Raw genomic sequence first — 72,089 nt, forward strand, 5'->3', positions numbered from 1 at the left:
TGTCAGTACCTACATGGAGGGAAGGCGCTTGAGATTTTGACAAGGAATCCAATGTGCCAAATCTTGTCATATGCTGCAGTGTGATCAGGAAAGACAGCGCCGATTTTGAGGTTATTTTCAAAGCGATTTTCAATGTAAGTGGTGACGGCAAGCACCTGATCGCATGTACTTCGCCCTCGTCGAAAGGCAGCTTGTTCAACTTTCAATAATTCCTCCACCTCTAGCTCTATCCATTTAAGGTTGGGCACTGTAAGACCTAGCAGCACACAGACACCAGTGATATTGATCGGGGACCTTGAAGGTAAGTTTGGGTCTTGCCTGGTTTTAAGAGGCCAGTGGCTTTGGACATGTGTTAGATTTAGGCAGTCTTCATTTGCAGATAACCCTTGCGAGGAATTGAGCCAACCAGCAGTGGGCACATGGACCAAGGCGGTGGAGGAACTCAGGACAATGTTATCATTGTTGGCTACAGCCAGGCTTGATTTTAGTTGTCTAGCTGAAGGGTTCAGGTCATGACCTGCAATTTCATGCCTTTGAAAGGCTCTCCACTCAGTTTTTATTGTCACTTTCAGACCAGCCTTGCTGAATAAGGACCAGGAACCCTCCCACAGTGCATTGGGGCTTGAAGGGTGTCCGGGGCTTGGTAGATCGGGAGGCCATTTAAAAATGGTGTGCTAATCTCTGGCTACGCTGAGGAGTTCTGGAGAGCGGAACGCATCCACTACTTATGATATTCCTGCATTGCGCTGTTTGGGGAAGAAACTGTTGGAGTCAGGTTTATGAGCAAATTTGTGATTTTTTTTGATATCCGATGTGTGAGATTCTCAGGAATGGAAGATGAGGTGAATTGGGAGCAGCGTTGGTGGTGGTATGTTGGAGAATTGCTTCAGTGGAAGGTGAGCAGAGAGAAAACCGGAATTTGGGGACAAGGATTTTAGTTAATATAATGAAGGCATAACGAAGGCAAAACAAAAGTAAAAACATAACTCGGCAATGAAGGAGAAACATAATCGACATTGACATTTAACCAATAACGAGGGAGAAAGCACAATAGCCACAAACCAGACTCACGGAGCCTGACAGATATAAGACATTTTATTACAAAGATTTATCGTCATAATTCAGTGGCAATTGAAAGACTTTTTTTTCAGCTGAAGTTATTTTTTTAAATAAATGCAAGGGCGCTGTCACTTTAAAAGTTGTGAGAAAGAGGAAACCTTCATCAGTACAAGCCTCCAGCAAGCCTTATTGTCGCTATAAATAAAACAAAATTAGTTTTGATAAACTGGCAGACTGTCTTTTGACAATATTCTCAGCTGTCTGAAGATTGCCTTCGATCTGTGCTGTGGGACAAGCACTGCACCAATCACAAAGTTTGAAGTAAATAGGTATGATTTACCTACTAGCTTAATAGTTGCTCAGCTGGGGAGTAAGATGATATTTGGAGAAGCCTTTCATCGTGAATTTATCAGAAGGTTTTTTTTCCCTCCCCTTTCTTCTTGAAGGTGTGCATTCTCAAAATTCCCTTTCCCTTTGAGATATTTTCCTCGTGCAGATTTCACAAGGCTGGAGTTGCTGAACAAAGAGTTTATAGAACGCTGAGGCAGCTGTCCTCATCTCAATATGTTAATGAGTTGGGCCTTTGGTATTGGCGCTGTACACTTACAGAGCGGAACAGTAGGGGGGTCAGATATAGCTGTTTATAGGTGCCGAATTATTCAGATTTATTCAAAGTAGGAATCCAAAGTCTGAATAATTCATGTCGCAAAGTGAATAATGAAGAAGTCACGTCAATTGCACAACAAAATAACTCTTAAATGAAAATGAGCCCTCACCGTCTCTGCAATTGCAATGATAAGTTAGAACCATTCCACAATCTGTGGGAACATTTGTGGACTGAACAAAAACAAAGATGACAGCCATTGTTAGCATGTGAATTGCAACGTCCCATGTGTTTTACGTGCTTTTAGCCCAAAATTGGCTTTTCCACTTTCCGTGCGATTGGGTACAGCTGTACATTTTTTAATCTGCAGAATACGCAGTGGGGGCAATTTTAACCCTCTCCCCCGCCTGGCAGAAACCAAGGAAGGGATCACCGAAGCTGCAGGAGGGAATTTACTCACAGATTTCAGTAGGCAATTTTAAATTGCTTCGAGGCGTGGCACCTGCTTCAGGTTGAAGAGGGCCCTCTTTAAATATTCAAATTGGGCTCCAATGCCATCCAATGGGCTATTTTAACATGGGACATGTGAGGGAGAACAAGTGTGTTGTTTTTTGTTTAAGGCAGTATCCCCTTTAAGAGGCGCTGGCACTGTGAGGCAGCAGTGCTAACCACTGTGCAATCATGTCACCTAATTCCATAGTTAGTCCTTGACCAACATTGTATTTAAAAACAATCTGGGCCGGGATTCTCCCCTACCTGGCGGGGCGGGGGGTCCCGGCGGAATGGAGTGGCGTGAACCACTCCGGTGTCGGGCTGCCCAAAAGGTGCGGATTTCTCCGTACCTTTAGGAACCAAGCCCTAACCTTGAGGGGCTAGGCCTGCGCCGGAGTGGTTGGCGCCCCGCTGACCAGTGGGAAAGGCCTTTGGCGCCATGCCAGCCAGGGCCGAAGGGACTTCGCCGGCCGGCGGAAGTCTGCGCATGCGGCGGAGCGTCAGCGGCCGCTGACATCATCTCCGCACATGCGCAGGGGAGGGGGGGTCACTTCCGCGTCCGCCATCGTGAAGGCTATGGCCAACGTGGAAGGAAAAGAGTGCCCCCACAGCACAGGCCTTCCCGCTGATTGGTGGGTCCCGATCGCGGGCCAGGCCACCGTGGGAGCACCCTGCGGGTCCTGATCGCCCCGCACCCTGCCCAGGATCACGGAGCCTGCCCGCGCAGCCAGTCCCGCAGGTAAGGGAAGTGTTTTGATTCCTACCGGCGGGACCAGCATGACAGCAGCAGGACTTCGGCCCATCGCGGGCCGGAGAAGGGGGGGCCCGCCGACAGGTGCGGCGCAATTCCCGCCCCCGCCAAATCTCTGGTGCCGCAGACTTCGAGAGACGGCGGGGGCGGGATTCACACCGCCCCCCCCAGCGATTCTCAGACCCGGCGGGGGGGTCAGAGAATCCCGCCCCTGGTCATTATCACAATGCCATTTGTGGCACCCTGCTGAAAATAAGTTGGCTATAAACACATTGGGACATCCTGAGAATATGACACATGCTGCGTAAATGTTTCTAAATCTTGCTTTCTTGTCTCTATATTAATGACTGGGCAGCTACTTCCTGTCAAGACACCGACTGCTTTGAGCCGGAAGCTGGAATGTAGTTGAGGCTTGCCCTTAAAATCACTGAGCCCCCCCCCCCCCAATAGGCTGACTGTTTGCTTTGATGTGCTGCTGCCTAAGGGTTAAAATTGAGTCCACGGTGTTTCTCGAAGGGAAAGCGTAGATGGAAAATATTATCTAGATATTGGGCGAAAAATTAACAATTACAGAAACCTTATAAACCATCCTTGCTATGGGAAAACCATCTCACAGATGTTAAATCAGTTACTTGGTAGATCTTGAATGTCAATGAAAAAGGAGATTGGTGCCAAATAATTCCTGGTGTGCTAATAGCTGCACTAACAACCATATCAAGATAGTCAGTCGAGCTCAGAGTGTGGCTCATTCACACTTGTTACAATTCACATACATTTTACGCAAGGACCCGTTCCCTGCAAACAACAGGAGTATGTTCCAGCCTTGTGCCTATTCTGAATTACCCAGGAGCTTAGACAGCCCACAGCTCCTAACCATGCTTTCTCCATGGCGATATCGGCACCCTTTTCTCCTGTAGTAAAAAAAAATGGTTGTGATAGTTTGAAATTTGGCATGCTTGCATTTGGCCTGATGAGTGCACGACAAAAAACTTTGGCAGCATTGCCTCTCTCTTTTTAGTAATAGGCATGTAATCAGAATTAAGGAAGGGAATATTAGGCATCTGACCAAAGGTTGAGTTTCATAGAGGAACTTAATTGAAAATAGGGTGGTGGAGAGGAAAGGTTAAGGGTGTTATGGTACCAGACCCCAATTTAGATTGGGAAACTGGACAAGACCCCAACAACTTTTCAATTTGTGAATTGTGAGGGAAGGATACTTTATTATTAACAGAAGATTAACCCTATTAACATCAAAGGGAAAAAATGGCTTTTCAATTCACAGTTGAACAGTTCTTATAAAATAAATAAAGGTATTTGAGCTTACTCTCCCATCTACTTCCATAACGCCAATTAAGCAAAATCCACACACACCAATGTTACGTGGGCTAGTACGCAGTTGATTCCAACCCACAGACCCCAGGGTCCCAACGTTGAATTAACCAATAATTCACGTGCAATTCACAGAATCTTTGGCCCCTCGACTGCTCAATAAGTTACAGTCACCAGGTTTGTAAGTTGAACACAATAACTGTTTATTTATAACAGAAAAAAAGTTGAAAGATGCAATAATTATAATGGAATAATGGCCAGCTAATCTACCACCCACCTTTTACCATCCCACCCTCTGACCAAACGCACACAAGATGGACAAACACAGAGGGAGGGAAAAGGGTGAAAAAAGATGGGGCTTAATATGAAATGAAAGATGAGTGTCCTTGTTTCCGATGCTGAAGTCCTTGCAGCAGGCTTTTTTCCCAAGATACCTAGTGATCGAAACCACCGGTGCATTGCTAGTGGAGATCCTCTGGCAGTAACATTCAGTCAGTACTCAGGCTCTAGGATTTCATCTGGGGGGTCACTTTAACTTTTGTTAACCTGGACCTTCACTCAAAGGAGCAGCCTCAGGCCTGTTTAATTTTTAAGACTTTTCCGTCCCCCTTCAAACTCAGTTTTCAGCCTGGGTTTTAATCTTACTTAGTTTTTAGTCTCACGAGAATGTCCTCCAGCTTTACCGAGGAAAGAGCAGAATTCCCGACACAAGCTTTTCAGAGAGGTTTAAACAACTCAGAGAGAGACAATCAGAATATCTGCTCTTAGCTCTGATCCCAGAAACAAAACTAAAACAGTCTCACAGAGGGAGGAACATTCCAGAGAAAAACACGGCCAATCAGCAAGATCCATTGACAAGGCCCGGAAATTGGAAACAGTCGTTTGGCCAACAGCCAAATCCATCAAGGTGTGTCCGAACTGAAATCCCTGGAATCTGTTCACCTGAAACGTAAATTTTTTAAACTTTTTTTTATAGAACATACAGTGCAGAAGGAGGCCATTCGGCCCATTGAGTCTGCACCGACCCACTTAAGCCCTCACTTCCACCCTATCCCTATAATCCAATAACTCCTCCTAACCTTTTTGGACACTGAGGGCAATTTAGCATGGCCAATCCACCTAACCTGCACGTCTTTGGACTGTGGGAGGAAACCGGAGCATCCGGAGGAAACCCACGCAGACACGGGGAGAACGTGCAGACTCCGCACAGACAGTGACCCAGCGGGGAATCGAACCTGGGACCCTGGCGCTGTGAAGCCACAGTGCTATCCACTTGTGCTACCGTGCTGCCCCCATAGCTCCTTGCAACCTGCCTCCCGTAGGTCAGAGATCAATCCTCAGCGTACAAGCCACTCAAATTAAAAGTGAAGTCTAACTTAAAGACATAGGCACGTTAATTGTCCATGTACAAAAATTGAAATAGCCAAAAGAATAACCAAAATGAAATGGATGGAAAGGAAATAGACAGGGGATAAACAGGAGGATCCTTATACAGGTCAAATTATAAAAATACCATTATCACTCATTGTTTTACAGATTTATTCAGAAAGTCCCTGGGAGAGAAGCTTTCAAAGGTCAGTCTGAGAAACGCATCTCCTTTCCTCAGTAATCAGAGCAGAACTCTCAATATTAAACTAAAGACAACAGACACAGGGCAGGACTGAAAAACAACACTAAATCAGATCCAGCCCCTCCCCTGAGTGACATCACAACCTGCCTAATTTTTAATCCCTTAATCACACCTTTAGAGGACATATTTATCATAGAAGTTACAGTGTAGAAGGAGGCCACTCGGCCCATCGAGTCTGCACCAGCCCTTGGAAAGTGCACCCTACCCAAGCCCACACATCCACCTTATCCCCATAACACAGTAACCCCACCCAACACTAAAGGCAATTTTGGACACTGAGGGCAATTTAGCACGGCCAATCCACCTAACCTGCACATCTTTGGACTGTGGGAGGAAACCGGAGCACCCGGAGGAAACCCACGCAGACACGGGGAGAACGTGCAGACTCCGCACAGACAGTAACCCAAGCCGGGAATCGAACCTGGGACTCTGGAGCTGTGAAGCAATTGTGCTAACCACTATGCTACCGTGCTACCCAGAACCTAAGCTATTTGAGTAACATTATTGCGGCAGACACAGAATACAATATGTAGAAACATTTTCTACATTCATCAGAAGGGAGAAAAATCCTGAGTGCCTGTCCCAGCCGGAAGAGCTTTGAAATAGTCCGGAGGTGACAATCGCATGGAGCTAGATTTCATCCCTCAAAGGGTTGTGAATCTATGGAATTTCTTGCCCAGTGAAGCAGTTGAGGCTCCTTCATTAAATGTTTTCAAGATAAAGATAGATAGCTTTTTGAAGAATAAAGGAATAAAGGGTTATGGTGTTCGGGCCGGAAAGTGGGGCAGAGTCCACAAAAGATCAGTCAAGATCTCATTGATCTTATGTTCAGCAGCAGATGGGCTGAGTTGAGGCAGAAAAACGTGATCCTGAAGAGGAGAGAGAGGTGAAGGGACAATGGTTTCGGGAGAAAATTCCTTCCATTTGTGGTGTTCTTTGCGTTGCTTATTTATAATGGTTGGCGTAGTGTCCACAAAGACCACAGTACAGCTTTTATTTAAACAAAGCTATGATTTTATTTACACTACTAAATTGGGTTTCGACACTTAGTCCTTTGGAATAAAGAATTCATCAATAACATCTAACTACACTCATCTACTCCTAATCTCACTACTGGTAGAAACTATAATCTAACCTTTGCACACTAACTGCTTTTATGACCTTCACTAACTATCTCCTGCATACACTTCTCCCCTAAGGTCCAGCATCACTACTTTCTACAGTTGTATCTGCAGCTTCCTCTAGTGGCTATCCATGGTACTACATTAACCATTGTAATGCTGATAGTTATGATAACAACACTCCATTGGAGGAACTTATGGCCACTCTACAATGAGTCGTACAAACAGTGGAGGTTGGGAAAGCTGGCAGTGAAGTAGAATTGGATGTAAATTTAACTAATTATGGTTGCTTTTTGACAACGGGGCTGTAGTCCCACGCTATGTGGGCGAGGCTACCAGCTGAATTAGAGGCAGCCTCCTGAAGTCAGGTTGGGCCATTGGCACCGAAGACTTGATGCCCATTTGAAGGCTCCCTCGCATTTTCAGACCTGCCTTAGTAATGCCTACCTCTCCCGGTTGCCGAGGTTCTATAGCTGTTGGCCCTTTGTAATTGGGGCAGTAGCAACAGGACCCAATTTACAGTTCACCCCAGGGAGTACTGTGCTGTCAATCTGGCTCCTGGCAAGGGAGGACCCACATTTCATCCTGATCTTGGTGTTCCGAAGCCCTCGAGAAGTTCTACCCTCTATTCCAAAACCATTTCCTGTCTAAAAAGTATTTTGGAATGTCCAAGGTGGAAACATCAACGGCACATCCCCCCCATTTGACTCGACAGACCCCTTGACGTCTGGGGGCTTGTGTGAAAATTGGGAGACATCCCACAGACTGATCAAGCAACAACCTGACATAGGCCTGCTCACCTTACAGACAATGTCCCGTTCACTGACATCACCATCCCTGGGAACGTCCTGATCCATTGGCAGGGCAGGCACACCGGAGGAGGTGGCATGGCACAGAGGCAGACAGTCTGAAGAGGTTCCCTCAGAGTTCTCGACGTCGACTCCGGACATCCTGAAGTCACATGCCATCAACTCAAACAGCCAAGGAAACCTCCTGCTCAATGCCACATACCGCCCTACCACATCTGATGAATCAGCACTCCTCCGTGTTGACCAGCACTGAGAAGAAGCAGTGAAGGTGGTAAGGGTACAGAATATAATTTGGATGAGGGACTGCAATGCCCGTCACCAAGACTGATTCGAGAACAACACTACTGGCTGAACAGGCCAAGTCCGGAAGGACGTATCAGCCAGACAGCCTGAGGCAGGAAGTGAAAGAACCAACAGGAGGGAAAAACCTATTTAACCACATCCTCATCAATCTACCTTTTCAGATGCATTTATGCATCAGTCTTTGTTGGATTCACCATTACACTGTCTGTGTGGAGGCAAAATCCTGTGTCCATACTGTGGAAACCCTCGCTCATAGAGTTTGGCATTATCATTGTGTTAAATGGATAAAACAGATCTAGCAGTTCAAATCTGGCCATCAGCAAAGTCAACAGTGCTATCCATGAAACAACAATCTGCTTATCAGTTTGAGTTAAATCAGGGCCACTCAGTTCCATACCACATTATGGCCTGAGTCCAAGTTTGGACAATGGAGCTAAATCTGGAAGTGCAATGAAAATCACTGTTCCTTATAGCATAGAACAATGGAATCCATAGAATCTCCACAGTACAGAAAGAGGCCACCCGGCCCATCGAGTCTGCACCAACCCAACTCAACGACTCTCCCTCGGACTGATCTGTTCCCTGTAAGAACACTATTCACAATGCCCTATGCTGCTCTTGCTCATGTATTTGCTTTGTTTGGCCCCATGTTCTGCACTGTAACCAATCACTGTTTGTCGATGTGACTTTGTCGATTATTCCTTTTTCTACTGTGTGCTTTCCCTTGGCCGCAGAAAAATACTTTTAACTTTACTTCGGTACATGTGACAATAAATCAATCAATCAAACCCACCAAAATCCCACCCAACCTGAATATCTTTGGACACCAAGGGGCAATTTAGCATGGCCAACCCACCTAACTTGCGCATCTTTTTGGACAGTGGTGGGAAACCGGAGCACCCGGAGGAAACCCAAGCAGACACGGGTAGAAAACGCAAACTCCCCACAGACATTGACCCAAGGCCAGACTTGAACCCATGTCCCTGGCACTATACGGCAGCAATGCTAACCCCTGTATCAAGGCAACATTTGATTATAGCATCGAGGAAAACCTTGGAAAAAACTGAGCCAATGGGAATCAGGGGAAAACTGCCTGTGCATTGCAGTCTGACCTATCACAAAGGAGGATGATTGTGGTTGCTGGAGGTCAATCATCTCAGCTGTGGGACTCGCTCCAAGAGTTCCTCAGGACACTGTCATAGGCCCAACCATATTCAGCTGCTTCATCAATGATGTTCCTTCCATCATAAGGTCAGAAGTGGGATGTTCGCTGATGACTGCCAAACGTTCAGCACCAATCGCCACTCCTCAGGTACTGAAGGAGTCCATGTCCAAATGTAGCAAGACTTGGACAATACCCATGCTTGGGCTGCTGGCAAATAACATTCATGCCACACAAGTGCCTGAAAAATGACCATCTTCAACAACGGGCTAAAGTCCATCAGGTTTGTTTCAAACACGAGCTTTCAGAGCACTGCTCCTTCCACCTTCAGATTCACCTGAGGAAGGAGCAGTGCTCCGAAAGCTAGTATCTGAAACAAACCTGTTGGACTTTAACCTGGTGTTGTAAGACTTCGTACTGTGCTCACCCCAGTCCAACGCCGGCATCTCCACATCATCTTCAACAAGAAATAATCTAACCATCTCCCCTTGAAATTCAGCAGAAGTGTCATCACTAAATCTTCCAACATTAACCTCCTGGTGGTTACCATTGAACAGAGGCCTAACTGGACCAGCCATATAAATATTATGGGTACAAGATGAGGTCATAGGTTTCGAATTCTGACGAATCACCTGACTTCCCAAAGCCTGTCCACCATCCTCAAGGCAAAATAAATCAGAAATGTAATGTGCTGCATTTCCTGCCTGGTTGAACAACACTGAAGGAGCTTGACACAATGCAGGACAAAACATTCTGTTTGCTCAGCGCCCTATTCATCATCTTAAACATTCACTCCATCCATTACCAGTGTACGCTGATAGCAGTGTGTGTTATCTACAAGATACACTGCATCAACTTGCCCAATCTCATTCACAAACATCCTCCAAACCCATAACCTCTACCACCAAGAAAGGGAAGGGGAGCAGATGCATGGAAATACCTCCACCTGTAATTCCACAACCCTCCCCCGCAAACCCCCCCCCCAACAAAGCTACCACCTCCAAGCCACGCATTGTCCTAACTTGGAATTATATCACCTTTTCCTAAGCTGCGCCAAAATCCCAGAACTCCATCCCTAACAGCACAGTGGGTGCACCTACACTAGACGGACGGTAGCAGTGCAAAAAGATGGCTCATCACCGCTTTCTCATGGGCCATTAGAGACGAGGAACATATGTCAGTCTTGCCAGCAACCCTCGCATCTGAGAACAAATAAAAGTTTATGAAAGGATAGAAGTCTTTCCTTCCATGTTGATTTGCGTTACAGCACCAAGTATTGTGAGACAAATGAAGAGAAATCCCCACCTTCTGATGTTACATAGATCACACACCTTTACCTCCAGTTTAACTCTATCTGCCTCTACTTCTACTCCTCGCATGTCAAACCCTTGCTGCATTGGAGGTGACATTGCACGAATATCAAACCCTAGTTAACTTTAAGATGGTACTGCCCAACTTGGTGTCAAGTGAATGGAAATGTTGTACTGTGGAGTCATTCAATAGTAAAGATGCTGGTGTAGGTAGCATTCAAGTCACTTGTGTTACACAGCTTGATGTACATCTATCCTCTCCTGAACTAAAATCAAATCGAAATGGCTTGCAGCAAAATCACTGCTTAAGGTTGTTGCAGCTAGTTGCAATATGTTTAATTATTAATTTTGGATCAATGTAAAAATAGCTTACCACATTTTATGTGTGCCAGTGTAATGGTAGCTATGAATTATTTGTATTACATTATAACACAAGAATATCTTTCACCTTGATTGTTTAATCCACCTTGATAGCTCACTTAAGTGCTCAGATATAGTGCATTATAGGCTAAAAGCAGGAACTTGATTTTTATTTCTATATGTCAATGGGTACGTAAAATTAACGATATCATTATCTGGTGCATTTGCTCCGCCAATCAAAATAAAGTAATTGGGCAGCTCGGTAACACAGTGGGTAGCACTGTTGCTTCACAGCTCTCGGGTCCCAGGTTCGTTTCATGGCTTGGGTCATTCTCTGGGTGGAGTCTGCATGTTCTCCCCGTGTCTGTGTGAGTTTTCTCCAGGTGCTCCGGTTTCCTCCCACAAGTCCCGAAAGACGTGCTGTTAGGTAATTTGGACATTCTGAATTCTCCCTCAGTGTACCCGAACAGGCGCCGGAATGTGGTAACGAGGGTCTTTTCACAGTAACTTCATTGCAGTGTTAACTTCAGCCTAGTTGTTACAATAAAGATTATTATTAATTCTTGCAAGGGGTGGCATACGACTCTATCAGAAATATGTCAGCCAGCTGCAGCCCTGTATACGCATCTTCTGCTTTCTTCTAATCTCTGTTTTTCCTTCTGCAAGTCTTATCAGACTCAAAAATGATCATTTCAGAGTATGTACTTGCCTCCAGCTCAATGGCCAATTCCTGCCCCATTTATTTTTCATGAAATAATTCGGCCCAGAAACCAATGCGATGCTGGGTTTGGAGAGCAGCTGAAAGGCCAGTGAAAGCAAGCTCCAATAACCAGAGTTATTTCTCGCTAGTCTGTGAACTTCCACCCATCAGGGGCTGTTCATCTGTTTTGCTGTGAAATTTGCGATGTCGCAGCCCACGCGCACACACATGCACACACACCGGTATGCGGCAAAGTGACGAGGACCGGGTCAGTTCCTAGCTGGCTTTTAAAGCAGACCAAGGCAGGCCAGCAGCAGGGTTCAATTCCCGTACCAGCCTCCCCGAACAGGCGCCGGAATGTGGCGACTAGGGGCTTTTCACAGTAACTTCATTTGAAGCCTACTTGTGACAATAAGCATTTTTTACATTTCATTTCACGTCTCGAACCTTGGGTGAAGTCTTAATGAGCTCGAAACCCGTCCAATGAGACGGGGTTAAAATTGGGCCCATGTGACTTCGACGCAGGGTCAAATGGAGCTGCATCTGGCCTGAACCTGCCCATTTCAAGTAGGAGGAAGAGGGAATGGGACGCGGCATGTTGGCAGCAAAGGTGGAAGGTTGAGAACAGTAACAACCAAAGCATTTCCAATGAAACAGAATGAGATACCACTGGAATATTCTCTATATGCACGGAGGCGAGGTCTCTGTAGTTGAAGTGATCAAAGAACATATGGCTTTGGAAATGAGCAAAACTGTTTATTAATTAACTAAAACATTAAAGGGGTTCTATGATGATTATTAAGATTACAGTTGGACACGATAGTCAATACAAAAAACTACAATTAAATGTTATTAATTACTGTTGTTGCAGGAGCTGCTCGATCTGTGACTGCACTCTGTGCTTGCTGTCCAGAATGTGCATCTCTCTATGCTGTCCAGGAGAATACGTCCTGTCTCACCATGTGGTCGTCTTCCAGTAACCTTCTCCTGTCGTCACGCCATCTGTGGTCGGATGCTAGAATACTAATCTATCATACAGGCGCTAATGTTTATATCCGGTTTGGTTATTATATTATGTACATAGGTGATAGTTCACATATCATCATAACCACATGTAGAGCATAATGTCAGAACACATCAACATGAATTAACTGATAATATAGACCATAGAATATACAGTGCAGAAGGAGGCCATTCGGCTCATCGAGCCTGCACCGACCCACTTATGCCCTTACTTCCACCCTATCCCTGTAACCCAATAACCCCTCCAATCCTTTTGGACACTAAGGGCAATTTAGCATGTCCAATCCACCTAACCTACACGTCTTTGGACTGTGGGAGGAAACCGGAGCACCCGAAGGAACCCACGCAGACACAGGGAGAACGTGCAGATTTCACACAGACAGTGACCCAGTGGGGAATCGAACCTGGGACCCTGGCGCTGTGAAGCCACAGTACTAACAACTGTGCTACCGTACTGCCCACCATATGTGATGCTGATAATCCCAGTGGCTAACTGGGGGTGAGAATAACAAAACAGTGGCCTGACTACAGTCATCACAAGGAAAGAACAGATTGCACCTTGTTCAAATTGGTGAAGATTGTCAGGGTTTATTACTTCCATACTACACCCCTAGGTACAGAGGTCACCGCAGGTCTAGGATGGTTTCTTTCTGAATAGATTAAGCATATAAATCACCGACGAGATACATGTGGGACTGCAATGCCTCATCATTTGTACACGTAGGCCACTTGAAAACACAGTAACTGAAAAATGTGGAAAATTAAAAAAGAAGTATCGATTAACAAAATAATCAATGTTGAGAATAAATGGCAGCGAAGGATTTGAGATTTATAACATAGTTAAACAAATCCCAATTACGTCTTGCAGCCCTGCAGATTTGTTTAAGGGGATTCATAGAAGTATCATCCTGCGGAACTCTGAGAGGAGAATGACTGCTCTGTACAATTTCCAATTAAGTGCCTGTGCTGTGCATTAGCTCAAAATCTCCCACATCTATACTTCCAGCAGGTTAAATGCACAGAACGCATTGGAAGAAAACCCCACAGAAGATACATGCACAATGAGTTTTTCTGATTGCGGTTGCAAATCTCAATAACGCGCCCCAGTTGTTACCAGGATCTTCTGGGATGTTTCTATAACTGAAGTAGATCATTAAAGATTCTACAGCCTTTTAGTATCTGAAATGAATGAGGCACTGATTTGGAGTGACTAAGTCAGTCAAATTACATGACTATTTCATAGAGTTCCAGGATTTTTATCTGCATTTGGCAGATCGCAGTTTATGATGATTGGAGCTACTGGGACTTCACAGTGACTCAATAAATCTTATCCTGCTTTAATTACAAGGGGCTCAGGATTTTTAAAATGTATTTTGGTAGCCAAATTTTGCATTCTACCAAATTTCCCATGAAACCTCTCTTGATTGTCATAGGTAATTCATTAAAAAGGTATTATTGGCACGCAGCGTAGAGCCCCCGGCTTTAGCTGCGGACACGGCGGGAGGATTGCCAGGTCCGTGGCCGCCCCATGCGCACGGTGGCGGCCGGCAGAGGTAACGCCGTACAAAATGATGCCAGCCGCGCACGGACCCGGATTGCCAAAAACTGCCCTCTTTGACCAGGCTCGTCACCCCCGCACACCCACACCCCACCAGTGCCCCCAGCCTCTGTCAAAGCCCCCCCCCCCCCGCCCGCGGCACATCTCCCACCTGACTGTGGCGCCGTTGGACTCAGTCCGTAGCCGCCACACCGGATTCCCGAAAATAAATAGGATAAGTGTTCCACGTCGTCGGGAAATTGGCCCATCGGGGGCGGAGCATCGGGGGAGAGCCTCAGGTGACGTCCTGAGGCCGTCCACACGGCGTGCAGCGTACTTTGCGAGCACGCTGTTTTGGAGGGGCGGAGCATCTCGAAAGCGGCGCCGCCCCCAATTTCGGCACCAACGGGGATTCTCCGAAGAACCCCGCCCCCTAATTTCGCTGGTTGGGGCTCAGATTCAAAGGGTTAGTCTCCATTTTGATGATATTGCTCCAATCAAAGATGCTAATCTCTGGAGAACTTATCTATTTGGGTCCCATCTTTATTTCCAAGAAAACAAGCCATCCATTGGATAAATATCGGCAGTAACCGAGGATAGGCGTTGGAAGTAAGCACAGGTGAATATAATTCATTATTGCCCTCTGGAGTTGCACAGTGCCATGAGGTTTAGAAACTTGGTGATACATGTCATACATGTGATTAAAATAGTTTGAACAATTCCTGATGCTTGTTCCAGCAACAACCCGCATTGCTGCACTACTTCTCAGGCCGAGAACTAGAGTGTGGAATTTGAATTGGTTGCACTTCTATTTTGGGTTCCGAGGGTGGTCCAGGCTAGTGTCTGTTGCACACACACACACATTTGGAATGAGTCGGGCAGGATGCCGTATGCATGCATTGAACACCGACTGGAGGTATATAGACCTGTCAATCATCCACAAGGAGTGTAATGGAGTACTCTCCACTTGCCTGGACAAGTGCAGCTCCAACAGCACTAAAGATGCTCAATACCATTTCAAGGGGCAAACTAGCCCGTTTGATTGGCACCCCATTCACCACCTTCAACAGTGGTGGCAGTATGTACTATCTGCACCATGAGCTGCAGGAACACATCAAAGTTCCTACGAAAGCACCTTCCAAACTACCCGAGACATCTGCCACCTTGATAGTCAAAGGGCAGCAGATGCATGGGAACACCGCCACCCGCCAGCGCTTCATCAAACCACATAGCATCCTTACTTGGAACCATCTCGCCATTCCTTCACTGTCACTGGGTAAAAATCCCAGAACCCCCTTCTTACCAGCCCTGGGAGTATTCCAACAGTACACAAACGACAGCAGTTCAAGAAGGCAGCTCAGCGCCACCCTCTTAAGGGCAATTAGGGATGGGCATTAAATGCTGGTCCGGGCAGCAACGTCTGCATCCTATGAATGAATAAATAAAAATGTTAGATCAAGCCATCAGCCATCACGCAATGCTGATTTGACACTAGTGGTGTCTTTTGGAGTTCCATGCTAATTCTGTCCCTTAATCATACACAGCTGCAAACACATTCAACAGCAGAAATAACCCCCACCAGTGTTATTTAAAGAGATCATTAATTACTTACATTTTACTTGCTGGTTATTTTTTTCCTGATCGTTGCTATGATTCTGCAAGTGTTTGGTTTCTGTAGGTATTTGAAGTTTTGAGAGTCCACAGGGAGCGGAGTGACAGAGGGTTAAAGGACTTTTTTGCTGACTTCAAGGCTTCTGTACAAACCAGCTGCTTCCAGACTCATGAGTAGGCATTTCCCTTGGAATACAGCATGTCTTAGAAAATGAAGGGAGCACATGTAGAGCAGGGCAGGCTGCTGCAAGGAGGAGGAGAAAATAGAGAAGAGCTTTCAAGAGGTCATACATGCCCAAGGTATTCAGGGGGCCATTACCTGACCCAATCCTCGGTGATCATAGAATTTACAGTGCAGAAGGAGGCCATTTGGCCCATCGAGTCTGCACCGGCTCTTAGAAAGAGCACCCTACCCAAGGTCAACACCTCCACCCTATCCCCATAACCCAGTAACCCCACCCACACTAAGGGCAATTTTAAACACTCAGGGCAATTTATCATGGCCAATCCACCTAACCTGCACATCTTTGGACTGTGGGAGGAAACTGGAGCACCCGGAGGAAACCCACGCACACACGGGGAGGATGTGCAGACTCCGCACAGACAGTGACCCAAGCCGGAATCGAACCTGGGACCCTGGAGCTGTGAAGCAATTGTGCTATCCACAATGCTACCGTGCTGCCCTACCGTGCTGAACAATGTGTGCGATGTCTCTGCTTAAATAAGGACACCCTCACTGAAATCTGTCACCTGCTGCAGCCACAGCAGCAACCTTAGAGCAAGGCAAAGACTACATTGCCAATGGCTGTCAAGGTGACCATGGTGATGAGTTTTTATGCATCTGATTCAGTCCAGGCTGGAGCAAATCCCGTCGCTCGTCGTCCACTCTTTTGTGAGCTCATGAGTCACTGATGCTCTCTATTCATTGAGAGCTAAGCACACTTCTTCTGTCTTGCCACAGCCGAGCAGGTGAAGTGAGCATGTGGCTTTCTCAAGAGTTCAGGCATCCCCATGGTGTAGGCACATCAATTGCTGCAGATGGCACTGCAGGCACTGTAACTTCAACAAAAGGGATTCTACCCATCATGGCGCAGCTGGAGTGTGACTAATGTATGGCAATATTCAGATCAATGCCTGCTGGCCAGGTAGTCATGATGCCTTCATTCCGTGACAACTCTCTATGCCAACACAAGAGCTTGGTGACAAACAGCATTAGCTAAATACATGGCTTATGATTCTCATGTCCCACCAAAATGCACAGGGACAGCACAAGAGTAGCTGGGTTACAGTCAGGGGAAAGAAATTGAATGGGCAGACAGTGCAGGGATCCCTCGTGGCCGTTCCCCTTCAAACAAGTATACCATTTTGGATGCTGTTGGGGGGAAGGACCTATGGGGGGGGAAGGCCCTAACAGCCAGATCTCTGGCACTGTGTCTGGCTCTGGGGCTCAGAAGGGAAGGGGGGGAATAGAAAAGCAATAGTGGTAGGAGGCTCAATGGTTAGGGGAATAGATAGGAGATTCTGTGGTCGCGAGCGAGACTCCCGGAAGGTATGTTGCCTCCCGGGTGCCAGGGCCAGGGATGTCTTGGATCGTGTCTTCAGGATCCTTAAGGGGGAAGGTGAGCAGCCAGAAGTCGTGGTGCACATTGGTACCAACGACATAGGTAGGAAAAGGGGTGTGGATGTAATATACGAGTTTAGGGAGTTAGGCTGGAAGTTAAAATCCAGGACAGACATAGTTGTCATCTCTGGTTTGTTGCCGGTGCCACGTGATAGCGAGGCTAGGATTAGGGAGAGAGTGCAGTTGAACACGTGGCTGCAGGAATGGTGCAGGAGGGAGGGCTTCAGGTATTTGGATAATTGGAGCGCATTCTGGGGAAGGTGGGACCTGTACAAGCAGGACGGGTTGCATCTGAACCAGAGGGGCACCAATATCCTGGGAGGGTGGTTTTCAGTACTCTTCGGGAGGGTTTGAAACAATGGTGGGCAAACTACGGCCCGCGGGCCGCATGCGGCCCGCCAAAGGTCTTTATGCGGCCCACCAAGATCAAGTAATTTAAAAAAAAAGATTTTTTAAGGTTAATGGGGGGGGGGGGGGGGGGGGGTGCTGTTGGATTACTGGTATAGGGTGGATACGTTGACTTGAGTAGGGTGATCTTTGCTTGGCACAACATGTGTTTCATGTGAAGTTTCTACTTTAAAATATTAATTAATAAAAATTAATTGCTTTTTTTCTTTAAACTGAGTTACTTTGTTTTTCAAATAAATGTGTTTCATGTACAGTTTCTACTTTAAAATATAAATTAATAAAAATTAATTGCCTTTTTTTCTTTAAAAACCTTTTATTTTGGCTATTTTAAATATTAATTATTTTACTTAATATACTATGCGGCCCTTTAAAATTGTGAATTTCTGAATGTGGCCCTTGCACGGAAAAGTTTGCCCACCCCTGGTTTAAACTAATTTGGCAGGGGAATGGGAAGCGGACTTGTAGTCCAGCAATTAAGGTAGCCGATGTTCAGGACGTCAAAGCACGTAGTGATGCAGTGGGGAAGGTAACACTGACAAAGGAGAGTACTTGCAGGCACGAAGATGGGTTGAAGTGCGTATACTTCAATGCAAGAAGCATCAGGAATAAGGTGGGTGGATGAACTTAAGGCATGGATCAGTACTCGGGACTACGATGTGGTGACTACGATGTGGTGGCCATCACGGAAACTTGGATGGAAGAGGGGAAGTTGGAGGTTCCTGGTTATAGATGTTTCAATAAGATTAGGGAGGGTGGTAAAAGAGGTGGGGGGGGGGGAGTTGCATTGTTAATTCGAGATAGTATAACAGCTGCAGAAAGGCAGTTTGAGGGGGATCTGCCTACTGAGGTAGTATGGGTTCAAGTCAGAAATAGGAAAGGAGCAGTCACCTTGTTGGGAGTTTTCTATAGGCCCCCCAATAGCAGCAGAGATGTGGAGGAACAGATGGGGAAACAGATTTTGGAAAGGTGCAGAAGTCACAGGGTAGCAGTCATGGGTGACTTCAACTTCCCAAACATTGAGTGGAAGCTCTTTAGATCAAATAGTTTGGATGGGGTGGTGTTTGTGCAGTGTGTCAAGGAAGCTTTTCTAACACAGTATGTAGATTGTCCGACCAGAGGGGATGCCATATTGGAGTTGGTACTTGGTAATGAACCAGGGCAAGTGATAGATTTGTTAGTGGAGGAGCATTTTGGAGATAGTGACCACAATTCTGTGACATTCACTTTAGTAATGGAGAGGGATATATGCGTGCAACAGGGCAAGGTTTACAATTGGGGGAAGGGTAAATACGATGCTGTCAGACAAGAACTGAAGTGCATAAGTTGGGAACATAGGCTATCAGTGAAGGACACAATTGAAATGTGGAACTTGTTCAAGGAACAGGTACTACGTGTCCTTGATATGTATGTCCCTGACAGGCAAGGAAGAGATAGTCGAGTGAGGGAACCATGGTTGACAAGAGAGGTTGAAGAACTATACTTACGTAAGGCTGTGGAAACAAGGTTCAGACAGGGCGCTTGAGGGATACAAGATAGCCAGGAGGGAACTGAAGAAAGGGATTAGGAGAGCTAAGAGAGGGCATGAAAAATCTTTGGTAGGTAGAATCAAGGAAAACTCCAAGGCCTTTTACACATATGTGAGAAATATGAGAATGACGAGAGTGAGGGTGGGTCCGATCAAGGACAGTAGCGGGAGATTGTGTATTGAGTCAGAAGAGATAGGAGAGGTCTTGAACGAGTACTTTTCTTCATATTTACGAATGAGAGAAGCCATATTATTGGAGAGGACAGTGTGGAACAGACTGGTAAGCTCGAGGAGATACTTGTCAGGAAGGAAGATGTGTTGGCCATTTTGAAAAACTTGAGGAAAGACAAGTCCCCCGGGCCTGACGGGATATATCCAAGGATTCTATGGGAAGCAAGAGATGAAATTGCAGAGCCGTTGGCAATGATCTTTTTGTCCTCACTGTCAACAGAGGTGGTACCAGGGGATTGGAGAGTGGCGAATGTCGTGCCCCTGTTTAAAAAAGGGAATAGGGATAACCCTGGGAATTACAGGCCAGTTAGTCTTACTTTGGTGGTCGGCAAAGTAATGGAAAGGGTACTGAGGGATAGGATTTCTGAGCACCTGGAAAGACACTGCTTGATTAGGGATAGTCAGCACGGATTTGGTAGGTCTTGCCTTACAAGTCTTATTGACTTCTTTGAGGAGGTGACCAAGCATGTGGATGAAGGTAAAGCAGTGGATGTGGTGTACATGGATTTTAGTAAGGCATTTGATAAGGTTCCCCATGGTAGGCTTATGCAGAAAGTAAGGAGGCATGTGATAGTGGGAAATTTGGCCAGTTGGATAACGAACTGGCTAACCGATAGAAGTCAGGGAGTGGTGGTGGATGGCAAATATTCAGCCTGGAGCCCAGTTACCAGTGGCATACCTCAGGGATCAGTTCTGGGTCCTCTGCTGTTTGTGATTTTCATTAATAACTTGGGTGAGGGAGTTGAAGGGTGGGTCAGTAGATTTGCAGACGATACGAAGATTGGTGGAGTTGTGGATAGTGAGGAGGGCTGTTGTCGGCTGCAAAGAGACATAGATAGGATGCAGAGCTGGCTGAGAAGTGGCAGATGGAGTTTAACCCTGAAAAGTGTGAGGTTGTCCATTTTGGAAGGACAAATATGAATGTGGACTACAGGGTTAACGGTAGGGTTCTTGGCAATGTGGAGGAGCAGAGAGATCTTGGGGTCTATGTTGAAAATGAAAATCGCTTATTGTCATGAGTAGGCTTCAATGAAGTTACTGTGAAAAGCCCCTAGTGGCCACATTCCGGCACCTGTCTGGGGAGGCTGGTATGGGAATCGAACTGTGCTGCTGGCCTGCTTGGTCTGCTTTAAAAGCCAGCGATTTAGCTGAGTGAGATAAACCAGCCCCTTCTTATAGATCTTTGAAAGTTGCCACTCAAGTGGATAGAGCTGTGAAGAAGGCCTATGGTGTGCTAGCGTTCATTAGCAGAGGGATTGACTTTAAGAGCCGTGAGGTGATGATGCAGCTGTACAAAACCTTGGTCAGGCCACATTTGGAGTACTGTGTGCAGTTCTGGTCACCTCATTTTAGGAAGGATGTGGAATCTTCGGAAAAGGTGCAAAGGAGATTTACCAGGATGTTGCCTGGAATGGAGAGTAGGTCTTACGAGGAAAGGTTGAGGGTGCTAGGCCTTTTCTCATTAGAACAGAGAAGGATGAGGGGTGAATTGATAGAGGTTTATAAGATGATCAGGGGAATAGATAGAGTAGACAGTCAGAGACTTTTTCCCCGGGTGGAACAAACCATTACAAGGGGACATAAATTTAAGGTGAATGGTGGAAGATATAGGGGGGATGTCAGAGGTAGGTTCTTTACCCAGAGAGTAGTGAGGGCATGGAATGCACTGCCTGTGGAAGTAGATGAGTCGGAAACGTTAGGGACCTTCAAGTGGCTATTGAATAGGTACATGGATTACGGTAGAATGATGGGGTGTAGGTTAATTTGTTCTTAATCTAGGGCAAAAGTTCAGCAAAACATTGTGGGCCGAAGGGCCTATTCTGTGCTGTATTTTTATATGTTTTATGTTCTATGTCGAGCATGCAGCCCAATGGCTTGCACATCGTTTCCCAGCCCTGGTGTACTGGTGCTGAAAGGTCTGGGATAGCGACTTTTCGCTCGAGTCTTTTTTGCGACAGTTGCCCCAGACTTCAATCAGTGAGGGAATCAGCTAAGACGGGGAAGTGGAGTGAAGGATTATCACACCAGATCAGTCATGATCTCATTGAATGGGGAAACAGTCATGATGGGCCGAATGACCAACTTCTGTTCCTACGTCTTATAGTCTCAATAATTTGCGGAGTCTGCATGTTCTCCTTGTGTCTGCGTGGGTTTCCTCCGGATGCTCCGGTTTCCTCCCACAGCCGAAAGATGTGCAGGTTAGGTGGATTGGCAATGATAAATTTCCTTTCGTGTCCAAAAAAGGTTGGGTGGGGTTGCTGGGTTACGGGGATAGGTTGGAAATGTGGGCTTAAGTGGGGTGCTCTTTCCAAGGGCCGGTGCAGACCCGATGGGCCCAATGGCCTCCTTCTGCACTGTAAAGTCTATAAAAGAAAAGAAATCCCTCAGCAAATAGTTCTGGATCATGGAAAGTGGCAGTCTGCAAAACCCGGCCATGGACAACTCTTTTCACTGGAAGACCAGCAGTAGGTTTCATAAATGCCAAATAGTATCTTTGACCAAGTTGATGCTCCTTCAGCCACAGTTCATGGTTATCTTGGTGCGCGTCCCAGGGAACAGCCTGTAGCGTGCCGCCTTGTGGAGCAGCTCGGGATCCACCCGGACCAAAACCACTGCGTCTGTTTCCAGGCCGTCGTTCCAAAGTCACATTCCAAAAAGGGGGACGTCGATGGTTTTCCTCCCAATCCTAACCAACGTTGAGGGCAAGGTGTGGTGGGGGTGAGATTATTTTACCCAGGTCAGTCACATCCTGCCAGCACCTACTCCAGCCACAACTCACCTTTAAAAGATGCTGGCCCATCACAATTTGCGCACGCTGCTGAGGTGTATGATCACTCAACAGCGCACACCGCACTGACTGCACACTGCAATCATGTTAATCAGCCGGCAGCATAAACTTGGCATGCTGCAAGGGCAGCACGGTGGCACAGTGGTTAGCATTGCTGCCTACGGCGCTGAGGACCCGGGTTCGAATCCCGGCTCTGGGTCACTGTCCGTGAGGAGTTTGCACATTCTCCCCGTGTCTGCGTGGGTTTCACCCCCACAACCCAAAGATGTGCAGGATAGGTGGATTGGCCACGCTAAATTGCCCCTTAATTGGAAAAAATAATTGGGTACTCTAAATTTTTTAAAAAAATAAAAAAAAAAAAAAAAAAAACTTGGCATGCTGCCTACACCACAAGGGGTTATTATTATGCACTGTGATTGGGCAGGATTTTCCAGCCTCTTCCCCCCCCCCCCCCCCCCCCCCCCCCCCCACCGCCAACAGCCTATTTTCCAGAAGTGGGACCTTTTGAGGTTGTCCGGTATTTTCAGTCTTTCTTTCAGACTCCAGCATCCGCAGTAATTTGCTTTTTATCAATTATTCAACGGCTTCAGGACAGAGAAGGCTATACTTATCCTCACCAGCTTTGGCCGGGTACATCGAGGCAAGTCACAGGCCAGATTAATGAAGATCAAATAAAAATACAAGGAGCACAAAGGGAAATCAAATGGACGTCTTTCAGCCCAAACCAAACAAGTCACCGAGTAAGGTGAATCCAGGGAATACAACTTGTTTTTGGAAAATAATTCTCTTCACTCTTTAAGAGATCTTCTTTCAAACTCTGAGAGACTTCAGAGTTTACTGGACCAATATCAGGAATTAGATGGGTTTGATAGTATTAATAACTGTTTCCAATGTATTTGCACCTTTCCTTAAATAAGGAGACCAATATTGTGCACAATACTCCAGACATGCTCTCACCAATGTCCAAAGATTTAAATTGTAGGCAGAACATCCCAGGGGCTGGAAAGAAACCATTTGAACATATGAACATACGAATTAGGAGCAGTAGGCCATTCGGCCCCTCAAACCTGCACCACGATTCAATAAGATCACGGCTGATCTGATTGTAACTTCCACCCCACATTTCTGCCTACGCTTGATAACCTATTCTTCCCTTGTTAATCAAAAATCTATTCATTTCTACTTCCACTGCCTTATGAAGAAGGAGGGTCCAGAAACTTACGATCAGCTGAGGGAAAAAAAATTCTCCTCATCTCCGTCTTAAATGAGCTACCCCTTATTTTTAAGCATTGACCACTAGATTCTCCCACAAGAGGAAACAACCTCTCCACATCTACCCCGCCAAGACCCCTCAGGATCTTAAAGGTTTTGGTCAAGTCACCTCTGACTCTTCGAAGCTCTATTGGCTACAAGTCTAACCTCTTTGACCTTTCCTCATAAACACAGTGGTTAGCACTGTTGCTTCGCAGCGGCAGAGTCCCAGGTTCGATTCCTGGCTTGCGTCACTGTCTGTGTGGAGTCTGCACGTTCTCCCCGTGTCTGCGTGGGTTTCCTCCGGGTGCTCCGGTTTCCTCCCACAAGTCCCGAAAGACGTGCTTTTAGGTAATTTGGGCATTCTGATTTCACCCTCCGTGTACTCAAACAGGTGCCGGAATGTGGCGACTCGGGGATTCTCACAGTAACTGCAGTACAGTGTAAATGTAAGCCTACTTGTGACAATAAAGATTATTATTAAACCCATCTCATTCCTGATATTGGTCTTGTAAACTTAATTTGAACTGTTTCTAGTGTATTTACACCTTTCCTTAAATAATGAAAATTAATTATTGTCACGAGTAGGCTTCAAACGAAGTTACTGTGAAAAGCCCCTAGTTGCCACATTCCGGTGCCTGTTCAGGGAGGCTGGTACAGGAATTGAACCGTGCTGCTGGCCTGCCTTGGTCTGCTTTAAAAGCCAGCGATTTAGCCCAGTGTGCTAAACCAGCCCAGTAAAACAAGGAGACCAATGTTGTGCACAATACTCCAGAGGTGGTCTCACCAATGTCCTCTACAACTAAAGCATAACCTGCCTATTTAAGGCATCAATTCCCCTTGCAATAAATGTTAACATTCTGCTTTTTGGTAATGAGTGCACTCCTGAGTTTTCCATACTGCAGGCTCAAGTCCGATCCTGCATTAATGCACACCCATGAAAATGATTATTACAGATGTGCAACGTTACCAAATGTGAAGGCCAGTGCTCTTAAAGGGAAACCACTGTTTATCGTCTAAATCAGGGCTTTAACTCTCTGCAATCCTACCCTAGGTTTTTATGCAAAAGATGAAAAGAAACATACAAGGAGGAGAGCTGTAATATTAGAAGGAATTTAATTCCCCCCCCCCCCCCCCCCACGCCGCACCCCACCAAGAGGTGGGGGGGGGGAGATAAGGGATAGGAGGGAATATAGGGTCAGGAAGGAAGGTGGGAGGCAGCTTGTCCATTTCTGACCACTCCACACACACACCCCCAATAAAACCATGCTGATTGACCAATTTATCAGGGGTTCAGCCCATCAGCAGGTAATGCCCATTTGGGAGGTCACTTAATAAAAGCTGGCAGCCTCCCTGTACTCTCGGGGGGGTGGGGGGGGGGGGGTGGGGGGGAGGTAGCGCAATCCTCCTGATCAGTGAAACTGATGCCTACTCAGGGTTCCCTCAGCAGCATGGGCTCCCATCAATGCAAAAGCCCCCAACAGCCCCCTCCCGCCCCGCCCTTCCAAAGCACATCCCACTGTCATAATATACATCCATGTATATTATATATCCATGTATCCATGTATCCAGGGGCTGGTTTAGCTCACTGAGCTAAATCGCTGGCTTTTAAAGCAGACCAAGCAGGCCAGCAGCACGGTTCGATTCCCGTACCAGCCTCCCCGGACAGGCGCCGGAATGTGGCGACTAGGGGCTTTTCGCAGTAACTTCATTGAAGCCTACTCGTGACAATAAGCGATTTTCATTTCAGATGATGGAGTGCAGACAGGTAGTGATTGACACACAGGATGACCAGGAAGCACACAGAACACAGCGGCCAATCACCAGACAGGACACGGCCACTATAAAGCCAGAGGGCACCAGTTTTCCGCCCTCTTGGGATCCAGCCTCTGAGACAGTCAGAGCTTGTGAGCAGCAGCTAGTACAAACACCATGTGGTAGTCAGTAAGTCTGGTCAGGCTAGCCTCAGGTCTCCAGTCAAGTCAGCATAGTGTCAACCCACAGTTAAGCATGTAATATAGTTAGATGTTAAATAAAATCGTGTTGCATCTCATCAAGTGTTGGAAGCCTGTCTCTCTCTACACTGCATCAAACGCAGTCCACACAGACCCAGCTTACCCAACACATCACCCACCAATCCCCTCGCCTGTACCTTCATGACTGTCCCCATGAGCCTGATCCACTCACCTGGCCCCCTCCTTGCCGGTCGCTCTGGAGCTTTTGCAGTCCCAGCTCTGGCCACCGTTGCCGGTGTGGTTGCTGGGACATGAAGAGCTGATGGCCCTCCGATTGGCCAGCAGCTGCTGAGGGCGTGCTTCTCACCTTTCGAGGCACAGAAGCCCCAATGGCAGGCACTGAACTGCCTGATTGACATGTCATCCTGTTGGGGCTTCTGAACTGTAGATGCAGCAAGGATGCCACGGGCCCTCTGGCTGGTGGAGTGGGCCGCCACCGCAACCTTTATATTCAGCCTATTGTGTGCGGATTTTGGGGGGTGAATAGTAAAATGTTCCGAGGACTTGCTCTGCGCAATGTATTTTGTTGACTCAGTCTTGCCGTTGAAATCTGGAGAATTGCATTATCTGAACAGGTTTCCTTCAGTCGGACATTCTTTTCCATGTTTGCAGCTTAGCTCTGTTGGGTGTAACGGAAAGCAACCACCCTCTCAGCTACCTCTGCCAGGCAGCATGGACACATGTTCCCTGTGGATGGTACATCCGAGTACCAATCAACCCAACCCTCCTTTGTATCACTAAACTTCCTCAGCCTCTCAAGGACATTAGGCACTCGTTCGAATCCTCCACTCATGAAAAACAACCTTTGAATTTTCAACCTCTTTGCCTTCATTCCAGCTGAAGCAGGAGATTAATTCCGAGGACTTTGTGAATAAACGTTCAAGTGTTTTTCATTGGCTGGATCGATCTATTTGATCTTGTGGGAAGAATCTTAAGTAACTGCGGTGACTTCCCGTACCAGCCTCCCCGGACAGGCGCCGGAATGTGGCGACTAGGGGCTTTTCACAGTAACTTCATTGAAGCCTACTCGTGACAATAAGTGATTTTCATTTCATTCATTCATTTCATTTCATTTCACTTGCCCATTGCAGCTCTGCAACCTCCTCCGGTTGCTTTGCCAAAGGGCGGAATGATGGCGCAGTGATTAGCATTGCTGCCTCGCGGCACCGAGGACCACGGGTTCTACCCGGCCCCGGGTCTCTGTCCGTGTGGAGTTTGCACATACTCCCCGTTGTGGTATTCTTTGTAATTCTGTTATCAGCATGGATGTCGTGGTGTTCATAAAGACCACAGAAGCTAAGTGCATTAACAAAGCTAACTTTTATTTACACTATTTAGATTAAGCTCGAACACTTACTCCTATAGTAAACAATAATTATAGTAATCTACACCAGGCATTGTCAAACTCGGGCGCGCGACCCACGGGTGGGTCGCGGGCGGGTGTCGGGAGGGTCCGTCGCGGCGCTCCCGATCGCGCAAGTCTGCGCACAACAGCCGCAGCAGCCGACTGTTAATAACTCCGGCTGCAAGCGGCCTTCAAATTGGCCGTGAACATGTAAAAAAAATGCGGCCACACTGCGCATGCGCGCCAGATCACCGGCCGATGATCGGGCGCACATGCGCAGTGCGGCCGCCTTTTTTTTTAATGGTCGCAGCTTTTTGTTTTACAAGTCCGTGGGGTTTTTTATTCATTTTATTCATTTATTTTATTCATTTAATTTTTTTTGTTACAAGTTCGGGGGGGATTTATTTGATAAATTTTAAAGGAACAAAATTCTGAACTTTGGACAGATGGCGACTCCATACTTTCCGACACCACCTTCAGCCAACAGGTTCTATTGGCGGAGCGTGTACGAGGGCCAAAGGGACCCCAAACCATATCCTCCATTTTTGTCAGCAGCACACAAGATAAGAGAAAATGGTGGGTTATGCAGGTCGGCCGGCGTGGATCGCGAAGGTCGGCCGGCGTGGGTCGCGAAGGTCGGCCGGGTTGGGTCCCGAAGGTTGGCCGGTTGGTAAAAACGGGTCCCCGGAAAATTAGTTTGAAGAACACTAGTTTAGCTCACTGGGCTAAATCTCTGGCTTTAAAAGCAGACCAAGCAGGCCAGCAGCACGGTTCAATTCCCGTACCAGCCTCCCCGGACAGGCGCCGGAATGTGGCGACTAGGGGCTTTTCACAGTAACTTCATTGAAGCCTACTCGTGACACTAAGCGATTTTCATTTCATTTCATCTACACTCTACTAACACTAGTCTCTACACTCTAACTCTAACTGTACTCTATCCTCTCTGGATCTCTCCTTTTCACTCTACTCCAGCCTTCACTCTCTCCCTCAGAAGCCTGAGAGTCAGTGCGTTATATAGTACTGAATCTAGCTCCATCTAGTGGTTAATTGCAACATGACATTAACTCTTTGTACACTGAACATTTCTATAATGCCACACCCGTTTCTGCGTGGGTCTCACCCCCACAACCCAAAGATATGCAGGGTAGATGGATTGGCCATGCTAAATTACCCTTTAATTGGAAAAAAGAATTTAAATAGGATGCTTTGCCGCATTACTTCACCATCTTAAAAATCCCATCCCTAAGTAATTTTTGCTTTGAGTGCAGAATGTGAAGATGTGATTCAAAGTAATTAGAAAGGCTGAACCTTCAGCATTATTACAATGCAAGATGTCTTAGTTCACCGTATGAGAAAAATGTAGCGCTTTATCTATGATACATGATCTTACTTCCTTTCTTCTGGCCACAGGGCAGTCAAAGTAAAAATTGAGCACTGGGTTGTTCATGGTTGATGAATAACTGGTTGGTTCATTAGCCCGAGCAGGTAAGCAAACTAAATGTGAGAGAACATCCAGGGATTAATCATCAGTGTATAATAAGGTTTAAGATAATGATTACAAAAGATGTCACGAGAACAAAGATTTAAGCATTAAAACTAACTGTGAGGGAATGAGAATTAAACAGAGCAGGGTAAACCGGAAAATAATATTGACAGAGTTGGCACAGAAATGGGCAATATTTAAAAGAGAGGTCAACAAAATCTAAAGAAACACATTCCAGTAAAAGATATGAACAAACACGACAAGGAACCGATTTCACGAATAAGAATATTGTGCAGAGGAAGTAAAATAAAAAGGAAAAGGTGTAAATAAGGTTCATAAATGATACAGGATGCAACGGCATGCAATAAAATCAAGGTTCAAGAGCCAACTGGGAAGGCAAAACGAAATATGAATTGAAAGGATTAAAGAATATTTTTCAAATGTTAGCCTATTCCACCTGGTGACAAAAGGGTCTTTAGTTTAGGGTTAAAGCCACCAAGGGATAAGCAAAATAAACTCAGCAGAGCTGACAGGGATATGGCAGATAAATTGAACAGGTATTTTTTCTCCTGTTTTGCTGAGTAGGATATTGCAACAGTAGGCACTCAGTAAAAAGGCAGACCCAATCAGCAGGACACGGGGTGGATCCAAAGCAGTAAGCTGCCAATGTGGCGATATGCAGAAAATAATCATCTTTATTATTGTCACAAGTAGGCTTACATTAACACTGCAACGAAGTTACTGTGAAAATCCCCTAGTCGCCACATTCCGCCGCCTGTTCGGATACACTGAGGGAGAACTCAGAATGTCCAATTCACCGAACAACACATCTTTGGGGACTTGTGGGAGGAAACCAGAGCACCCGGAGGAAACCCACGCAGACACGGGGAGAACGTGCAGACTCCACGCAGACAGTGACCCAAGCCAGGAATCGAACCTGGGACGGCTGGTGCTGTGAAGCAACAGTGCCAACCACCGTGCTACCATGCCGCAGCAATGTATATAGTTAGATGTACGACCTCCGACCAGCAGGTGGGGACAGTGATCCACCATGTGACTCCACAGATCGGGAGATGGTAGAAAGCTGCACTAGAGGACAGTCGCTCCAGGTGAATTTAATTATTCGTTACCGTTTGTATTATAGTTGGTGCGTTGTCTTTCCACATGTTCATTTTGTTAGACTATCTTACTAGTCAAAGAGCTAGATGTTCTTTCTGCATCTTTACCATGGCCACAGCACAGAAGATAACAGTCAACAACTGTCACACTTCTACAAGTGGATCACCCACTAGGATTGGAATGGACAACAATGGAGTATCCAATCAACAGGGCTGTTACATAGAAACAGGAGGGGCCAATTTAGCTCAGTTGGCTAGACAGCTGGTTTGTGATGTGGAGTGAGGCCAGCATTGTGAGTTCAATTCCCTGAGGTTATTCATCAAGGCCCCACCTTCACAACCTTGCCCCTCGCCTGAGGTGTGGTGACCCTCAGGTTAAACCACCACCAGTCAGCTCTCCCCCTCAAAGTGGAAAGTAGCCTATGGTCATCTGGGAATTTGACAATTTAACCTTTACCTTACCCAGAAACATACATAGAAAATAGAAGCAGGAGGAGGTCATTCTGCCCTTCAAGCCTGCTCCGCCATTCATTATGACCATGGCTGATCATCAAACACAACACCCTGATCTCACCCCCGATATCCCTTGAGCCTTTGAGCCCCAAGAGCTATTTCTAATTCCTTCTTGAAATTACACAGCATTTTGGCATCAACTACTTTCTGTGGTAGCGAATTCCACAGATTCACCACTCTCTGGGTGAAGAAATTTCTCCTCACCTCAACTCTAAAAGGACTGATCCTCAAACTATGACCCCTAGTTCCGGACTCCCCCACCATCGGGAACATTCTTTCTGAATCTACTCTGTCTAACCTGTTCAATTAGGAACAGCTCTCCTGCTACCCTGGCTCCACACAATGGGTTTCTAAAACAAGTTAAGATTTATGTTTTGCCTGCACTGAAAAATCTTGAGCAAGGGTAGATGAAAATATTCAAGGGGCCTGACACATGTTTTAGATTGCCCACCCAGGATGGTAATGTTAAATCTATATTGAAGCTTAGTTAGACCGCATTTGAAGTGACGTGTCCTGTTCTGCTCTCCGCTTTGCAGAAGTACTGGAGAAAGTGGTGAAGATCACAAGGGTAAAAGCGAATTACTGCGGATACTAGAATCCAGCAGCTCTGACAAAGAGTCATCCGGGCTCGAAACGTTAGCTCCCTTCTCTCTCCACAGATGCTGTCAGACCTGCTGCGATTGTGAAGATTACAAGGATGTTATCAGAACGTAGGCGATCTACAACTGTCAGGAATGATTGAGCCGACTCGAGTTTATCTCTCGGGAAAAGAGAGACGAAGAGGAGGCCGGTCTGAAATATTTTTTTAAAATAAATTTAGAGTACCCAGTTAAAATTTTCCAATTAAGGGGCAATTTCGCGTGACCAATCCACCTACCCTGCACATCTTTGGGTTGTGGGAACGAAACCCACGCAAACACGAGGAGAATGTGCAAACTCCACACGGACAGTGACCCAGAGCCGGGATCGAACCTGGGACCTCGGCGCCGTGAGGCAGCAATGCTAACTAGTGCACCACCGTGCTGCCCCTCACCGGTCTGAAATATTAAAGTTACGACGGGATTCGATAAGGTGGCTGTGGAGAAGTCTTGCAACATGCCCAGAACTCATGAAGCAAAGAATAGTGAGAGTAGTGAGGGATGCGGGACATGGAATGGTTGAAGCAGATAGCTTTGATGTGTTTACGGGAAGGCTAAATGGACAACAGAAATAATAATAACCTTTCATTGTCACAAGTATGAAGTTACTGTGAAAAGCCCCCAGGCGCCACATTCTGGCGCCTGTTCAGGAAACCTGGTACGGGAATTGAACCCGCGCTGCTGGCCTGGTTCTGCATCACAAACCAGCTGTCTAGCCCACTGAGCTAAACCAATAGGGAATGGAGAACTAAAGGGAAACGGTGAGAATAAATAATTAGAGTGGGAGGAGCTTCCAGTGGGGCATAAACACAGGCAGAAGTCCAATTCGACAAAATGCCGAGGGCGGGATTCTCTCACCCCGGGTCCAGGCTGGAGAATCGCCAGGATCAGTGCGAATGGCGCCACACCACCCCGATGCCGATCCGCCGATTCTCCAGAGAACGGAGAATTCGGCGCCATTAGCGCCGGTCGGGGGCCGCACTACAGTGCCCCTCCACCGATTCTCGGCCCGGAATGGGCCGAACGGCCGAGCCACAAAAGCTGAGTCCCGCCGGCGCCGTTCACACCTGCTCTTACCCGGCGGGACCTTGGCGTGGATGCATCCGGGGTGGCCTGGTGGGGGGGCAGAGGGTCTGACCCTGGGTGGGCCTCCGCTGTAGCTTGGCCTGCGAGCGGGGCCTACCGATCGTCGGGCCGGCCTCTCGGGCTGGGGGCCTCTTTTGTTCCGCGCCAGCCCCTGTAGCCCTACGCCATTGCTTTGGGGCCAGCGCAGAGAAGGGAGCCACTGCGCCTGCACGGCAATCGTACCGGTCCCACTGCGTATGTGCGCTTTGGCGCCGGTGCCATTGTGCATGCGCAGACCCGCGGCGCCCATCTGACACCGGGGATCGGCAGCTGGAGCGGCGTGTGTCGCTCCAGTGCCGTGCTGGCCCCCTGTAGAGGTCAGTATTTCTGCTCCGAAGGCAAGTTGACACCGTCGAGAAATGCGACGGCGTTTACGATAGTGTCAACACTTAGCCTGAGGATCACAGAATCCTGCCCCTTATTCCTGTGCTGTAGATTTTACAAGATTCTGGTGATATCCTGTATTGTAGCCCATGAAAATTTGAGCCTGAGTGTACTACTATCCCCTTCATTATTTACTACATTTCTGAGCCTTGTGTCATCTGCAATCTTTCGAAAGATGCCCTCTGTAATCAATGTTGCAGGCAGGCATCTTCAATCCAAAGGTATTTCCCCTGCGGCACCTTCCAACATGCGGCACGGGGGGAAGTGGCATTTTTTGGTGTTGAGTCAAACTGGGCAGCACGGTAGCACAGTGGTTAGCTTCACAGTGCCGGGGTCTGTGCAGAGTCTGCACGTTCTCCTCGTGTCTGCGTGGGCTTCCTCCGGGAGCTCCGGCTTTCTCATAGAGTCCAAAGATGTGTAGAATGGTGGATTGGCCGTGCTGCATTGCCCTTAGTGTCCAAAGAGGTTAGGGGGGTTGCTAGGTTACTGATATGGGGCAGAGGTGTGGGCTTGGGTGGGGTGCTGTTTCCAGGGGCTGGTGCAGACTCGCAAGGCTGAATGGCTTCCTTCTGCACTGTAAATTCTATATCTATGAAAATGACCCGAGAAAAATGGAAGCTGAAAATCCTCAGTCTTCCGGATACACTCACAATGTAACTGACCAGGGGATGTGCTGGAAGGGAAATAAATTGGATACTGTAAGGCATAACATAAGGGAGTCCAACGACTTTTTAAGATGTCAGCCCCCTGTACTATGAATTCCCCGCAGCTTGCAGAGGACAGCTAACATGGACTAGCTTTCAACCTTTGTGTCTACTGTAAAGAATACAATAGATGATTCAGTTCAGACCAAAAATGCTTGCCTTTTGTCACATCAAGGCTGACCTACATAAAAGGCCAAAGCTGCTGAATGCAAGGAAAGATTTAGCATTAACATCCAAACAATGTTGGTAATCTTTCAATTCGTCAGTCTTTAATCTACTGTGTGATTCACTTCAAACAGTTGCAATTCCACTCTTATATCCAAATTCTTCATTAGTGAGTAAAAAACGAAATCACTGGGCAGCTTCCCGCTGAAACATTGATCTGCAATCTCTGGAACATTTTGTTGTACCCAAGGTGTAGTTCTATGCATTTATGTTGATCGATGCTTCCTTTATAGGCAAGTTGTCATGTTCTGACATGTGTCAACAAAAAAACGTAGGAAACCTCAAAGAAAAGATTGGTCTGCAAGTAAACATAATTTCCGTGTGAGTGACAATTAAAACCGTGAAATATTTTGCAAAATGCAAACCCATTTAAACAAATAAAGCTTATATAATCTGACCTGTACGTCATATTGTACACACATTATAAACTACAATGAATGTCCATCACTGTATTGCATACAGCTGGTGTGATCTTTGTCCAAATTTGATGGATTGCAAATGTCAAACCTATGGTGCTTTGTCACAGATATTTTATTAAAAGCAGCCGTTATTCTGTTCATGTAATATAGTCTTGGAAGTTATTAATATGAATGTCCAGTGTTATTCAAGAAATTCACTCCGAATGCACCACATTGGACGTTTATAGTGCCTTAAGGATACTCCAGGATATTCCAAGTCTCTTTATCGTCAATGAAGTAGATTTGAAGTGTAGTCACTTTCTTAATGGCAGTTCCTGTGCAACACAGTGCCTGAGATAATGACTGGATAATCTGTTTCATTGATGTTAGCAGAAGGATAAATATTGACCGAGACACTTGGGAGAATTCCTCTGTTCCTCTTGAAATTAGTGTCATGTGTTCTGTCAAAACGCACGGGGCTGACATGTGTGACATCCGGCGAATGTGTGCCAGTATCAGTAATTATAATCTTCACTTCCAAATGGGATAAAATCACACTTCACACGAACCAAATCCAAATGCCTATTTTTTTTTGCAGGAGTTGCCTTTTTTTTCTTTTGAAACCTGATGAAGACGTTTGTCTTCAAATGCCTGTCAAAAACATCATTTGGTTTAATATTTTACAAGGAGTTCCAGTTCAAGATTCTCTTCAGGTTAACGTGCAGATTCAGTCGGCTGTTAGGAAGGCAAATGCAATGCTATCGTGCTGTATCTAGCCGCCTCTTGAATATATTCAATGCTTTAGCATCAACTACTTCCTGTGGTAATGAATTCCACTGGCTCACCACTCATTGGGTGAAGAAATGTCTCCTCATCTCTGTCCGAAATGGTTTACCCTGAATCCTCAGACTGTGACCCCTGGTTCTGGACACACCCATCATTGGTAACATCTTTCCTGCATCTACCCTGTCCAGTCCTGTTAGAATTTTATAAGTCTCTATGAGCTCCCCCCTCATTCTTCTGAACTCCAGCGTGAACAATCCTACCCAATCTCTCATATGACAGCCCCGCCATCCCTGGAATCTGTCTGGTAAATCTTTGCTGCACTCCCTCGAGAGCAAGAACATCCTTCCTCAGAAAAGAAGACCAAAACTGCACACAATACTCCAGGTGTGGCCTCACCAAGGCCCTGTATAATAATAGAACTTACAGTGTAGAAGGAGGCCATTCAGCCCATCAAGTCTGCACTGGCCCTTGGAAAGAGCACCCGACTTAAGCCCCACACCTCCATCCTATCCCCTTTATATCCGTAATCCAGTAACCCCACCTAACCTTTTTGGACACTAAGGGCAATTTAGAATGACCAATCCATCTAACCTGCTCATCTTTAGACTGTGGGAGGAAACCGGAGCACCCGGAGGAAACCCACGCACACATGTGGAGAACGTGCAGACTCCGCACACACAGTGACCCAAGCCAGGAATCGAATCTGGGGCCCTAGAGCTGTGAAGCAACTGTGCTCACCACTGTGCTACCGTGCTGCCCACATATTATGCCCATAATTCCAACAACACATCCCTGCTTCTGTACTCAAAACCTCTCACAATGAAGGCCAACATACCAATTTCAGCAGCGACAGAGCCTACCACTCCTCTGACTGTCGGGTGATGGAGAGCTGAAAGGGTTATCAAGCATCCAGATTGTCTGAACCTCTGAAATGAAGGAATTAAGGAGTAGATGTGGCTGTGTTCACGTAGTCATAACAATGTAAAAGTACGATAGTCATAAGAGTGTAAGACATATGGGGCAGGGTTCTCCGGCCCCCCCCCCGCCGGATGGGAGAATTGCCGGGGGGTCGGCGTGAATCCCGCCCCCGCCATCCTCCTAATTCTCCCGCCCCTCCAAAATTGCCCCGGCGTGCGTTGCATCGCCCGCCTCGGAGAATGACGGGGTCTGGCGCGTCTCAATGGGCCCCGGGGCTGACCGAATTCTCCAGCCCGAGAAGGGCTGAAGTCCCGCCCCCCTGTAGCCGGTCCCGCCGGCGTAAATCAGAGTAGGTCCCTTACCGGCAGGACCTGGCAGCGCGGGCAGGTTCCGGGGTTCCTGGGGGGTCGCAGGGAGATCTGGCCCTGGGAGGTGCCCCCACGGTGGCCTGGCCTTCGGTCGGGGCCCACCGATCCGTGGGCGGGCCTGTGCCGTGGGGGCACTTTATTGTTCCGCACCGGAGGCTGTGGTCTTCCGTCATTCCCGGTGCGGAAGCGATTCCCTCTGTGCATGCATGGGGATGACGTTAGCACGTGCTGGCACCCCCGCACATGCGCCGGCCAGCGGAGGCCCTTCGGCGCCAGTTGGCGTGGCGCCAAGCCCCTTTCCCGCTGGCTAGCGGGGCACCAACCACTCCGGGGCGGGCCTAACCCCTGAATGTGCGGAGGATTCCGCACCTTTGGGGCGGCCCGATGCCAGAGTGGTTCACGTCACTCCATCCCGCCGGGACTCCCCGCCCCACCGGGTAGGGGAGAATCCCTCCCAAGGTAATCCATCATCACTTGAAATGTATTGAATAATGACTTGGGGGAAGGTGTAGTACAGACACGTATAGAGTTAATGTAGGACTGAGTATAATACACAGCAATGTCAGGGAGCACCCAGGGTCAGTTGAGTGCTGGACAGAGCCGTGCACACCAGCAAGTATGGAGACAGTTTCCAGCTTTTACCCTTTACAGTGCATTTGTAAGTACTTCTAAGGGGAGGATTCGTCGGCCTCCCAACTGTGTGTTTCTTGGCCATTCGCCGTTCGCTGATGGCGAGATTCCATAATCCCACCGCTTGTCAATGGGATTTCCCATTGGAGCCACCGCACACCGTCGGAAAACCCATGGGTGGAGGTTCGCTGCCAGCAAAAATAGAGAATCCCAACGGCTGGAGAATTCCGGCCGAAGAGTCAATAAAGACTTACAGTTAACCTACGTACGGCAACCAATATTTCTTCAAATCTACCGAACTATATCCAGCACTGGACAACAATAACGATTAAAGGCTCATTGGCTAAATAATAAAAGTGTGGCAAATCAGCCAACCCGAGGCGGGCTTGCCCCTGACTGGGTGCGGGCAGAGCCGGCCCCCAGGGTATAACACAACCCATTCACTCTGTTTCTCTCCGCACAGATGCCAATGGCATGAATATCGAATCCCGATCACAAGGTTATTGCTATGTCCCTGGGTTATCTAAGTAAGGAGGGCCTGGCCTGGGTTTTCACCCTTGAGGCAGGTAGGGGGAGTTGGGAAAACTGCTGCTACAAATTAAGAATGAATTAATGGTCAATATTAATGTTTCACCACAAAGTGATGATGCCCAGATTATTAGTTTCATTGATGTTGGTTTGAGAGATGAATATTGGCCAGGATGTTTGACTTTGTTGTTAAAATTCAAGCACAGTCAGTGCGCTCAAGATTCAAAATTCGGGACGGTATCTTCCAGCCCTGCCCACCAACGGGATATTCCAGCCCTGCCTGCCAACGGGATATTCCAGCCCTGCCCACCAACGGGATATTCCATCCCTGCCCACCAACGGGATATTCCAGCCCTGCCCACCAACGGGATATTCCAGCCCTGCCCACCAACGGGATATTCCAGCCCTGCCCGCCAACGGGATATTCCAGCCCTGCCCACCAATGGGATCTACCAGCCCTGCCCACCAACAGGATCTTCCAGCCCTGCCCACCAACAGGATCTTCCAGTCCCACTGATGATGACCCCCCCCAACACCCCACCCGGCCATTGATTTTCCCAGTGGCAGGAATGGCGACCATCCAAATGACCACCGACTTTGTGGGTTCATCGGGACCCCCTCTGCCATGGGGTAAACGTTCGGGGGTTGGTGGTGGGGGGGTGCGGGGGGGAGACGGTGATATGGGAGAGGAGGAGGTGCTGGAAGGGCTGGAAAATCCCAGCCTAGGTCTTAGATTCAGTGGACAAAAATTTCTGGCCATTCTTACCGGTGGGACCTTACGGTGCCAACAACGAGCCAACCAGTTGACAGCGGCGGTACTGGAAGACGCTGCCGATGGCCAATGGCAGGCTTCCTCAGATGCAGCAAAGCACACTGCGGGGTGGGGTGGGGGAGGGGAATCCCACCCAGTTTATTACTGTACGTTTGTGCCATAAAGTCCCTACAGTACAGAAGGAGGCCATTCAGCCCATCGAGTCTGCACCAACATTCTGAAAGAGCACCCTACTGGGCACACTCCCCCACTCCATCCCCACCTCACCTGCACAACTTTGGACATGAAGGCGCAATTTAGCGTGGCCAATCCATCTAAACTGCACGTCTTTGGACTGTGGGAGGAAACCGGAGCACCCGGAGGAAACATACGCAGACACGGGGAGAACGTGCAGACTCCACACAGACAGTCATCCAAAGTTGGAATTGACCCCGGATCCCTGGCGCTGTGAGGCAGCAGTGCTAACCACTGTGTCACCGTGCCACACATCAATTATGAATTCAATGTGTAGAAGGCAAATATGGGCTGCATTTAAAGTGCATCTCTACTGTAGTTAGGGGTTTACCACAAATGAGAATAGTGGTCACTATCATTCTTTGAGCAGCAATTTCAGCATACCGCAGGAATGACTATCGAAGACATCCATCATTTTATTCATGACCGTATTGAACTCAGGTAATTAATAGAAACCTTCCATTGGAATACCGATATAGAAACAACTCCAATCTCGTGTTACAAAAGCTGAATCCTGCGGATGCTGGAGGTCTGAAATAACAACCGAAAATGAGGGCAATAATCAACAGACCAGACAACATCTTTGCAGAGAGGAACAGTGTTAATGTAATGGGAGAGCAGGCAATGCCAGCCACTCAGAGAGCAGGATTAAAGCCGTAACAAACCATATAATTGGACCTCACTCTGAACCAGTAAGAGACTCTGAACAGAGCCAGTAAAAAGAAGGCCTAAACTCCAGAGAACATGACGATATGCAGTAAAAGCAAAAAAGAGACTGCATTTACCATTCACAAGCTGAGGGTAACAAAGTGCATTACAGACAATGTAATACTTTGAGTGTGGTCACTCATAATGCTGGAAGCACACAGCCGTTTTGTATACAGTGACCTCCTCCAAACAGCGGTGATCATGAGCGGATGATCTCTTCGAGTGATGTTGATAGAGGGATAAATTGAGGGGCTGGTTTAGCTCACTGGGCTAAATTGCTGGCTTTTAAAGCAGACCAAGCAGGCCAGCAGCACGGTTCGATTCCCGTACCAGCCTTCCCGGACAGGAGCCGGAATGTGGCGACTAGAGGCTTTTCACAGTAACTTCATTGAAACCTATTCGTGACAATAAGCGATTTTCATTTTCATTTCATTTCAAATATTGACCAGGACTCTCGATTCAAGTCACCTGCTCATCTTCAAAATTGTCCCTTTGGATCCCTGTAATTTCATCTTAAAAGAATCTCTGATCATAGAACATTCCTTCAGAGCTGAACAGTATTGTCAGTTTGACAGTGCAGTATTCTTCAGCTCTGCACTGTATCGTCAGCCTGACAGTGCAGCATTATTCAGCACTGCACTGGAATGTCAGTTTGACAGTGTAGCATTATTCAGCACTCCACTGTATTGTCAGTTTGACAGTGTAGCATTATTCAGCACTGCACTGGAATGTCAGCCTGACAGTGCAGCATTATTCAGCTCTGCACTGTATTGTCAGTTTGACAGTGTACCATTATTCAGAGCTGCACTGTATCGTCAGTTTGACAGTGCAGTATTCTTCAGCACTGCACTGGAATGTGAGCCTGACAGTGCAGCATTATTCAGCTCTGCACTGTATCGTCAGTCTGACAGTGTAGCATTATTCAGCACTGCACTGTATTGTCAGTTTGACAGTGCAGTATTCTTCAGCTCTGCACTGTATTGTCAGTTTGACAGTGCAGCATTTTTCAGCGCTGCACTGGAATATCAGTATGATAGTGCAGCATTATTCAGTCCTGCACTGTGCTGTCAGTCTGGTAGTGCAGCATTATTCAGCACTGCACTGTATCGTCAGCCTGACAGTGCAGCATTATTGAGCGCTGCACTGTATCGTCAGATTGGCAGTGCAGCATTATTCAGAGATGCACTGTATTGTCAGTCTGGCTGTGCAGCATTATTGAGCGCTGCACTGTATCGTCAGATTGGCAGTGCAGCATTATTCAGCACTGCACTGGAATGTCAGCCTGACAGTGCAGCATTATTCAGCACTGCACTGGAATGTCAGATTGACAGTGCAGCATTATTCAGCACTCCACTGTATCATCAGTCTGGCAGTGCAGCATTATTCAGCACTGCACTGGAATGTCAGCCTGACAGTGCAGCATTATTGAGCACTGCATTGTATCGTCAGTTTGACAGTGCAGCATTATTCAGCACTGCACTGTATCGTCAGATTGGCAGTGCTGCATTTTTCAGCACTGCACCGTATCGTCAGTTTGACAGTACAGCATTATTAAGTCCTGCACTGTATCGTCAGTTTGACAGTGCAGCATTATTGAGCGCTGCACTGTATTGTCAGTCTGGCTGTGCAGCATTATTGAGCGCTGCAGTGTATTGTCAGATTGGCAGTACAGCATTATTCAGCACTGCACTGGAATGTCAGCCTGACAGTGCAGCATTATTCAGCACTGCACTGGAATGTCAGCCTGACAGTGCAGCATTATTGAGCGCTGCACTGTATCGTCAGATTGGCAGTGCTGCATTTTTCAGCGCTGCACTGTATCGTCAGATTGACAGTGTAGCATTATTCAGTGCTGCACTGTATCGTCAGTTTGAGAGAGCAGCATTATTCAGCACTGCACTGGAATGTCAGTTTGACAGTGCAGCATTATTCAGCTTTGCACTGGAATGTCAGTTTGACAGTGCAGCATTATTCAGCACTGCACTGGAATGTCAGCCTGACAGTGCAGCATTATTCAGCATTGCACTGGAATGTCAGATTGACAGCGCAGCATTATTTAGCACTCCACTGTATCATCAGTCTGGCAGTGCAGCATTATTCAGCACTGCACTGGAATGTCAGCCTGACAGTGCAGCATTATTGAGCGCTGCACTGTATCGTCAGTTTGACAGTGCAGCATTATTGAGCTCTGCACTGGAGTGTCAGCCTGACAGTGCAGCATTATTGAGCGCTGCACTGTATCGTCAGATTGGCAGTGCTGCATTTTTCAGTGCTGCACTGTATCGTCAGATTGGCAGTGCAGCATTATTCAGCACTGCACTGTATCGTCAGTTTGACAGTGCAGCATTATTCAGCTCTGCACTGTATTGTCAGTTTGACAGTGCAGCATTTTTCAGCGCTGCACTGGAATATCAGTATGATAGTGCAGCATTATTCAGTCCTGCACTGTGCTGTCAGTCTGGTAGTGCAGCATTATTCAGCACTGCACTGTATCGTCAGATTGACAGTGCAGCATTATTCAGCTCTGCACTGTATCGTCAGCCTGACAGTGCAGCATTATTGAGCGCTGCACTGTATCGTCAGATTGACAGTGCAGCATTATTCAGCTCTGCACTGTATCGTCAGCCTGACAGTGCAGCATTATTGAGCGCTGCACTGTATCGTCAGATTGACAGTGTAGCATTATTCAGCGCTGCACTGTATCGTCAGCCTGACAGTGCAGCATTATTGAGCGCTGCACTGTATCGTCAGTTTGACAGTGTAGCATTATTCAGCACTGCACTGGAATGTCAGCCTGACAGTGCAGCATTATTCAGCACTGCACTGTATCGTCAGTTTGACAGTGCAGCATTATTCAGCACTGCACTGTATCGTCAGTTTGACAGTGCAGCATTATTCAGCACTGCACTGGAATGTCAGCCTGACAGTGCAGCATTATTCAGCTCTGCACTGGAATGTCAGCCTGACAGTGCAGCATTATTCAGCACTGCACTGGAATGTCAGCCTGACAGTGCAGCATTATTCAGCACTGCACTGGAATGTCAGATTGACAGCGCAGCATTATTCAGCACTCCACTGTATCATCAGTCTGGCAGTGCAGCATTATTCAGCTCTGTACTGGAATGTCAGCCTGACAGTGCAGCATTATTGAGCGCTGCACTGTATCGTCAGATTGGCAGTGCTGCATTTTTCAGTGCTGCACTGTATCGTCAGATTGGCAGTGCAGCATTATTCAGCACTGCACTGTATCGTCAGTTTGACAGTGCAGCATTATTAAGCGCTGCACTGAAATTTTGGTCTTACAGTGCAGCATTATTCAGCACTGCTCTGGAGTTTCAGTTTGACAGTGCAGCATTATTCAGCACTGCACTGGAGTGTCAGCCTGACAGTGCAGCATTATTCAGCTTTGCACTGGAATATCAGTTTGACAGTGCCGCATTATTCAGCACTGCACTGTATCATCAGTTTGACAGTGCAGCATTATTAAGTCCTGCACTGTATCATCAGTTTGACAGTGCAGCATTATTCAGCACTGCACTGTATCATCAGTTTGACAGTGCAGCATTATTCAGCGCTGCACTGTATCATCAGTCTGGCAGTGCAGCATTATTCAGCTCTGCACTGTATTGTCAGTTTGACAGTGCAGCATTATTCAGCTCTGCACTGTATCGTCAGTTTGACAGCGCAGTATTCTTCAGCTCTGCACTGTATCGTCAGTTTGACAGTGCAGTATTCTTCAGCTCTGCACTGTATTGTCAGTTTGACAGTGCAGCATTATTGAGCTCTGCACTGTATCGTCAGTTTGACAGTGCAGCATTATTCAGCTCTGCACTGTATTGTCAGTTTGACAGTGCAGTATTCTTCAGCTCTGCACTGTATTGTCAGTTTGACAGTGCAGCATTTTTCAGCGCTGCACTGGAATATCAGTATGATAATGCAGCATTATTCAGTCCTGCACTGTACTGTCAGTCTGGCTGTGCAGCATTATTCAGCACTGCACTGGAATGTCAGCCTGAGGGTGCAGCATTATTCAGCGCTGCACTGTATTGTCAGTTTGACAGTGCAGCATTATTCAGCACTACACTGGAATGTCAGCCTGATAGTGCAGCATTATTCAGCATTGCACTGCATCGTCAGTTTGACAGTGCAGCATTATTCAGCACTGCACTGTATCGTCAGTTTGACAATGCAGCATTATTCAGCTCTGCACTGCAATATCAGTTTGACAGTACAGCATTATTCAGCTCTGCACTGCAATATCAGTTTGACAGTGCAGAATTATTCAGCTTTGCACTGGAATGTCAGCCTGACAGTGCAGCATTATTCAGCACTGCACTGGAATGTCAGCCTGACAGTGCAGCATTATTGAGCGCTGCACTGTATCGTCAGTTTGACAGTGCAGCATTATTCAGCTCTGCACTGTATCGTCAGTTTGACAGTGCAGTATTCTTCAACTCTGCACTGTATCGTCAGTTTGACAGTGTAGCATTATTCAGCTCTGCACTGTATTGTCAGTTTGACAGTGTAGCATTATTCAGCTCTGCACTGTATCGTCAGTTTGACAGTGCAGTATTCTTCAACTCTGCACTGTATCGTCAGTTTGACAGTGCAGTATTCTTCAACTCTGCACTGTATCGTCAGTTTGACAGTGCAGCATTCTTCAGCTCTGCACTGTATCGTCAGTTTGATAGTGCAGCATTCTTCAGCTCTGCACTGTATTGTCAGTTTGACAGTGCAGCATTTTTCAGCGCTGCAATGTATCATCAGTTTCACAGTGCAGCATTATTCAGCTCTGCACTGTGTTGTCCCTGTGGCAGTGCAGCATTATTGAGCGCTGTACTGTATTGTCAGTCTGGCTGTGCAGCATTATTGAGCGCTGCACTGTATTGTCAGATTGGCAGTGCAGCATTATTCAGCACTGCACTGGAATTTCAGCCTGACAGTGCAGCATTATTGAGCGCTGCACTGTATCGTCAGATTGACAGTGTAGCATTATTCAGCGCTGCGCTGTATCGTCAGTTTGAGAGTGCAGCATTATTCAGCACTGCACTGGAATGTCAGTTTGACAGTGCAGCATTATTCAGCACTGCACTGCAATATCAGTTTGACAGTACAGCATTATTCAGCACTGCACTGTATCGTCAGTTTGACAGTGCAGCATTATTGAGCGCTGAACTGTTTGTCAGTCTGGCTGTACAGCATTATTGAGCGCTGCACTGTATCGTCAGATTGGCAGTGCTGCATTTTTCAGCACTGCACTGTATCGTCAGATTGACAGTGTAGCATTATTCAGCGCTGCACTGTATCGTCAGTTTGAGAGTGCAGCATTATTCAGCGCTGCACTGTATCATCAGATTGGCAGTGCTGCATTTTTCAGCACTGCACTGTATCGTCAGATTGGCAGTGCTGCATTTTTCAGCACTGCACTGTATCGTCAGATTGACAGTGCAGCATTATTGAGCTCTGCACTGTATCGTCAGTCTGGCAGTGCAGCATTATTCAGCACTGCACTGGAATGTCAGCCTGACAGTGCAGCATTATTCAGCACTGCACTGTATCGTCAGATTGGCAGTGCAGCATTATTCAGCACTGCACTGGAATATCAGTTTGACAGTGCAGCATTATTCAGCCCTGCACTGGAATGTCAGCCTGACAGTGCAGCATTATTCAGCGCTGCACTGGAATATCAGTTTGACAGTGCAGCATTATTCAGCGCTGCACTGGAATGTCAGCCTGACAGTGCAGCATTATTCAGCTTTGCACTGGAATATCAGTTTGACAGTGCAGCATTATTCAGCACTGCACTGTATCGTCAGTTTGACAGTACAGCATTATTAAGTCCTGCACCGTATCATCAGTTTGACAGTGCAGCATTATTCAGCTTTGCACTGGAATATCAGTTTGACAGTGCAGCATTATTCAGCACTGCACTGTATCGTCAGTTTGACAGTACAGCATTATTAAGTCCTGCACCGTATCATCAGTTTGACAGTACAGCATTATTAAGTCCTGCACCGTATCATCAGTTTGACAGTGCAGCATTATTCAGAGAGGCACTGTATTGTCAGTCTGGCTGTGCAGCATTATTCAGCGCTGCACTGTATCGTCAGATTGGCAGTGCAGCATTATTCAGCTCTGCACTGTGTTGTCACTCTGGCAGTGCAGCATTCCTAAGCACTGCACAGTATTGACAGTCTGACAGTGCAGCATTATTCTGCGCTGCACTGTATCGTCAGTTTGACAGTGCAGCATTATTCAGCTCAGCACTGCATCGTCAGTCTGACAGTGCAGCATTCTACAGCATTGCACTGGAATTCCAGGATTCCTCTGCTCTGAAGTGCTTCCTAGAAACATCAGGTGCTCTGTCTGACTGCTTTTTTTTCTGCTGGGGTTTCCTCTGTTCTGAAGTCTTTCCTAGAATGACCAGGTTTGCTGTCGTGTGGTTCTCCCAGGCACCCTGTCACTGCCAACCTAGTTGCCCCTGCCTGGGTGCCAGGGGGCAGTGCAAGGTTGGCACATCCAAGGAGTGAGGCCTAATGGGGGGACCGAAGATGGGGGGGGGAGGGGGGGGGGGGGGGCTGGAGGGGTGCCCTGAAAGTGGGGAACCTTTGGCGAACCCATAGCGGGTTTTGCACACTCGGCGGGGGAGGAGGGAGCCTTGTCAATGATTGGGGAGGCCTAGAATACGATTGGGGTGGCCGTTGCCAATGATTGAGGTGGGTGGGCCTTGCCAGCGATGGGGTGTGTCAATATCAGCGATGGGGGAGTGGGGCTTACCTGAGATTGGGGAGGTGGTGTAATATTATTCTGAGATCAGGCACCCTTTTTAAAGCGTGCCCTGATCCCTGAGCATCTGGCCTTGGTGACTGCATCTGGTCCCATGGTGCAACTCACCTTGGCTCCAAAATGAAATGAAATGAAATGAAAATCGCTTATTGTCACAAGTAGGCTTCAAATGAAGTTACTGTGAAAAGCCCCTAGTCGCCACATTCCGGTGCCTGTTCGGGGAGGCTGGTACGGGAATTGAACCGTGCTGCTGGCCTGTCTTGGTCTGCTTTCAAAGCCAGCGATTTGGCCCAGTGTGCTAAACCAGCCCCTAAAAAAACATGTCAAAGTATGGGTCGATTACGACCTGGATAGTCCTGCCCCCCCCCCCCCCCCCCCCCCCCCCCCGCGGGAACAACACCTCATTTCCCGCTGGAGACCACGTTTACAGATTTTTGGGGGGAAATTGCTCTCCCACGCCCAATTTAAAGATGTAAGAAGTCTAACAACACCAGATAAGGAAGGAGCAGTGCTCCGAAAGCTAATGATTCGAAACAAACCTGTTGGAATTTAACCTGGTGTTGTAAGACTTCTTACTGTGCTCACCCCAGTCCAACGCCGGCATCGCCACATCATTTTAAAAGACGCGCCTATCAAAATTATCGCATTTCACAGATAATCATGAATCTAATTAAAGTTCGTCAACTTTGCGCGACAGCTTTAAAATCAAATTTGAAATTGAGTTCTGGATTTTGCTCTGAATTACTGATGTAATAGATTGTGGTGCCAATTCGCTTCTGTTCCATAAGATGTTCCTCACTGATGGAAAGCTTCAATATCTAATAAAAAAAAAGGCTTCAAAGTGCTTGATCTCTGTGGATATTAGTACTGTCAATATTCCGGCTACTCATCCCAGCTGCGTATTAATCTCCAGATATAGGTTCCGTCAATAATGTTCTTATTCATCTGTACTATTGACTAATCTCCAGATATGGCTGTTGTCAATATTTTTGTTAATTATCTCTTCCACTGATTGATCACCAGATGGTTTAACACACGTCACTGTTATTTTGAAAGCTATTTGACTTTGAAGGTCTTAGGGGCGAGATTCTCCGCAAATGGGGAGAATCGTAAAGGCTGCCATGGGACAGGCCGTGACCCACGGCAGCCTTCACGGCCACTTCCAGGGCTGATTCTCCCCCCCCCAGGCGGGGCTAGGAGAGCAGCCCCGTGCGTCATGGTGGCATGGTCGTCAAGGCCGCACGTCAAGCGTCACGGCGGCTGACGCGGCCGATGACGTCAGCCGCGCATGCGCAGGTTGGACAATGCCAACCCGCACATGCGCAGTTGCCGTCTTTCTCCTCAGCCGCCCGGCAAGACGTGGCGGCTTGATCTTGCCGGGCGGCGGAGGGGAAAGAGTGCGTCTGTTTTGGACGCTGGCCCGATGATTGGTGGGCACCGATCGCGGGCCTGTCCCCTCCTGAGCACAGTTGTGGTGCTCCCGTGCCAATCGGGCCTCTACATGCCCCAAACGGGCATCTGGCGCCCGTTTCACGACGGCAGCCAGTAGGTGTGTTTGCTGCCGTGTTATAACGGGCGTGAAGGCCCGGCCGCTCGGCCCATCGGCCTCGGAGATTCGTCGCTCGCCGTTGTGGGTCAGGCGTGGGGGGGGGGGGAAGCGGGAGAGCATGTAAAATGTCGGGAGGCTCTCCCGCTATTCTCCCACCCGGCGTGGGGGGTGGAGAATCGCATATATTTCAGATTGAGCAAATATGCCTTCGTGGTGGAAATAAAGGGTAATCTTAACCCACCCCCCAAAAGTGGATGATGTTGGGTCAGAAGGGACGTAAAATGTTTAAAATCTGTGTCCTGACCTCAATCCACTCCCAAGACCACCCACATCATGGGCAGAATTGACTCCGATGCCACCGCTCCCAGTTCACAGACACAGGGAGTGTGACATGTGATTGATCGAACGTGAGGGTGTAGAGTGGAGACTCTGCTGCTTCCTCGACTCTACCCAATCGGGGCAGGAAGCAGTGAAAGCTGCCTCCTTGACTGGAGGGCAACTGAAGCTCTGAGGCACTCACTTGAGGACCGCTTAAGGACCACGTCCTGCTCCAGGACCTCACAGAAGATCGTAAGCCATAGGAGTAGGAGTCCGCTTTTCAGCCCATTCAGCCTGATCCACCATTTAATAAATTCATGGCAGATCTAGTTGTGGCCTTGACTCCACTTTCCTGCCCATCCCCCATTGCCCTTGACTCCTTTGTCGATAAAACTAACCCGTCTAACGCAACCTTGAATATATTAAAGTGCCCAGCCTCCAATTCTCTCCAGGGAAGATTATTACAAAGACTAATGAAGAAATTCCTCTTCTCCTCTGTCTCCTATGGGGAGAACTTTCATTATAAACTGTGCCTAATCGAGTGGCCTGGTACATTAGGAAGTGGGGGGGGGGGGGGGGGAAGCTAGTGAAATTCTATCCCCTGCCTTTGCTTATGACCACTCCTCCCCTCTTGCCAGTGAACCCCAACCACCACGATCCCATCCTGCCCATACTCACCTCTTTCTCAGGATCCATCGCCAATCCCCTCGATGGACCCAAGCGTATTACCAGCAGTGGCCACCACTCCCAGTGGCGCTGCTGGTACTGGGCAGCAGTCAGCCTCTAATTATTGGGGAGCAGGATTTCCATCTCAACTGGGTGCTTCACTGAGTGAGAGAACTTGATGCTGTCCAGGTAATTGCCAGATTACTTCACTCTTGCATTGGGTCCCCCGGAGCGAAACCCAGCAGGGTTCTCTCTGCTTCTCCAGCTGCTGGGCTAGACACCTGTGGCACTCATTGAACTCTGCCCCAGGTTCTGACAGTGACAGGGTGGAGATGGGGCGGGGGGGTCAAAAGACATGGGTTGACAATTTAAATATTACAGTGATACCATGCGCCTCATATTTAACCACCATTTAAAATTAAAATTTTGACTGGACAGGTCCATGGGGCAGAGGGCACCCAGTTAGGAGGACACCACCCAGAGCGTGCAGGCAGACTGGTAGGGTTCATCAAGCGGTGTCCCCACACATCGGGAGTCCAACAACTGCCGGGTAAAATACCAGTGAAGCAGGGAGAGGCCCCTAAGTGGCTCTTAATTAGTCATTAAGGGCATCGTTTAGTCTAGAGGAAGGGACGATTTGCACACTTTGCCCAATGCTGGCATAATGTCACAACAATAAAATGACAGGCACGCAACTCACCACCTCAAATGCCATATCATTGTGCACATCCTTACAGTGTTCTGGACTGTTAAGCAAATTGTTAAGTAAAGTGTAGCAGCTGCTAAGACAACTCAATGGTCTCAGCTCTAGATCAGGTGCAGACCCCAGACAAATCTTTGCTGAGCAATCGCTGAAACCCACACAACTCAGCAAAAATGCAGCAGCAGTGTTTAATTGGGCAAGCAGCGAGGGTGCATTCAGCGCAGATGATGGGTGGTGGGACGATATAGAAAGCAATCATGTTTTGATGCAAAGCTACAGTTTTTTTTAAGTGTGCCAATGACCGTTACTTTCGAAGAAAAACGAACAGCCAGAGCCACGACTGAACAATTTTTAAAATGTGCAAATAACTGGGCTCGCCCAATTTGATATTCCAGGAGTCAAAACCATTTTTTCGCTTTCAAAACAGCTTCCAGGCTTTTAGCTCTCCCCACACGTAGATTTTGAATTTTGAAAAAACAGCATCCGTGACTTGTACCCAAATCAAAACCACAAAGGGCTTCTTTTTTCCCTCATGTTTCAGAACGCTGATGTATGAGTGACAGGGAGTACAGTCAGCAGCATAAAAAATAAAACACAGTTTGCGAAAATCTAATTCAATAAAAACGTTAATATTTGCAGAACTATTTTACAGCAACTAGAGCCTGATGGATCACAGGAAAATAATTTATCAATAAGTGTGGCACATTCATGTAGCAAAGGCTCATTTTGACATAAATAATATGTTGGCTACACTGTACATCATCTGAAATGATCAATAATTCAGATGGCGCCGAATTATTAGCCTCCTCCACGTTATCATTTCAGATAATTAACTTTCTAGTCACAATAAACAACTGGTTAAAATACTTCAATTCTACGTTTGCACAAGGAATTAGTTGTAAGGCGGCAAATAATACATTTTTTGTCGAAATTTATATTTATTATTGCAGTCTGCAATATCATGATCCGTAATTTATATTAATGTTAAGCATAAATGTTATCGAGGCCCTGAAAAGATCAAGATGAATTTAGGCTTTTAAGACATTTGTGTTTCTTGTTTAAATAGATCCATCTTGTGTCATGGAAACGCTGATTCATTCACCAACTGCCCGAGTAGCCCATGGGCTGAATAACATTATCTGTTAAGATGCCTTGACAGATGCATCTTGGCTCAAAGTCACAGTACGCCTCATAATAATTTCAAAGATTGTGTCCTCTGTGTTGACACAGATCCAAAATGGGTCTGAAAGCTACCATTATACTAAATGCAAGCCTTTTCATCTAGGACTTTCTCTGAGAGATAAAACTCTGGCAAACAGTTTTGAGATCACCTGCCGCATAAACAACGGATGTCCCACATAATAGAACCGAACTTTGGTTTCGGAGCACTAATGATCCGGGAAGGTGGCGAATAAGTACAAAAAACATTACCCAGAGAAAATATTTAGTTATGATTCTAAATATGTGAGAGAAAGGATAAAAGCTGCCACCTTTAATCTGCTCAGATAGCTTTATGTTGGCACAACTTTATGTACCACCCATAAAAAATAGAAATGAATAAAAAGTGATATTTTTAATAAATAGCTGGGGAATAATCTGTCAATGCCAGCACCAATCAGTATGTAGTTTTCCTGCCTGGATATCATTTATAATCAGTTAAGTGCCCAGTTCTCTGAATTACCTTTAGAATTATGATGTCTTTTCTTTCGCACTGATAATAGCTGTTAACCTTCTTTCCTAAATGCCTCGACCGCCTGCTGGTGTACACTGTCACATGCATCAGTCCTGCTCTGACATGTCCTGCCTCCGTCCAGACCCCAAACTCACAACTCAACATTCATTACTATGTGAGCCTTGACAGAAACAGGAAAATGAAAATGAAAATTGCTTATTGTCACGAGTAGGCTTCAATGAAGTTACTGTGAAAAGCCCCTAGTCGCCACATTCCGGCGCCTGTCCGGGGTATGGGAATCGAACCGTGCTGCTGGCCTGCTTGGTCTGCTTTAAAAGCCAGCGATTTAGCCGAGTGAGCTAAACCAGCCGGGCAATCTCCCTCGGTCCTCCCCACATAAAAGCATGCATCGGCATGCATTTTAATATGAGTAGCGAGTTCCATGCCACATCCACCAATTTCCTGGAATGTTCCCTCCCACCCCCCAGTGGAAAATCACCCGGGTACGAATCACTACTGGTCCATAAGAGTCGGGATTGAGCACCATGGACTCCGAGAGGGAGCAAGGAGGTGATTACCGCTCAGCCTTTACCTCCAGGGTTCACAGGGGCAAGACAGTCGTTACCATGTTCTGGCGGTGGGGGGAGGGAGGTGAGATGTTGGGTGCACCTTCAAGGGAGCTGGGGCTTGTGTGGGGGGGGGGGGGGTGGCTTGGGCTGGGCTGTAAAGCTTCAGGTCGTGGGTCTCCACTGTGATGAGGATTGCGTGGCTGGTCTTCTCACTGCTTGCTGTATTTCACTTCAGGCCAATTAAAAAGCCAAGTCAGGTTGCAATAGCTGCTCTCTGTCTGCTTCAAAGGCTCTGTAATTTTTTTGTTGCCATTCCATTTCAACGATTACTCACACCAGGTCTGGCAACGTAGCTTCAATCAAAGGAGCTATTCAGATATTAACACAGCACCCCATGCTCCATAAACTCCGAAGTGCTTCCTAGAATGCGCGCCTGTTATAACAAACTCCTAATTTTTAGTAGGGGACTTTACTCCATCTCATCTGAACTGCAAGACTTTTGTGGAAGCTAATCTTCACCATTCGAACAGGTGGGTCCACACAGCCATTACAGTGCAAGCATTGCTCACTGAGGACCTACTCACAGTCACTGCGATTCTCTACATGAGCGCCAGAGAGCTGTGCACAACCTAATTGAGGTGGCACACGATGCTGGAGACGGAATAAGGTTGTCAGCTTCCAGGATAATGAGGGCATGAGGGTATTGGGAGGGATTAACGGTCCTGTGATGGATAACCTTAACTGACTGTCTCTCTCTCTCCTTATACCCATCCCTCCTGAGTAATGATGAATTTTGAAATAGTGTATTGTGAGGCAAATAATGAGGCAGTGCTGAGTCACAAGGGTGATTCATTTAACTAGTCCCCTCTGGGTACCCGGTCGAGGCTGAACACAAATATGCAGCCAACAGCAGTGCCCACCTTTGCACTTGGCTCGATGTCATTGGAGGGATGTGCTTATCTTCGGAAAATATGGTAAGGAATAGTTCTAGGTCTGAGAGGATGGTGAAGTACCAGCCATGAACATATTGATGAAATTTCTTTACAACATAAATGACCGCTAGACCTTCTTTGTCGATCTGGGAATATTTCATATCAGCATCCGACAGTGTTCAGGATGCGAAGGCGACAGGCCTTTCCACATCATCTTCCATTTTGTGTGAGAGTACCGCACCAATGTCATATTCGGTGAAGCGTCGCACGTGGCAACGATAGGTTTATCCAGGTTGAGATGTACCAGCGAGGCCGATATCTGCAGGATCTGTTTGACCTGATCGAAAGACTTCCTCTGGGAATCTTCCCACTTCCAACACTGGTGTTTCTTCAGCAGTTGATGCGGGGGCACCAAAATGGAGGACAGGCTGGGTAGAAAGTGGCCGTAACAATTGACCACCCATAATAAAAGCACTTCAATTCTGATGTGTTCCTTGGTTCAGGAACCCCTTTTACTGCCTTCATCTTATCCTCAAGTTGGTGCAACCCCTTTACATCCACTCGGAAACCTAAATACATCAGCCTTAAAGGTGTACTTGTCCCACTTTAATCAAAATACCGGCTTCTTTAAACCTCTCGAGGACTTCTTCCAAATTCACTCTGTGTTCCTCGGGGGTTGCCTCTGTCACTAGCGCATCTTCCAGATACACGGCAACCTTTGGAATTCTCTGCAAAAGGCTCTCCATTGTGCGCTGGAATATCGCACAGGCCGACAAGGTACCGAAAGGCAATCTTGCATATCGGAATAAGCCTTTGTGGGTATTTAATGGTAACAAACTTTCTTGATTCATCTTCCAGCTCAAGCTGCTGGTGTGCGTGGCTTAAATCCAACTTGATGTATTCGAGGCTCGTGTCAACTTGGCGTATAAATCTTCTATCCTGGGGATAAGATATTTATCTACTTGAGCAGCCCTGTCATCCTATCATCACTGCAGATTCGGACTATGCAGCCCGCCTTCAACACTCAGACAAACAGTGCTGCCCATTCTGAAAATAGTACTGGAATAATTACCCCCCCCCGGCCTACCAAACCCTTCAATTCCACCTCCATCTTTTGGTATAGAGCAGAAGGCACAGGTCTGGCACAAAAACATTTGGTGTTGCATCTGGCTCTACATAGATCTTTGCTTTCATTCCTTTGATGCAGGCATGTGGGGCAGCAGGGTAGCATGGTGGTTAGCATAAATGCTTCACAGCTCCAGGGTCCCAGGTTCGATTCCCGGCTGGGTCACTATCTGTGTGGAGTCTGCACGTCCTCCCCCTGTGTGCGTGGGTTTCCTCCGGGTGCTCCGGTTTCCTCCCACAGTCCAAAGATGTGCGGGTTAGGTGGATTGGCCATGCTAAATTGCCCGTAGTGTCCTAATAAAAGTAAGGTTAAGGGGGGGTTGTTGGGTTACGGGTATAGGGTGGATACGTGGGTTTGAGTAGGGTGATCATGGCTCAGCACAACATTGAGGGCCGAAGGGGCTGTTCTGTGCTGTACTGTTCTATGTTCTATGTTCTATGATGCATCGGAACCGTCTCTGGAAGCCCTTGTGGTATTTCCGTCGAGGTTCCTGATTATTTCTAGCCAATTTAACTTGATTTTCTTCAGCCAATGCTCCCCATGAGGATATAAAATTCTAACAGGCTAGATGCAAGAAGGATGTTCCCGATAGTGGTGTGTCCAGAACCAGTGGTCACAGTCTGAGGATACGGGGTAGACCGTTCAGGACAGAGATGAGGAGAAGTTTCTTCACCCAGAGAATGGTGAGCCTGTGGAATCCATTACCACAGGAAGCAGTTGACAGGTTTTTAAGAAGCAGTTAGATATAGCACTTGGGCAAAAGGGATCAAAGGATATGGGGGGAAAGCAGGATTAGGCTATGGAGTTGGATGATCAACCATGAACATAATGGCTGGTTGAGCAGGCTAGAAGGGCCGAATGGCCTCCTTCTGCTCCTATTTTCTGTGTTTCCATGAGGATTTATCTTTGTCCCTTGACTACGATTAATGCCAGCTGGGCTGTTGTTGGTACGATACTGGCATGGATGCTGTCCCCCAATATCTTCAGTGCCTTCCCAGTATAGATGGCTACAATGGCCGCTGTACTGCTGAGATTCACAGGCTGCAACCCTCCCTGCAGATATCTAAATGTTTGCTCACCCACTATTGTAGCAGGAGCCCTCATATCAACCTCCATTTTAAGTGGACAACAGTTTTGTTCAGGGTTTTCCTCAAGCTTGTTCGCTGGAGCCTCCAATGTTTTTTGGGGGGAACTTGGAGTAGCCTGTCTGACTCGGCATCTATCTTGTGGATGGCCTTTCTTATTACATCTGCAAAATATTGATTCCTTACATTTGTATCTGCCTTTGGAATGTTCTCCCCCCACAAAGGGAACGAGCCTCTAAACCTTGTAGCTGCCGGTCACTTTTCTTATTTTCTGGTTCTCCTGCTCACTGGCTTCAGGAACCTCGAGTGGCCACCACTTCCCACCATAACTGGTTCACCTTCACCTCGCTCGGCACACTTTGTAATTCAGAAGCATTTTGCTCAGCGCTTTCAGTCGCTCGAGCCAACTCAACCGCTTTGTCCAATTATCGCAGCGGTCTATGTCCCACCCCAGGCAGAGGTGAAGAAGGCACTGGACAAATTCGACACATATATAAACAACAATAAAACAGTATACCCGGAAGCCTTGTTCATCGTGGCCGGGGCCTTCAACCAGGTCAACCTCAAGAGTGTATGCCCAAAATCCCACCAGCACATCGCCTAACCCATCAGAGGCGGCAACATCTTTGACCACTGCTACACAAACATCAAGGGCGCTTACCGATCCATCCTCCGACCGCACTTCATAAAATCAGACCATAAGACAGTGCTCCTTCTGCCAGTATACCAGCCAGAGAATCCAATTAAGAAGATCGTGCAGTGATGGTCCGAGGAAACAAAAGATCTCCGATGCGACTGCTTGGAGTCAGTGGGCTGGTCCATATTTAACAACTCAGTGACCAACCTAAAGGAGTATGCCACCACCATGACAGACTTCATCAGCAAACATGTGGACGACTGCGTGCCAAAGATAGTACGTATGTTCCCCAACCGGAAACAATGGCTCAACTGAGAGATTGACGCCTTACTGAAGGCCAGGTCTGAGGCGTTCAAGGTAAGCGACCCCGACCATCTCAAGAATTCCTGGTACGACCTCCGCAAAGTCAACTGGGATACCAAGAGTCAATATCAAACCAAGCTAGAGTCACAGACTAGCGTTACAGACTCTTAGCAGCCGTGGCATAACGGGCTACAAAGCAAAGCCGAGCAGAATCTCCGGCAGCAGCACACACACACACAACCCCCCCCCCCCCCTTCCCCCCCCCCCGATGAAATCAATGCATTCTATGTTCAGTTCGAGCAGGAAACTATCAAACCGCTGTCAACTGCCCCAGCAGCCCCGGACACACCCACACCCACCATCACAGCTTCCGAAGTCAGATCGGCCTTCTTGAAAATGAACCCTCGGAAGGCAATGGGCCTGCACGTCCAGGAGAACACTCTGGGGTCACGGGTTCAAATCTCACCACAGCAGCTGGTGGGGTTGGAATACAGTTAATAAATCTGGAATCGAAAGCTGGAGTCAGTGATGGTGACCATGGCAACTATTGTCGTAAACAGCCAAGCGGTTCACTGAGGTCCCATAGGGAAGAAAATCTGCCGTCCTTACCTGGTCCGGCCTACATGTGACTCCAGACCCACAGCAATGTGGTTGCCTCTTAACTGTCCCCCACTGAAATGGCCCTGCAAGCAATCAGTTCAAGGGCAATGATGGATGGGCTACAAATGCCAACCCTGTCAGTGACACCCACATTGACACCCACATCCCAGGAACAAACAACGAAAGATCTCGACCCCGTTTTCGGCTAGTCCAGCCGGCGTATATTACACCAGGTATTTGCCAGCGGGACCCTGCTGCACAGGTGGCCCCCGGGGTCCTCGGGGATGTACGGAGGGATCTGGCCCCGGGAGATGCCCCCACAGTGGCTGGCCCGCGATCGGGAAACACTGATCCGCGGGCGGGCCTGTGCCGTGGGGGCACTCTATTCCTCCACGTCAGCTGCTGTGGACCTCCGCGATGGCCGACGCGGAGATGAACCCCCCCCGTGAATGCGCTGGGATGACGCCAGCACACGCTGGCGCTCCCGCGCATGCGCCAACTTGCGCTGGCCGGTGGAGGCCCTCGGCGCTGGTTGGCGTGGCGCCAAGCCCCTTACCCGCCGGCCAGGGCGGCGCAAACCACTCCGGTGCCGGCCTAGCCCCTAAAGGAGCCAAGGATTCTGCACCTTCAGGGCGGCCCGACGCCAGAGTGGTTCACGCCACTCCTCGGCACCGGAGCTGCCCACCCGCTGATTCCCGCAGAATCCCGCCCCTCTTACCACTCTGATTCACAGTGGAAAATAATGAAAATAGATTTGTCAAAGTTTTTAATATTACCGATTTCCAACAGCACAGTGGAAGTGGAAATAGTTTCAATTCGCAGAGACATTCAGAACTGTCAGCTCAGATCGCCTGATGTGTTGCATGACTGACCACAACGCTTTGTGTGTCAACTCCCAAGAGGAACAATAGAAATCCAGATCCATTTCCAGCGCTGAGCACATGGAGCTCTTTGTCAATGCCAAGGGCAGGGGATGGGGGGAGACATCCGTCAATACTTGCATCTCTGTAGACATGGATCTTCTGTCACTCTTCGAAGACTTTATTTTCCTGAACTGTGTTACCTGGCAGTGCAGTATATGTTTTCATTCCAATATTGGTGGAAAGGATAACTTTTGAAAATGTAAGTAAATCAAGTTTTGAATAATCTCTACCCTCCTGTATGCTGGGGTGCATTGTGCTGGATACTGTGTATTTTAATGCTGAGTGCACATTGTCATGACATCTCATATTGAATTATGTTATTGCATAGAATTCCGGTCGTCACACTACCAGAAGGCTGTGGTGGCTTTGGAGAGGGGACAGAAGTGGTTGAACAGGATGTTGCCTGGTCTGGAGGGTATTAGCTATGAGGAGAGGTTGGATAACCTCGTATTGTTTTCACTGGAACGAAGGAGGTTGAGGGGCGACCTGAAAGAAGTTTCCAAAATTCTGAGTGGCATGGACAAAGTGGATAGCCGGAAGCTTTGTCCCAGGGTGGAAAGTCAATTACTCGGGGACATAGGTTTAAGATGCAACGGGCAAAGTTTAGAGGAGATGTGTGAGGTAACTTTTTTACACAGAGAGGGGGTGAGTGCCTGGAACTCGCTGCCGGGAGAGGTGGTGGAACCAGGTACTATAACAATCTTGAAGGGGCATCTGATCAACACGTGAATAGGTCAGAAATAGAGGGATACGAAACCTGGAAGTGCAGAATGTTTTTAGTTCAGACAGGCATCATGAGCAATGCAGGCTTGGAGGGCCGAAGGGCCTGTTCCTGTGCTGTATTGTTCTTTGTTTGTTTTTAATCGCTCAGGATAATACCTCAGCTGAGTATAGAATTTTGGTACCATACTGTGAGGAAAGTGATACTTGTTGGTGTCCCTGTTTACACAGCCTCTAAACTAATGTTTAGTTTGTTTACTTTTATTCCTCCCTGGGATGTGGCATTGCAGCCGCCAATATTCGTTGTCCATCCCTAATTGCCTTTGAGGGGGTGGTGGTGAGCCATCTTAGAACCATAAACCCATAGAATTCCTGCAGTGCAGAAGGACGCCATTCGGCCCATCGAGTCTGCACCAACCCTCTGTAGCCCACTCTCCTGTCCGATCCCCGTAACTGCACATCTCTGGACACTAGGCAGCAAGTTGGCCTGGCCAATCCACCTAACCTTCTTGAATCACTGCAGTCCATGTGGTGTATGTGCGCCTACAGTTAGGGAGGGAGTTCTAAGATTTTGACCCAGTGATAGTGAAGTACTCGACGTCATTGGCAATCAAACCTCTTCCAAAGTTAAAGCTCAATAGCTAAAGCTGGTGAGTTAATATCATTTAACACTGTTGCCTTCAGGTCAGTCACATGGATTCTAACCAGCCTGTATTGTACGAGGAAAGGTCGCTGTTCTCGAAGATCAGGAAAGAGAACAGTGCAAAACAAACCTGATAGGTTAAAGCCACCCTGTTGTTTTGTTTCTCAGCCAATTGCAACTTGTTTCAGTTGTGTGGTACCATGCCGAGTGGCCAGGGAAGAGCTGAGCAGAGAATCAAGTGACTTTTTTGTGACGTTGAAGGAAAGCCAACAGTTTGTGATCTGTGTTTTTGTGTGTGTGGAGGGAATTATGCAACTGCGTGACTGCTTTTCCCACATTCTGTGGCACCTGCACCTTTCCGATCCCTCCCAGGGTAACAGGCAGCTCTGTCACAGTAGATCGTCAATTGTCAAATTACTACAGCCTTGCTAATAGGGAGAATGCTTTTTATCAGAGGGTCAGTGACCATGAAGTAACAGCAGAGGGAGAGCTCCTAACTGTTAATTTAGAGTACCCAATTAACTTTTTCCAATTCAGGGCCAATTTAGCCTGGCCAATCCACCTATCCTGCACATCTTTGGGTTGTGGGGGCGAAACCTATGCAAACAGGGGGAGAATGTGCAAACTCCACACGGACAGTGACCCAGAGCCGGGATCGAACCTGGGACCTCGGTGGCATGAGGCACCGGTGCTAACCACTGCGCCACCGTACTGTCCCTAATTGTTTCCTCGTGTCACTCAGTCATGGATCCCCTAACAGTAACGGCTTTCGATCTGTTAATGGGCATTAGGTGCGTCATCATGGATGAGTGTGCGCCAACTTCCATGCCTAGCATCAGGCATGGCTCCATTAATATGTTAAAGGACTGAGAGCAAAACAAAATCAGAGGAGGCTGCCTACTGACAAGGAAATGTCTGGTCCCTTGTACTGCAAGTGGGAGAGGATTGTACAGCTCCTGTGTTAACCCTAACAAGACATTGCATGAATATGGCCATTAACAGAAAGGCTACCATACTGACAATGAATATTATGATCCTTCATGTATTTTTAATCTTACATTGAAGTTCAAATATAACTTTGCCTCCCCTCTGTGTTTGTGTGTCTTGTGCGTGTGCATAGAGGAGGGGACGAGTATAAATGAGCGGGGATTAGGAATTAGATAATACCTGTTGTATTTGCTGCATATTTAATTATAGTCACTGCTATTAATATACTTAACTGTGTTTAAATTTACAAAACTGGTGACTGTAATTATTGGGCAGCTAATGGTGAAAGACTTTGGGTGTTTTTCTAAGAATTATTGGTTAATTCAATTGCGTTGTGACTCCAGGTCAAGTGGGGCTGGGATTGACCGCACGTTAGCCCAAGGTGTTGTAACAATACCCAGAAATGGAGACAGAGAGATCAACGAAGGGAAGCGAAGAGTCAAAGGTGAAACATGAGAAGGTGAGAGAAGTAAAGCAAAGCTGATAAAATATAGCAGATCTGGATGAGAGCAGAAAATTAGATCAATACAATGTATGGACCAGAAAACAAGGTGAGGGGGATGGGCAGAGTAGGATGGATAGGGGGAGGTGGTGGCAGAGTGGTATTGTCACTGGGCTAGCAGTTCAGAGGCACGACATAATGCTTTAGGGACCTAGGTTCAAATGCCACTATGGCAGATGGTGAATTAAAGGCCTAATGATGGCTGTGAAACCATTGTCAATTGTCATAAAAATCCTTTCACTAGTGTCCTTTAGAGAAGGAAATCTGCCATCCTTACCTGGTGTTGGAACCAACAATTCTACGGACACGTGCTTGTAGGATTAGAATAGCGGTTTTAATATACTTACAACAGAGCCAGCCTGTTAGCCGTTGAACTTTCGGTGAACTGGCCGGCTGACCCTGTGGCACTGATCTTTATACAGCAGCTCCCGTGGGAGGAGTCCTGGGCGGAGCCAAGGGAGAAGCCCAGTACAACTCTCGAGGATTCCCAGAGCTACTCCCCTGGTGGTCAGGTAGTGCAACTGCACTTACAATATACACACATGTATATACAGATTATAATCCGGTGTGAATCACATTCACCACACCTGGTCTGGCCTAGACGTGACTCCAGACCCGCAGTAATATGGTTGGCTCCTAAATGACCTCTGGAACGACCTAGCAAGTCACTCAGTTCAGGGGCAATTAGGGAAGGTCTGGCCTTGCCAGAGACGCCCATGTGCCATCAGTGAATTAAAAAAGCTCACAAAAAGGCAGGTGTAGACTCTAATCCAGACACAGGATTATTGTCACAAGTAGGCTTCAATGAAGTTACTGTGAAAAGCCCCCAGTCGCCACATTCCGGCACCTGTTCGGGGAGGCTGGTACGGGAATCGAACCGTGCTGCTGGCCTGCCTTGGTCTGCTTTAAACGCTGGCTCTTTAGCCCTGTGCTAAACCAGCATCATATTTAATCATCATAGAATTTACAGTGCAGAAGGAGGCCATTCGGCCCATCAAGTCTGCACCAGCCCTTTGAAAGAGCACCCTACCTAAGCCCATATCTCCACCCTATCCCCATTTAATTAATATTTAATTAGGGGGGGAAGTGAGTGGGGGTGAAGGCGAAGCTGTTCAATGTGAGAACAAACTGAGTTGGCCAGAGGGTGGTGATTTGATAGGGAGGGGGTGGTCCTCTGTTCATGGAAGAAGCAGGTAAGCTCTCAGGCTGCCTTGGTTAGGATGAGGGCTAATGAGGTTAGGCATCGTTGTTGGAAAGGAGACATTTCCAGGGAACTGTTAAAATGGTGATGAGCATCAGAAGAGTCATGAATGCAGCCAGGAGGAGATGGGAAACGGGAAGGAAAACAAAAAGTCACAAATCTTTTTCTGTACTGATCACATTGCAAGTAATAAAGTCCATGCTTTGTCAGTACCTCGAGAAAAAGCTCCCCCTTCCTTTGCAATGCAGTGGGTCAGACAGATCAGTGTCAAAAGGAAAAAATATTGTCATTATCATAAATCTTACATTTTTAATGTTCCACCATTATTTTTAAATCTACCCTTTTTTAGGGAACGCTTGAGGCTACAGTTACTGCAGAGCAATGATTGCAGGTCAATAAATCATTGTCGGCCAACGCTATCTATAAAAATTGTTTATTTTCGTAAGATTTGAATTTTCTCAGTGAATGATAAAAAAACTCGTATTTCTCAAACTCAGAATATCTGATATTTATAATGGGCTATATATTAATGGTTACACTAATGTGACCGTACTGATTCATGTAAATTAATTTTTTCTTTTGCTATTGCTTGATATAATTATTATTTATCACCAGACCTTACCCTTAATTTGTCTTTAAAATCTGCATCTGTGCATGGAATAAATAAACTATTTTGTCTGCTTTATGATGTTTGCCCCCTGGTGTGAGTTTAATTCAATAAGGAAGCATTCCATAAAATTTATTAGTTGTAGCAATAACACAAAAGCAAAATGCCGCAGATTCTGGAAATCTCAGATAAAAACAGAAAATATTCAGCAGGTCAGGCTGCGTCTATGGGGAGAGGGTGGCAGAGTTAATGGCGGGAATTCTTCGGCCATCGGGATTCTCTGTTCCCGCGGAGCAGGTCAGGGTTTCCCGGCGGCTTTTGGTGTCTTCAATGGGAAATTCCATTGACAAGCGACGGGAATCCTGCCGCCAGCGAACGGCACGCCGCGGGGAAACATGCAGCTGGAGGACCGGGGAATCCATACTCAATGGGCGTGATTCTCCCAGCCCCGTGCCGGGCCGGAGAATCGCCACAACCGCGCCACGCCACCCTGACGCCGCGCGTGATTCTCTGAGGTGCGGAGAATCGAGACCATTTGCGGTGGCGCGTTTGTCGCGCCGCTGGTCGCCGGCTGCTGTCGGCGGCCACGCCACCGATTCTCTGGCCCAGATGGGCTGAGCGGCCGCGCGGAAACGGCAGAGTCCCGCAGGCGCCGTTCACACCTGGTCGCTGCCGGCGGGAACTCTGCGCGAAAGGTCGGGTGGGGGGCCTGTTGTGGGGGGAGAGGGGGGCTTTGTCCCTGGGGGGGCCTCTGGTGGGGTCTGGCCCACGATCGGGGCTCACTGATTGGCGGGCCAGCTTCTCCCCGCCCCACCCCCCCAGGCCTACTTTGTTGCGCTTCCGGCCCCAGAACCCCCGCGCCATGTTGCGTCGGGGCCGGAGAGTTCCTTGAGTCTACCGCGCATGCGCGGATTGGCCCTTCGCCACTGCGTCGGATTGGCGCCCCCCGCAGGATGTAAGGCTGGAGCGGCGTGAACCGCTGCAGCGCCGTGCTGGCCCCCTATGGGGGCCAGAATCCCTACTGCCGCACCCGTTTCACGCCATCATGAGATGCGACGGCATTCACGATGGCACGGATACTTAGTCCCGTGATTGGTGAATCGCGCCCAATGTTTCGTTTTATGGTTTTGGAAGTTCGTTGTTGTCCTGAAGCTTTGGCGAGATCCTGCCAAAGATGACTCCATACTCCCCCCATGGCGGGTTCGCCGGCTGCCAGGCGGGTGAGCCGAGCAAAGCCAACGTATACACCAGCAGGACAGGAAGATCCCACCGGCAGCCAATACCGAGCCGCCTCCGCCGCCAGGAGACATGCTGGCAGGGGCCAGAAAATCCCCACCCTCCCAACTCTGACCTCTCTCGCCACAGCATCTGTCAAATAGGCTGAGTATTTCTGGTATTCTTTGTTTTTATCCCTCTCTGACATGGACTGAAAGTGTATGAAGTGTATGGATATCAGCGTATTAATCAAAATGACATTCAATTGAAAACATTAGTGTGACATAGAAACGTAGAAAATAGGGGCAGGAGGAGGCCATTCGGCCCTTCCAGCCTGCTCCGCCCATACATTATAATCATGGTTCATCATCCAACTCAATAGCCTAATCCTGCTTTCCCCATATCTTTTGATCTCCTTCACCCTAAGTGCTATATCTAACTGCTTCTTGAAAACATGTTTAGGCCATGTTGTGGCTATAAATTCCACAGGCTGAACACTTTCTGTGTGAAGAAATTTCTCCTCATCTCTTCCCTAAATGGTCTACCCTGTATCCTACCCTGTACCCTGGACACACCCACTATCGGTAACATCCTTCCTGCATCTACCCTGTCTAGTCCTGTTGGAATTTTATGGTTTCTATGAGATTACTCCCTCATTCTTCTGAACTCCAGCGAATACAATCCTAACTGATTCAATCTCTCCTCATACATCAGTCCCGCCATCCCAGGAATCAGTCTGGTAAACCTTCGCTGCACTCCCTCTAGAGCAAGAACATCCTTCCTTTGATAAGGAGGCCAAAACTGCACACAATATTCCAGGTGTGGCCTCACCATAGTCCTATATAATTGCAGTATAATCCCCAGTCCAATGCTGTATAATTGCAGCAAGACATCTCTGCTCCTGTCCTCGAATCCTCTCGCTATGAAGGCCAACATATGGGAAGGCGGTGGCATAGTGGGTATTGTCACTGGACTAGTAATCCAGAGACCCAGGGTAATGTTCTGGGGACCCAGGTTCAAATCCCCCACTGCAGATGGTGAGATTTGAATTCAATAAAAATGTGTAATTAAAAGTCTAATGATGACCATGAAACCATTGCCGATTATTATAAAAACCCATCTGGTTCACTAATGTCCTTTAGGGAAGGAACTGCCATCCTTACTTGGTCTGGCCTACATGATTCTCAACTACCGCCCATTCAAGGGGCAATTAGGGATGGCCCAGCCTGTGACACCCAAGTCCCATGACCGAATAAAAACATACCATTTGCTTTCTTTCCGTCTGCTGTACCTTCAGTAACTTGTGTACGAGGACATCCAGGTCTCGTTGCACATTCCCATCCCCTAATTTATTGCCATTCAGATAAGAGTCTGCCTTCTCCTTATTGCCACAAAAGTGGATAAGCTCACATTTCTCCAAATTATACTGCATCTGCCATTCATTTGCCCACTCACTCAGCCTGTCCAAATCACACTGAAGGATCTCTGCATCCTCCTCACAGCTCACCCTCCCACACAATTTGGTGTCATTTGCGAATTTGGAGCTATTAAATTTTGTTTCCTCATCTAAATCATTAATATATATTGTGAATAGCCTGGGTCCTAGCACTAATCCCTGCGGAACCCCACTCCCTGCCAATTTGAAAAAGACCCGTTAATTCCTACTCTTTGTTTCCTGTCTGCCAACCAGTTTTCTATCCATCTCAATACACTACCTCTGATCCCATGCTCTTTAATTTTACACACTCATCTCTGAAGCAGGAATTTGTCAAAAGCCTTCTGAAAGTCCAAATATATTACATTCACTGGCTCCCCCAATCAACTTTACTAGTTACGTCCTTGAAAATTTCCAGTATATTTGTCAAACATGATTTCCCCTTCATAAATCCATGCTGAATCTGTCTGATCCTGCTACTACTTTCTAAGTGCTCTACTATAAAATCTTTGATAATGGATTCCAGAATTTTCCACATTACCTGACACAGGCCTACTGGTCTATGCTTCCCTGTTTTCTCTCGAACTGTTCCAGAGTCTATAGAATCCTGGAAGATGACCACCAATGCATCCAGTTTCGAGAGCCACTTCCTTAAGTACTGTGGAATATAGATTGTCAGGCCCTGGGGATTTATCAGCCTTCAATCCCATGAATTTCCCCAATATCATTTCTGCATTAATATTGATCTCCTTCAGTTCCTCTCTCTCACTAAACCCTGTGTTCCCCAATATTTGTGGTATCTGATTTGTGAAGACAGAACTAAAGTATGTGTTTAGTTGCTCAGCCATTTCCTTGTCCCCCGTTATAAATTTCCCTCTTTCGAACAATAAACAAACTAAATTTGATTTCACCAATCTTTTTCTCTTTGTGCACCGATAGAAACTTACAGTCAGTTTTTATGTTCCCTGCCAGCTTACTCTTATACCCTATTTTCCCCTTCTTAATCAATCCCTTGGTCTTTCTTTGCTGAATTCTAAATTGCTCCCAATCCTCAGACATGGGGCAGGATTCTTCGTGAACCGGCGGGGCGGGCCACTCCGGTGCCGAGGAGTGGTGTGAACCACTCCGGCGTCGGGCCGCCCCAAAGGTGCGGAATCCTCCACACCTTCAGGGGCTAGGCCGGCGCCGGAGTGTTTGGCACCGCTCTAGCTGGCGCGGAAGGGTTTGGTGCCATGCCAACCGGCGCTGAAGGGCCTCCGCCGGCTGGCGCACATTGGTGCATTCATGGGAGCGCCGGCGTGTGCTGCCGTCATCCCAGCACATACGCAGGGGGGTTCTTCTCTGCACCGGCCATGGTGGAGGTTGACAGAGGCTGGTGCGGAGGGAAAGAGTGCCTCCACGGCACAGGCCCGCCCACGGATCAGTGGGCCCCGATCGCAGGCCAGGCCACTGTGGGGGCAGCCCCCGGGGCCAGATTCCCCTGCGCCCCCTCCGAGGAGTCTGCAGGCCGCCTGTGGAGCCAGGTCCCTCTGGTACGGACCTGTTGTGATTTACGTCGTCGGAACCCGATGAAAACGGGCGGCCACTTGGCCCATCGCGGGCCGGGGAATCGTCGGGGGGGGGGGGGGACGCCGCCAGCGGCCGCCAAATAGCGCAGCACGATTCCTGCCCTCGCCAAAACCCCAGCGCCGGAGAATTCGGCAGCTGGGGGGGGGGGGGGGGGGGCAGGATTCACGCCGCCCCCCCCCACCCCCCCCCCCCCCCCCCGGCTATTCTCCAACCCGGCGGGGGGTCAGAAAATCCCGCCCCTGTTCTTTTTCTTGGTCAATTTGTATGCTTCTTCCTTGGATCAATTACTATCTCTAATTTCCCTTGTGAGCCATGGATTGGCCGCCTTTCCCATTTTACCATTGTGCCAGACAGAAATAAACAATTGTTCCATTCCCCCAACTCTAATTGAATGTTTGCCATTGCCTATCCACTGTCATCCTTTTAAGTAACGTTTCCCAGTCTATCATTCTATCAGTCTATCAGTTTAGCCAACTTGCGCCTCATATAATTGTAGTTTCCTTTATTAAGATTCAGGACTCCAGTCTCAGAATCAACGACTTCACTCTCCATCTTAATGAAAAATTCTATCATATTATGGTTGCTCACCCCCAAAGGGTCTCGCACAATGATATTGGCAATGATTCCGCTCTCATTGCACAGTACCCAGTCTAGAATGGCCTGCTCTCTAGTTGGTTAATCAATGTATTGGCCAAGAAAACCACCCTGTATACACTCCAGGAATTCCTCCTCTCTGGTATTGTGGCTAATTTGATTTTCCAATTCTGAATGCAGATTAAAATCACCCATAATTACAGATGCCCCTTTATCACATGCGTGTCTAATTTCTGTTTAATACCATTCCCAACATCCCCATTGGCACATACGGTAAAGCCACACAGACACAAATCTAATCATGAAATAGAAAGGACTAGCCTTTTCGATGCACTGGATGGTCTAAAGCACGACACAGCCAATTAATTAACTTTGACGTGTATTCACTTTTGTCGTGTAAAAAACACAGCAACTAATTTTCACACAGCAAGATCCCACAGACAGCTATGTAATGATGACCAGATCATCTGTTTTAGTGATGTAGTTGAGAGACAAGCATTGACCAAGACACCAAAATACTGCAATGGTGGATTGTCCATCCATCTGATAGAGCAGATAGGACTTGGTTTAATGTCTCATATTAAAGTTGGCATTGGCGCAACACTTCCTTAATACTTGTTATTGAAAATATGGAAAGATGTGTCATTTGAAACATGGAGGTCTGGCAATATCTGGTCTGAGAGAAACATGAGAGGATACAGGGACAGATCCCACGAAGGGTTAACAGCAGCTGCAAAGAGCAGGATTATAAAATGCAGATTCCTTCCCTCAAACAGGATTTTTGTATGAAGCTAAAGACAATGGTTCACACCTTCATTGAAACTAAGCATCTTAGTAAGCATCTGGAAAGGAAAGGATGAGGTTCAGTTGAATTTGGTGACAATTCCAGGTACGAAATTCTGCCGATATCAGGTAAATTAAAGAAAATTGGAGACTATCAGTCTACGAGAAACATAATTTAAAGCCAAAATCAAAGTCAAAATTATGAGCTGGGGACACAATTGGAAAATAAAACTATAGAAATGACAGGAATTAAAAGTAACATCTCTTGAAACCAAAGCATTTTTGAATATCACAAATGAACTTTGAACATCACAAAGGAAACAATGTAATCAGAGACTCAAGAGGTGAGGTCATGTCAAAATGAATACTTAGTTGTATTCGAATGTTTAGATCAAAGATACTTTTTACAATCAAAGTGAATAGTTACTTTACAATATAGTTATAAAAACTTAATAACTGTTAGAGAGAGAATATAAACCCAGAGACCAGGGCAGGAACTACCAGAGCCAGAACTCAGAGAGAAGGAGAGAAGGAACAAGAGAAGCAAGCAGAGTCAGCTTAACCAGCTCGGTTATGTGAAAGATAAGACATAGCAGACGAGCTAAAACAGCTAATACATCTAAGGAAGACTAGAATTTAAAGAGGAGGCAGAGTCAGCTCAGAGTCAGCTCAGAGATAGCCAGCAGAGCCAGCTCTCATAGCTCAGTACGTGGGAACGACAAGACACAGCAACCAAGCTCATCAGCGAATACATCTAAAGAAGACCAGTCTTTAAAGAAGACTGATTGTCAAGGAGGACCTGAAGGTCCAACCAGAAGGATCCAGGCGCAATGTCTTTTTACCTTTCTGTACAGAAAGTGATTGCAGCTTTTAAAAGAAAAAATATAATAATAAAATAACTTAATTTAACCTGAAACAGTGGTTATTCCTAAGTCTACTTTACTTACTTAGCAATGCTGGACCCTGGATCGATGCTACTAAGTGGTAAGTAGATGATATCTCTGGTGAAGGTATGGGTTATACGGGGGATAACTTGAAAATATAGCTTGACCTGTATAGCACCCACCGAAGCCTGCATCAGAGTCAGGGGGTGAGAATCCCTGTTCACCATTTAGAATGTCGGCCCTTTTTGGAATAGGGAGAATTCTAAGATTAGTGGTGAGTTTTCAACAACATGCTGGAATGAAGTGTCAGGCCAAATTTGATGCTCAACTCCCATGAATGGAACTTAAACTCACAACACTGTGTCTCAGAGGTCAGAGTGCAACAATTGGATCACGGCTGGTGTTTACAGGTAAATGAGCAAAGGTATTGGCAAAGTAGACATAGAGTGGGTGTTATGGGCAGCACGGTTGCATAGTGGTTAGCACAATTGCTTCACAGCTCCCGGGTCCCAGGTTCGATTCCCGGCTTGGGTCATCGTCTGTGCGGAGTCTGCACGCTCTCCCCATGTCTGCGTGAATTTTCTCCGGGTGCTCCGGTTTCCTCCCACAGTCCAAAGATGTGCGGGTTAGGTGAATTGGCATTGCAAAATTGCCCTTAGTGTCCAAAAAAGGTTAAGTGGGGGTTGCTGGGTTACGGGGATAGGGTAGATACGTGGGCTTGTGTAGGGTGCTCTTTGTAAGGGCCGGTGCAGACTCGATGGGCCGAATTGCCTCCTTCTGCACTGTAAATTCTATGATTCCTCTTGTGTGGGAATCTAGAATGAGACGTCATATTTTAGGATAAGGGTTGGTAAATTTGAAACAGAGATGAAGAGAAATGACTCCTCTCAAAGGGGCATAAAACTTTGGAATTCACTACTCCAGAGCGTGGTGGATGCCAGGACATTGAGTAAATTTAAGGAGGAGATAGACAGGTCTTTAGTTAGTAAAGGGTTGAAAAGTTATGGGGAATGGCAGGATAGTGGAGTTGAGGCTTGAGGGGCTGAATTGCCTGCTCCTGCTCGTAGTTTTTATGTTAACAAAGGCATCGATCGATGCATTAAGAAATTTAAAAATCTAAGCTTGATTGCAATTTGCTTTCACTGAGTTGAATGGCCTAAGGGATGAGGCAATAGATGCCCTTTGACGTACGTCCGCTCACCATCCTCATTGCTGTCAGTGACCCCTGCTGACAAATCACATATTCGTGGACACAGAAACAGGTTCAGTGTCAGACTCAGCCACGACGCACTCAATAATGAAATTTTGTGAGCGCTCTCAAGAATTCATAGGTGAAGACTGGCCGGTTGGTTGGGATATTGGTGACGTGCTGTGCTCCGGGGATCCATGGGCTGGATCCTCCGGTCACTGATGCCGAAATCGTGTTCGGGGGTGGGGGGGGGGCGCCACTTTGGCAATGCTCTGCCCCCTCCAAAGCGGCGTACTCAGAGATGTATCGACGCCCGCCCCCTCGATGCTCCGCCCCAAGACTGGCCGACGAACTCAGTCCAACGCCGCCAAAGTGTCTGGGGGGGACTGTATCAGGGGCTGGGGGCACTGTGGGGGGGGGGGGGGTGTTCCGGGGTGCGTGAGCCAGCCAAAGGGGGGAACTGTTATGCGGGCCAGGTCCGCGAGCGGGCGGTGCCATGTAACACGGCACGGCTGCTGCAGGCCGCCGCTGTGCACATGCGTGGCCATGGACCCGCCAATTCTCTGGGTCTTATTGGCAGCTGGAGCCAGGTGCTCTACGCCCAGAAAAGTAACTGCTGGCATGCCAGCCCCCGGCCAAACGGAGGATCGGTGGCCGTTTTACACCATTCTTTCTGTCGTAAAACACCACCATCCCCACGCCAGCGTAGGGACATAGCCTCAGAATCGGAGAATCCAGATGTCCGAAGAGTTAGCGGTTTCACTGGAGACAGAGGGGAATCTAAGAGGTTAATGAGCATCAACTCACATAGTCCAGATTTCTGATGTGATAACAGCCCTGAAAGCAATTTAATTCTAAACAGAATAGATGGAATTATGTTGCAAAACAGGCTTCCAGCAAATTATTTAGAACATCCATCTGGTGGTTTAACAACTTGTTTTCAATTTTTACAGTGAATTTTTAGGAACACAAAGGGTGTGGCAACAAAGCTTTATTTCATGGAATTAATTTTAGGTTGAATGTCAGAAGGTAATGTTCTGTGGATACGTCTAAATTGGCTGCTGATATTTGCTGTAAAGTGGAACTAATGCCCTGTTTCATTAAATGTCGGCAGTGAACTCAGTTATTATGCAGAAAGGTTTCTCGCCGTGGTGCTTATCAACATTATAAAATGAAATGAGATTGGGCATGTTCCAGTCAAGGCTTTCCTTCAGGACAGTTTACGTGGCGGTGCAGATGAACTGCCAGCCAAATCCTTTCCAGCCCACTGCCAGATCAAGCTCTGCCAGCTGCTGCCACCTCCACATCCTGGAAACATTTGGAGTCGGCTGGCGTCTCACCTAACCCACTGTGCCTCCCGTTTTGTCGAGAAGCAGATGCCTTTAAAAATGCCCCATTGAGAGTCAACGGCATTGGATGGAAGAGTTTCCCAGGGAGATTGGAAGACGGGGAGAGGGCTCAAAGATGCCGTCGGCTCCCTCTGTTGCTCCACCGCTGTTTGTTTGTCAGAATGATGGAATAAAAGCATTTGCTTTTCTCTCCTGTGTCCCCATAAGTATTCCTCCTCGGTGAAACACAGCAACTGTGTGAGAAGGAGTGAGCCACACCCTGCCAGATTATATCAAATTGAATTGGCACCATTTCTCAACTTCCCATCGTGTCTCCCACACCTTTGATGCAATTTTACGATCGGAACTGATTCCCGACAAGAACAGGTTGAGGCTCGCCTGAAGTCGTTTCCATTCAGACCCATCTCAGGAAAGATATTTTGTATCAATTTATCTTGGCTCAGGTGCTCAAACTTTAATAATAATAACTTTTTATTGTCGCAAGTATGAAGTTACTGTGAAAAGCCCCTGGTCACCACATGCCGGCGCCTGTTCGGGTAAGCTGGTACGGGAATCGAACCGGCACTGCTGGCCTTGTTCTGCATCGTAAACCAGCTGCCTAGCCCACTGAGCTAAACCAGTCCTTACAGGCAGTGAACCAGGTGTTCTGGCCATGTGATGAGGGGTACAAATGCCGTCCCTCTCCTACCACGCCAAGTCTGACCGTCACAGGATCTATAGAGTCCCTACAGTGCAGAGAGAGGCCATTCTGCCCATCAAATCTTCACCAATCCTCCGAAAGAGCTCTCTATCTCGACCATTCCCTTGCCCGACTCCCATAACCCGGCCATTGCTCATGGCCACCCTACCTAACCTGCACACCTTTGGATGCTCAGGGACAATGTAGCGTGGCCAATCCAGCTAACCTGCACATCTTTGGACTGAGGGAGGAAACCGGAGCACCCAGAGGAAACCCACGCAGACACGGGGAGAACATGCAAACTCCGCACAGCCAGTCACCCAAGGCCGGAATTGAACCAGGATCCCTGGCACTGTGAGGCATTGTGCTTTGTGATTTTGTAAAGATGGAGGTATTTACTGTGCTGGTTATAAACAAACTAATCTGAAAGTCTCACTCGTGTTTAATACAAGAACGGATATGTTTTTAAAAGCAAAATACTGCAGATGCCGGAAATCTGAAATAAAAACAGCAAATGCTGGAATAACTCAATGGGTCTGACAGCATCTGTGGAAAGAGAAACAGAGTTAATGTTTCGGGTCCATATGGCTCATCTTCAGAGATGAAGAGGGAAAAATATGATGGGTTTTATACTGTTGAAGAGAAGGAGTGGAGTAGATGGAGCAAAATGTAAGGTCTGGGATAGGTGGGAGCACAGAGGAGATTTGACAGTACGGCAGCAGAGTGGTCAGCACAGTTGCTTCTCAGCTCCAAGGTCCCAGGTTCGATTCGCGGCTTGGGTCACTGTCTGTGCGGAGTCTGCACGTTCTCTCCGTGTCTGCGTGGGTTTCCTCCGGGTGCTCCGGATTCCTCCCACAGTCCAAAAGTGTGCGGGTTAGGTGGATTGGCTGTGCTACATTCCCCTTCGTGTCCAAAAAGGTTAAATTGGATTACGGGGATAGGGTGTAAGTGTGGGCCTGGGTCGGGTGCTCTTTCCAAAGGCCGGTGCAGACTCGACAGGCCGAATGGCCTCCTTCAGCACTGTAAATTCTATGATTCTATGACAAAGCTGTCTTGGCACAAGATAAAGTTAATGGTAATGAGTATGTTAAAGTCTAAGGCAGGTGCTAATAGTGGCATTAATGTCAGATCGCAGAATGTGTGAAGAGCAGAATAAGGGTGTTATTATGTACTCTCTGACATCTTTAGTTTGCTGTACTTTGCAAGCCAGTGAGTTATGGGATTCCAGAATCCATGTAGTAGCCATTTTGGTTAATGCAGCAAAGAAGCTACAATGTTGAGTCACCTCTCCGGCAACATGTATTGATTAATCCACCAGTATGTTATAATTCCCGTGAGGCCCAGGG

This window comes from Scyliorhinus canicula, chromosome 9 (assembly GCF_902713615.1).
Source record: "Scyliorhinus canicula chromosome 9, sScyCan1.1, whole genome shotgun sequence".
Lineage (NCBI taxonomy): Eukaryota > Metazoa > Chordata > Chondrichthyes > Carcharhiniformes > Scyliorhinidae > Scyliorhinus > Scyliorhinus canicula.